Genomic DNA, 71,370 nt, shown 5'->3' on the forward strand with positions numbered 1-71,370 from the left:
ACAGGGGAATCGCCTGCGCCAGCCTCTCCCAGGCAGAGCTAGACGACGGGAGTTGAATTACAGCTGCAGGAGTTTCTCTTGACAGTCTTTTCAAATGGCATTGATAGGGAGTGTCACATCAGGTCTTTATGTGACTACTAAATGTTAAAGGTGTTAGAAAGGTATATTTATCTTTGCATCAGGCAGAGTTGTTTGAACGCGATGAGGGAAGCGTGTTGGCCAGTGCCGGCTCAGCCGCTCTCAGCCACAGGCTCATGCAGCTCACTGGAACACAGCAGAAATGGCATCTGATTGGCCCTGAAGAACCCCTGATTGTATCATTCAAACTGGGCTGGCTTGGCTGGCCGTGATTGACTCCAAGCCTGTATCAGCTGCCTCGTCTGGTCTTCCCAGAAGAGAGAGCACAGTGACAGTGTGAGGCCTCCACATCTCTCACTAACCTACTGGCTCTGACTGTCTCTGTCTGCCTTCCCTTCTGCAAGGGAGGAGTGGGTGTGTGTGGAGGCAGGAAAGGGTCTCAATTCACTGTAGGATAAAACAGACGACAGGGCAACCTTTGTAAAAGAAGCAGCCAGGCTGACTGGTCTGACTGACTCTGGTATGTCTCTAGCCTGACTTTGACTCTTCTCTGACTCTGACTCTGGTCTGATTGGTCTGATTCACAGTTCTCTCAACGTTTTCTCCTTTCCCAATTGGTTATAGTACAATTGCATTTGTCCATTGAAATCCCCTCACACACACACACACACACACACACACACACACACACTCACGCAAACACAAATGTGTGTATGAGCGTGTGTGTGCATGAGTGCATGAGTGTGTGTCTGTGTGCTTGTGTGTGTGTGTGTCATCCCCAGTTCCACTACCCCAGGCTACTTTCCCCATCTTGTGAGTGAGTCTCATCATCGATTCCGTGCTGTCCGGCCGTCTCCCAGGTCTTGGAGCCCTCTTAGTGATTGGCCCAGTGTGGAATCCCTCCATTGTCTCCTCCGAGTGCCTTCTCGGCTCATTTCCCCCTTTGTGCTCACCTATCGTGTGCAGTTGACCAGGGACACATCATCCTAGCCACGTCCCAGACTGGGGGCCATTAAACACCAAGAAAAAGAACACTGGCGATTTTCTAAAAAACAACTCGCTTTTTAGTTGGACAAAAGGTTTGTTTCCTCATAGTTGGACCCATGAGGGTTGTAAAAGGGAGGAGAATGGGGAAGATTAAGGAGACCCAAATTGGGGGTGGGTGGGGGGGGTAAGAGGATTCTGGATGGGGCTGGGTTCACAGACACTGCAGGTCATTGGACAACTGGGGCTACAATTTAAAGGAAATAAGACACTGTCTTCCAGGAAGTTGATGTTGACGAGCAAGTATAACTATATCAAACCTTCAGTTATAGTTGCTGTTTCAATACTTATTTTAATACTTGTGTGTTTGTTGTACTTGTACTTTTTTTCATGCGGTCTGTATAAATGATACTGTGCTAGGAAAGTGCTTCATGCTGTCCATCAAATATTTATGTTGTCAAATATTTATTCGGTTCTATTCACAACCCGCTGTGGAAGACCTGAATGAGGCTTGGCAAGTAGGGAACTGTGTTGAACAGCATATTGTTTTGACAGGGAAGGCTTGTTTGTAGGGATACCAAATGGAACACACAGCACCCTGTAACATCCATCTGCCTGGGTGATCTCTCACCAGACCACACACCACCACCAACTCTGCTGTGTGTGTGTGTGTTTGAGAGAGAGAGAGAGAGAGATAGAGAAAGAGAGAGAGAGAGAGAGAGAGAGAGAGAGAGAGAGAGAGAGAGGGGGAGGAAGAAAATTAAAGAAAGAGAGAACATTAATCCTTCTCAGCAAGCCATTAAAACAATCTACCTCCACAGAGACTATGAGTGCCAGTTAGACGCTGAGTGTGAGTCTAAGATTGAGACCTCTTGGGAGTAAGAAAACTTTCCTCACGTGTTAAGAATCCCCAGCAGTGACTGGACCACTGAAAGCTATTCTGGACTCCACCCATGTCTGATTGCAAACAAATGTGTGGAGGTTAGGAAGGTGGTTTACGCTGCCACGCGGTCGCTCCTGTCCCTTCTGTCCCCTCCCCACATCTGGAGTCACTGTTTCTCCACTTCAAGGTTAGCAGTGTTAGTTTGCGTAACTGTCCTTTGAGGTTTTTTGCATAAGCTGTAGGTCTAACTGTCTCTCAGTCCTTCCCCTACCTCAATCTCTTAAAAAATGAAATGTTGGATTTGCTGAAAATCGTTTTTTTTGTGTCAAGCGGTCCCACGCAGCTGTGTTAAGTAATTGAAAAGCCACTTGGTTAAGTCCTTGGTTCTGCTTTCTGTCCCTCTCTCTCTCCCCCTCCTCTCTCTCTCTTTGCTTTTTGTCCTCTCTCTCCCCCTTCCCGCTCTCTCTCCCTCCTCTCATTTCCTTTCTTTCCTTGTTCTCCCTCCCTGTCTCTCTCTCTCCCTCCCTTTCTTTCCCTCCACCATCTCCCTTCCTCCCTCTCTCCCCCTCCTCTCTTTCTACAAGAGCCTTCTGCGGTGACTCCTCACGTCCACTTCCTGAGGAAGTCTTTGATAGACGGTAGTAGTAGATCTGTTCTCTGATCCTTCCATCCCCCTTTCCTCATCCTCTCTCTCTCCATTTTCTTCTCTTCCCCCCTCTTTTCCCCTTCACCTCCCCTTCACCAACCATCTGTCTGTCTGTCTGTCTGTCTGTCTGTCTGTCTGTCTGTCTGTCTGTCTGTCTGTCTGTCTGTCTCTCTCTCTCTCTCTCTCTCTCTCTCTCTCTCTCTCTCTCTCTCTCTCTCTCTCTCTCTCTCTCTCTCTCTCTCTCTCTCCTCCTCTCCCCCTTTGCCTAGGGCTTTGGCTCTCACACATAGCTGTGAGCCCCTGGTTGATCCACAGGGGAGAGGACCCCCCCCCAACCGCCCCCCCCCCCCACACACACACACACACACCACCCCAGGCCAGGGTGCCAAGTTTGTCCTAATGAGTGTCATAAACCAGACAGGCTGTTTCACTTCAGGCTGGGCTGGAAAACTACAGGCAACACTGAGAATGTTCAAGTCCTGTCCTGTACAACATAATCTGTAATCAGTGTTCTAAACAATCCAACCCTATCAAACCAACGAATTAACATCCTGTGCTAAAGGTACATCCTCTCTCTCTCTCTCTCTCTCTCTCTCTCTCTCTCTCTCTCTCTCTCTCTCTCTCTCTCTCTCTCTCTCTCTCTCTCTCTCTCTCTCTCTCACTCACTCACTCTCGCTTTCTCTCTCTTTTTTTCTTTCGCTCTCTCTGGGAGGGCTTTGTGCTACAGCACAATTCCAGCACAGGATATAAAAACAACTGCGCTGGCGCTCTAGGAACCAAACCTATTCCAAGAATGGAGTCAATTGCTCTGTACTTAGAGATGATGGACGTTTAATCTTTAGTGAATCTACTTGTTCTGAGAGGGAGGGGGACGACGACAAGGCTGTCGATTCATTTGGCAGGTCACGGGTCACTGAAGAGAGCTTTGATGGAGAAGGTTGGGGAGGGAGGGGGGCGATGGGGGCCGGGCGGAGGAGGAGGAGGAAGGGGGGGGGGGCAGATGGAACATCTCTCGCAGACCATTGATCCGTTTTTATTAATGGAAAGACGGAGCCACCGCAGCGATTCCCCACAATCTGGCGAGGACAGCGAGTGTGTCATCCAGACCAAGCGCCAACGTTAACATTCCTGTCTCCCCTGAGGAGTGCTCTCGTGTTGCCGCACAGATCACTGCGTCTTTCCCTTCATCAGCGGGCAGCAGCTAATCATTTCTGGCCTCGCTCTCATGGACGCTGGCCTGATGAGCCCCAGGCTTCAATAGAGAAAGAGTTGCCAAGTACAGTTAATATCCAATTAACCTGATCGCTGAACCTGAAGCATCTCTCCTAAAAACTGGATCTAGATAATGTGCCCACTTACATAGCACATTAAAAGCCCTGGCGTGGCTGTATTGTGATGAACGGCGGGTAGCTGCTCGTTAGTATTAGCGAAGGAGCTTCTCGTTTTCCCATTCAAGATGGCGGCCAGGGAGCGACTGGCTGGAGCTATGGCGGAGAAAAGCAACTCTTTGATCTCTCTTAATGAGGTAGTGTAGGGATTTCCTCGCTCTAGTGAAGATTCTCTGCAATCCACGATCAATGTGACACTGTACTTTCAACCGAGCCCACGACTAGCTAGTCTTCTCTTGTTCTGTTGGTATTTAGGTGAAAACAAACGCTGAGGGAACGCCGTGTCTCTACTGTCACGCCTGGGTTAACATTCTCAGGGGGGGTGGGAGGGTGCGCTGTCAGCAGGGGGTGCTGCAGCACCCTCAGCACCCCTAGTTCATGCTGTCAGGGGGTGCTGCAGCACCCTCAGCACCCCTAGTTCATGCTGTCAGCAGGGGGTGCTGCAGCACCCTCAGCACCCCTAGTTTGTGCGGCCATGGTGTAGATACCATTAACCCTCCCTCTATATCTACCAGCCGGAGATGTACATCTAAGGACTTCCTCTCTGATAAGCTATCATAGCTTACTGAAGAAGAGAGAGCGGGTGGGAGTTTTTGTGAATGTCATCAAACAAGCAGACAAGCTGAATGTTCGTCAGAAGGTAATCAGGGGTAGCTAATCCCTAGCTGTGGAAGCTCCTGCAGTACATGCGTTTCTCCATCTGCCTAGGAAACAGGATTAGCTAATGACTTTGAGCTGAGTGTGGTGTGAGGTGGGGGGGGGGGTGTGTGAAAACTCACTTTCAAGGAAAATGTGATCCTCCAATGCTGATAACACTGGTTGTTCTGCACATTCTAGACATCCCCTGCCCCAGCCACAGGCTCTGCCTCTGTCCCAGCCCCAGCCCCAACCCTAGCATCAGCCCCAACCCCAACCCCAGCCCCAACCCCAGCATCAGCCCCAACCCCAACCCCAGCCCCAACCCCTGCATCAGCCCCAGCCCCAACCCCAGCATCAGCCACAGTCCCAGCCCCAAAGCTGAGCCCCACCTCTCCTTTGGCCTCAGTTCATCTCAGATGAAACCCGCTGTTGTTTTAACACATTCTATTGACTGACTCTGAATTCATGAGGAGTTTCTACAACATCGCAAAGGTTAGCTCACACAACCGAACCAGAAGTTCTGGTTCTTTTTTTTTTACAGAATACATTTCCTTTGTGATGTTATTTTTGAACTTGGTACACGGAACATAAGACGCAAAAGAAATCCTTGGTCAAATAAACACTGACGATTCTATTTGGACACATTTTCCAGTGACAGAAGGATATGTGTTTGTGTTGTGTATGCTGAATTCCTGCATGTGGTTTGAAGGGGATTCATGTCTGTGTGTTTAAGCACACACACAAACACACGTACACACACACACACACACACACAGATGTTAGGCTGCGCTTGTTAGTTATTCTGCAGTTCAACCTTCAGCTGTGTTCTTGTGTTTTTAGATTGCACAGAACTTTATGCCTTTGTGGGTGTTCAACTTGTGTCAGGGACCTCGGGGAGGGGGTCCCTAAGGTAAATGGTAGAGAGGATGGTAGGTTACACTACTAGCACGGGACCCCCCAATGTAAAAAATGTTCCCTCCCATAAGGAGTCCCATTGCTTTTACAGGAGAACATGAGATGTATTTTGACATGTACATTCGCTCTTGAGAGAATTCAAGAATGGTGTTAATGTCTGCCTCTTGTGTGTTACGTGATTAAACCTTTCCACAATAAAACAAAACACTTAAGTGTAACAGCTGTAATAGGTTTGCCGCTGATGGAGAGAACTGGGGGGGGGGACAGGAACGCAGGCACGTAGACAGACAGCTAAAGGAACGGCCTTTCCTGGCCTTTCCTGACTTCCTGTCGGTACAAGGACGTCACACTCCTCCTACTGTTGTTGCCAAGGTCATCCCAAGCGCGGGTCAAAGCAAACCCGATTGGATTCCAGTTTCCCCTTATTCAGTGTCAAACAACGGCTGTGAAGGATGTTGATGCTCCAGAAACAACACGTCCCTGCATGAGACGATGGAAGTGGAGGTTCTCTTTCTCTGCGTCCCTCCTCTCACGCCTGGAAGCGTTCTTGGCATAACAGGGTTCATTTCAACATGGTGTCAGCTGTCCAACAATGTATTATTCCTTACCAGCATGGCATTCTTGAGTGAGGTATGGTTGGACGTGGCATGCTGATTCTTGATGGGTTATAATTTACGTGTTGTAACTATCATTTGTCATCAGTGTTTCTCTGACAGATCTCTACATGTTGGATTGAAAAACTGTTCTCTTTCCCACTGTTGACGTTTCTCACGGTTGTGTTCACAACAAAGTGGTCAAGTAAGAAAAGGGATAGTGGAACTAAGATTTCAATTAGTTCTAGGTAAACACAAATTTATCTTCTTTTTCCCCTTCCTACCCACCCGTCTATCATCCTACCACGGTTGGCACAAGAGGTTGTGTGGTGAAGTCTGCCCTCTGCTGGTAATAGAGAGGACAGCTAAATGAACTTGACCAATTCAAATACGGTATGCTGTATTTTAACATTATAAAAGGATAAATGAGAATGCAAATGAAATCGAACAGGACAATAGTTAAACTCATTAAAGTTAAACATATCTTTATTTTCAGTTCCACAAATTGCAAAATAATGAACCATGAGGAAACATTTTAAGATAATAAATTAGTATAAAATGTCAAACAGAACAATACAGCAACCTTAAAAATGACTCCAGTTCCATCTAGAACACTCTAGTGTAATCTAGTGGAAAGCAGAGGTGAGGAGGAGGGAGAGAGGTTGAGGGGTGTGGAAGCTAGTAGGAGGGGCTGGGTGGAGGAAGATGAGTGGGTGAGGGAGGATGAAGGTGAGGAAAGAGAATAGTGGCCGGATGAAAAGAAAGGCGAGTGAGGGGAACATGTTGTTGTTGTTGTAAATGTAACAGAGGAGGATGGTCACCCTGTAGATTCTCCATGGGGATGTTTGGAATTCTGTTTCGGTCACCCTGTCACTCGAACACACAGCCGTAGCAGGATGGATTGGCACAGATTTCGCAAGGATCAGGGGGTGTGATGAGCAATGCTGGAGACACACACACAAACACACCCAGCATTGTTAGCTTCCAGTGTCCCTCTGACATTAAACATGCTGAATGTCAAACTCCAGGCAAATATTGACAAGGGGAGGATGTCCTGAAGCCTTACAAGGTTTACACACAATTCAAAACGAGGTTTACACAACATTAAGGATTATGCACAGCGATAGAGTCCTACACAAGCCCTCTTTGTTTCATTCATTTTATTGCCTAAACCCTATTTACTCTGCTCTCAATGGTCTCCTGCCTGACATAACTCTTCAGAGCAGTACACACACACCCACACACCCACACCCAGTAGCAAGGCATGTCTGGGATGTGTCCAGACCGCAGAGCAACAGCAGCCACACGTTAGCCTATAAGTTACTGCATAAACACTTGGCCAACCTCCACTCCAAAATGCTGTATGCGACCTACGAGACTGTTGTGAAGGGGCAGCATCTGCCACACGTCCCCTACCCTCCAGCCCTGCCTCTGCTGCTCTGCCTTTCAGACCCTGAAGCCTGCAGGTGTGAGAGGGGCGGGGGATTAGCCTGGAGGTGGGGATGTGGGCTCACAGCCCAGCAACATGCTGTTCCATCTGAGACCAGTCACAAACCAGTCACAAGCTCTCAAGTCACAAGCAGTCTGGCTCTGACATACTGCAACACCGCTTGGCTGGAGGGGGTTTGGAGAGGCACTGCAGCTGATCCAGATTAATCGCTCCCCTTGACAACGTGTATAGAGTACAGAACATGTTCCGGCCAATGGGCTTTGCTATCTTGAAGGTGGATATTAGAAGGCGAAATGATCAGTTCACGTATTCTTCTTTCGCGAAACGTTTCTCGTTTGTGGAAAACGGTTTGAAAGAATGACCCCGTCGCGCAAGGTGCAACCAGCGTTTTGGGAGGAGTTGCGATCTCTGGGCTCTGACTCACCTAGCCGGTAGAAGGTCATGGCTGCTCCTCGGCCATGGCACACTGGCAGGAAGGCCTGAGGCAGGGCAGGGTCGGCACAGAGGGACGAGGCGCTGGTCTCGGCCAGGCGAGGGTTCAGGAAGGAGTCTGCATCCATCAGCTCCTTCAGCACCTTCACTGCCTCAAGAGGGTAGCTTCTGTCTCCATCCTGCATACGCACACACACACACGCACACACACACACACGCACACACGCACACACCACACACACACACACACACACACACACACACACACACCACACACACACACGTACAGAGTTTGTTTTAGTCTCACAATGTACCTGACAGAATAAACTATGAAATAACGTTTTGAAATGGTTCATTACTCTGAAAATGAGTTTTCTTCCACTCACCCTGACCTCCACACCCAGACTGCCCCACAGGACACAAGACGTCAACAGCAGAAAACCCCTTAATGACCTCATTCTCAGGCCGGTTGCAAAGTCTCTGAGTCTCAGGTCTGTGCTAGTGGAAGCACAAGTCGCTGCAGTGATGCAGTTCTGTTGCAGCAGTAGTACAGCTCTTCTGTAGTGGTGGTACTGCTCTGTAGCAGAACAGGTTTGTAGTAGTTAAAGTACAAGTCGTAGATTTTCAGCTCTTCAGTAACAGTGGAACTGCTCTGTAGTAGTGGTAGAAGTGCACCTCAGGAAACAGATCAGACTCTCTGATGTGTATCTATCACACACCAAGCCCTTATAAAGCAACGCCGCGACGAGTCAGTAACTCATTAACACCAAAAGTCTATAGGGGCTTGGCTGGACCCTTGGTACCAATGTCTCCATAAGATAACAAATGGCCAAAGGGTAGCTCATTAATGGATCCTCTTTTTTTTGTAATTTGCGTGGTACTTCTGTTGACACAGTCTGACGTCCCTACTGCCTCACCCACATCCTGTAAATCTAAGGCCGTCTCTATCCCACACTTGTCTGTCTCCGCTGATAAGAAAGTGGAAGGAGCCGTTCTCCAGGGTTAGGGTTCAGAGGATGATGACGTGTTTCCCTGTTTCCATATAACATCGGCCTGATGGATTGCTCCCTGTCGAAACAGCTGTGATATTTGCTAAAGCTGACATTATCCGGGTGTTAAAGTCACCTGTGAGTTCTACTGACGGTCACATTCAGTCGCCCATCATCTAGGTGCGGTCACAGAAATTGTCGGTGATTGGTGCTTGCATCAAAAATCGGAGACGTCAGCAGATTTGCACACTGCCACGTCAACATTTTAATTCTCACACTGTAAATGTGACTTCTCTGGTGACGCGACGGGTGTCACTGTGTCACATGGCGGTGTTGTTTCTTTCCTCACATGCCACCTTCAGGGTTTGATTCCTCAGATACCTACCGTTCACAAAAGCCACTTTAGCCGCATGCCGCGAGTAGACGCTACTTGTACTTGCCGGGCTGCTAAGAACACAAAATAACTTTCTCTAACCAGACAGCACCCCCGACGTTGTTAGGCCAGGACACCCCCCCCCACCCACTTAAGGCAAGGGTTCTGCTCATTGGATGATTCAAGCTGACGTTTCCATACCATTGTGACCCCCCAGGAGAGGAAGTGGAAAATGTATAATATGTGGATAAATGATTAAGGGAACTGCTCCACTGAGGGGAATATACGCCACGCACACTGGGCCATGGAGAGTCCACATTAACGCCAAGGCCACCCTTTCCAGGTCCACCACAAGCAAAAAGAGGAAGGGGAAGTGGTATGCTGCTGCCACTGGCAAGGACAGGAGCAGACTACAGCGGATCATCCACGCTGCCAACAAGCTGATGGGCTGAAATCTGCCTTCCTTCCAGGACCTGCACACCTCATGGACCCTGAGGCGAGCGACGATGATTGTGTTTGACTCCTCCCACCCTGGACACTCTCTGTTCCAGCCCCTCCCCTCTGGCAGGAGGCTACGGTCCATCAGGACCAGAACCTCTTGCCACTAGAACAGTTTCTCTCCATCCGCAACTGGTTTCATCAACAAGGCAATTCATCTCGATTCTGATTCTGAAGAGCCGTACTATACTGTTTCGGGCAATGGATGTGGAAGAAAGCTTCTTGGCTCATAATAGCCTATATACTCAAGTTAATGGATAAAACAATGCACATTTTGGATTCATAATTTAAGAAGAAGAAGTAAATCAAATCAAATCAAATGTATCTGTATAGCCCTTTTTACAAGCAATGTCACAGAGTGCTTCACATACACCCATAGAACTGACCCTCAACCAACCTAAACCCTCAAGGAAGACAAGGAAATACTCCCAGAAAAACTCACTGGAGAAATATAATTGAAGAAACCATTAAGAGGCCGTGAAGAATGTTGAGGATTGTTATTACGTAAAAAACCTTTCCTGAACCCAGCACAACAGTGTGCAACTCTGATGATTAACTACCGACCCATTAACCCTCCTCTTGTCTTGAGAAATAATAACACATCACCTTCAGGCCACTGTGACCTTGCGTAGAATTGACATATCTCGACTCAACATCAGATTTTTTCTTAACTCTAGCTTCCCCAAAGTACAGCTAGAAATACAGAACACATAAGAATACAGGCGTAGGTGGTTTGAACTAAGTCAAGGAAGTTGTGGTTCTGCAATGTTACCATGAACACTTCCCAATGAAAACGTGTAAATTGTCCATTTCAAGACGGATGACCAAATCTATAAGCTACTGGTCTTTTTAGAACATCCATGTCCGAATATACACTCATTGAAATGAATAATAGACTATAAAAGCTGGCCTTAGTCTAATTGCTCAGTTTTGTTCTTCCTGATATGACTTCAACAACATATCCACTTAGTGGAAAAAGGTGGGCTAACAATAAGGCTACTGTTAGATCCTGTTGTAGGCTACCAATGGAAAGAGAGTGCACCCGCAAAAATGTTGATGACACTTAGGATATCACATTGATTTTGCTGCACTCTACTATGCACTATTGTAGTTGATATGTTAATGCTTCTCATTGTGGATCTTCTGTAGCCTAACTTCTGTTTGTATGCCTCTTTGGGTAATACTGTCTGCTAATTCAATGAAATGTGAAATGTAATGTAAAGACATTCATAGTCGCACACAATGTTTTAATCAAGAGGTTTTTATTAAACATAAGTCATTCATTAACAAAAGTAGAAAATTCCTGCTTTCAAATAATGAAAAAAGAGCATTTCTGTATTAAATAAGTACATAAAGCAAAGTCTGTAACAAGTAGGAAAAGTCAAGAAAGTGTGAGTGCTATACTTTCCAAAGTAACAGTTGTCTACAAAACTGAGTGTACCCCAAATGTATTTGTTTTCCTGCACTTTTAGCTGGTCTTTCAGTTTCAAGAAACACAAATGACAAAGGATAGGAATATTCAAGAAACAAGGAATTCCATTATGTTGCATTCAACCAACCGAAACAACCAGAGAAAACAACGAAGCAACAAAACCTGGAGCGACCTTGGAGGTAAAACAGAAACCCAAAAAGAAACAGTCACGCAGTCATCTGCTAGCGGGGTCCCGGGAGGTTCCCACGACGACAGCCATCTCCATCAGCACCCTGTGCAGGCAGCAAAAGCACAGATCTCGCACACATCCATGGGCATGAAGGCTGGAGATGAGACAAGAAACCAAGGAGACGTTAGAAAGGTTACCACGGTGACCAATTTGTGGTCGGCAATGCCATTGTTTAAAGCAGCCATTTGCCATGAAACTCAATTAACCTCATTCTAATCAGTAAGCGGGCATCCGAGATCAGTGAGCATTTGATGATTGCTTTGTCTTGTTAGTGTCTGAGCAGGTGTTGCGCCTGATTGTGGCTGGCAGTGTGCCCTGGCTAACCTAGTCTGAAGAGAGAATCAGACGCTCCTCGTTGCATACACAGAGGCAGGAATTCCTTTGGCAGGTCTGGGTTGGTACAGACAGCTGCCAGGCTGGTGCTCAACAGGCGAGGGTTCTCTTTGTCGGACAGCTTGCTGCTCTCAGCCAGATCCTGAAGCTTCTTCACCGACTCCAGAGAGAACTCAAAATCTCCTTCCTGCAGAGGAGATAAGGAGGAAGAGAGGGGGAGAGAGACAAGACACATCATGAAAACCTGAAAGCCTACATTAACAGTCATTCCTTTTTAACTAATGAGAGCTGAGATAGCTGTCATTTTGTGGACAATACGCTACCACGACGGATATGTGCCTCCGTATGTGAGGTAATAAGAATGTAACGTGGTTGACACAAGATGCAAATTTCTGTTTGCTTCTTTTCAGAAACACAAAGCTACTGTACAGTTGTACATTAGCTTCACCCAGCATCTTCCCTGACGTCCATTCCAAGTCCCTACAAGACTTTTTATGTCACACCTCCATGGAAAGGCAGCAAGCCAAACCCAGATGAGCGAGGTTTTACCAACCCTAACCACAACAGAAGTTTTACTAATGCTGGCCACAACAGCTGAGAGAGGTGTTACTTACTTTAACCACAACAGCCTCAGAGAGGGAGGTCAGGCACAGCGCCAGGAGCAGGAGAGCTGCCTTCATCTTGTTGAGTTTTGGGAGGGATTGTCTTCCTGTTGGTTCTGTAGCTGGAGCTGCGTTGGGCAGGTGCTCGAGTCGTGTCTGCTCTCCGTCCGGCTCCCTCTGACTTTTTGAACTGTTCGCCCCACAACCCGCTGCCCTGTGATTGGCTACGAGGCCACCAAGAGTTTTTTTCTCACGGTTAATCAGTAGGGAAGGTGCTGGTTTACGGCGCCATAAAGAGGAATTCATAGCTCCACTCTGACCTCATCTACTGTCTTGTTTTTTTTTTATAGATCCATGAGTGCCCCCCCCTCCTCCTGCTCCAGTGGGCTTACGTTTGGTTAACGTGTAACCGCGGTGCCGTCACACATTTGTGAGCTCTTGCACACAGCCAGACAAGGTGTGCAGGAGACCCGCTTCGTTGCCCAAGAGAATGCCGTATAACTTATCCACGGAAGGGATTGTTAAGTGTAAAACCAAGGTCAGCACTTTTCTAAGTCATGCTCTCTCAAATGAAATCCAAATCGAATCAGATTTGAGTTGTGTCTCCTTTTATACAAGCAATGTCACAGAGGGCTTTACAAAAGCCTACAGATCAGTACAGATAGCAAACTTAAAACCTCAAGGGAAAACTCTCAAAATTCTCAGAGAGAAACCAAATGGAAGAAACATTGGGAGAGTTAGATATGTTGTGAAGGTGCAGACTACAGGCTGGGGACGGTTACCCAACGCTTTTCAGCAAGTATGTCCACAGGGTAAACCCCTTTCCCCAATACTGGAACGTTTTCTGTATATGGAAATGCTAGACTCTTTGAATGCATTCAGTCATGGTATTATTACAAGAAAACCCAATGAGCTCCAATTAGGCTACATCATCCTGTGGAGTCATGTTGGACTTTCACATCCCTTTGTGGACTTACAACAGTATGTCATGACTATTAACACAGGGATTTGCACTAATTGGTGTATGTGTGAGCGTGTGTGTGTGGGGGGGAGCGGGGGAGGGGGTCATGAAGGGAAGGTTGACACAGTGACCTCTATGTAAGGTAATCCTTGATACAGGTAGGTATCAAATATATAAATACATATATTTTAGACTTACTTATTTTAGACTTGATACTTATATATGTATAAAGGTTATCAGTGTGGTTATTAGTCATTAATGTCCTGAATATATCTGCAGTGCACTTTGCTGCCAACAGGGGGCTTAGCAACATGCATGTCTTGTTTCATCACTGCAATATTTTGACATGATCCATCCAAACATACATTTAATTTATACTCTGCGGAAAACAAACAAAGCCCAGCCTCTCCTGTTCACACACCTCTTAAATGGTCATTCCCACTATAAAGCTCCCATAGTTTTTCAATATAAAGAATCAGTTGATAGACTAGTTCTGTAGTGAGCTGGGAGTGGCTCCTTCACTCGCTTTAAATCACTCCTTTGTTTTACTGCTCTCAAAGAGTGTTGTTAAACTGTGTGAACTTTGCATCAGACTGATAGGCCTGTTTCCAGACATTGTTTGAACGTAGGCAACATCCACATACAGCAAACTCTGATGTGCAAGTTCTCAAACAGGATTACATGAAACCACACTTGGTCATGTGGTTGGGGGGGGGGGGGGGGGGGTACCTAACCCCCTTCTCCCCCAAAGCTGTAGGAAAGTGTTTGTGTCTCCATCCAGTCTACATCTCAGTTCAAGTTTTCAGGTTATTTACCATTTGTAGCACGTACAGCTTCCACAGCTTCCGAGTCATACATTTTCAATTCAATTCACTCTATTGATCCCGAAGTGAATTCAAGCATTCGAGTAACACCAGTCATGGTCTGTGACAGGCCTCTGGAGGGTTGTGTATATTGGTTGGCACTCTGTGTGGAAAAGATCCTGTGCTGTGCTGGAGCCTTGGGTCCATTCTGCCTCATTCTCAAGGCCCACAGTTGAAAATGACGAGAGGGATGACGATGAGTGGACTGACACACAAGTCTTGACAGGTGACCTTGCTGCTCAGGAAGCTTTATTGTCTGGAAGTCGAGCCCGCCTTGTCCAGACAAGCAAGACTAATGACATCTATTCAGCCAAGACTCAAGTCAATAATCATTTTAGGAGGAACACACTGGAGCCGGTAGAAACCTTCAGATAGACACTTTCACCGACTCTTTATGGAAGAATATCTTCCATGAAGAGTTGTTCCTGAACAACAATGCCAGTGTGGTTCTGTTGCACTTTGGTCTGAATCAAACATGTGACTAATAACAGATAACTAGACTTGTTTATCCGAGGGGTGGTTGATTCATTAAGTGTGAGGATTCACGGAGCCTTTGAAATGTATCTGAAGACAATTTATTGCGAAGAAAACGTGCTCAGGGATGACAAAAGTGCCAACAACTGATTTACAACCGCTTAGAATTGCGATTAAATGATAATAATAAGTTAGAAGTGCAAGCTCTCTGGCAGTAAAGTTTCCCGAGACACGTTCTGAGTCACGGTGTCACTCACCAGGAAATGACCGAAGACAGACTGGGCCGGTCCACTGTGACTAACCCTACAACCATTGACTAGCCAGACTGAATCTCTTACCAAATCTCTTTACACACCTGGGTGGGTGGAAAGTGGACCCTTACCTGCCAGAATGACTGGAGTGTCTGGAGGTTTGGTGTTGGTAATTAATTAACCTGTATCTGTGTGTTTTATTGAGATTAATGGCTTTTATACAAATCATTTCACACTATCTCCCATTCCCAGTCCAGTCCAGACTAAAATTGTCAGGCCTATTTTCATAAAGGCTGATTTTATTGGGGTTACAGTGTCACTGACTGTGTGTCAAAGAGAGCACATGTTGGCATGAAGGTTAACACTTAATATTGACTAGTTACACTTGTTAATCTTAGAAGACCCTTCTCAATCCTTAAAGGTCTATTCCGCTACTTCAAAGCAACTGTTCAGCTCCGACAGAGGAGCAATAAAGATGGATTGCAAAGTCATCAATCAGGGTGAAAGAGTCAAACACACTGTGGCACCGTGACTATGAATCTGATGAACTCCATGGAACCCACATACGACAGGGAATGCTACATGCATGCACCATGCATGAGTCTATGATTGTGATGACGATAGCGACTGTGATCATAACACGTCTGTGTGTGTGTCTGCGTGAGCTTTTTGTGTTGTGTGCACGCTCATCTGACGTGTGCGTGCATGCACATGTGCATGTTGATAATATGGGAGTGACACACTTTGTTTATGGCCCATATGAGCATAAGGCCATGATGATGTTCAGGGGTGACAAACTCAGACATTTCCAGAAAAGTTTGATATCTCTCCTTGTGTTGAATTTGTCAGGTTCCAGCTGACACGATGGAATGACAGGATACCTTTTGGAGCCATCCTTCTGTCAGAAAAGGCATTTCCTCTTTGAAACAGTCCTCATCGTCAGTGCAGGGGCTGTGACGCACACACATACACGGCTCCCTCCGCATCAACGGATGCTGTACATCAACTCATCCAAATGTCACATCTTTTACGCAGACAACGTCTCCTTATCTAGCTCAATGGTCCTGCTGTCCTCACCATATATTCTCATGCTGAGGCTGTAAAGACAGCAAATCATCTATGTCAAATAGGCTTATGCCACAGGACTGCCAATAAAGGGAACTTGGTCAAGCCTCTCTCTTTCTCTTTCTCTCTCTGTCACACTTCCTTGTCTCTTTCTCCTTGTCTCTTTCCAATTTTCTCCCAGAAATGGAATCTCTTTAATGTTGATGAGTAGTAAAGCATTGTTATATGTGTAGGTGACATGTGAGTGGCTTCCTCCACTGGTATTCATGGTCACATCGTTATGGGAAAGGTTGAATGGTTAGACCCAAATACTACTGTGTCCAGAAAGATGTCCGTTTATGATGGACTTGTTGTTCTTTAGAAGTGCTAGTTGTCTCACAGAATGAAATAATGGCTATTGACACTAATGAAGATAGAGAGATGATGACACAGCTAATTAAAATAAGGACAATTATGTTATTGTGAGAGCAAATATGATATTTCAAGTGAGTAATAAAAAAATCCCCATAATATTGTTTTAAACAGGTTTTAAAAATGGATTAAAAAAAATAAAATGATAAACATGTATACGGCAGGAGTGAATACAAGGCATGCATAAAATGAAGGGCTTCTCATGTGATCATGTGTCTTGGTGTAGAAGCTTGTTACCACACCACAAGCGTGCTACCACATCTTTCTTATGTCTGCCAGGCTACATGCCTGGTAGACATGAGAAAGGATAACAAGCCCTTATTTCTGCAGTAGCAGCCATTGTTTCAAGCCAAGAAATGAGGGGCGAAGCTTGGATGAAATACTGTCAACCCTGTCGTCTGCAGTAGGATTTACCCATGTTAGCATGCCACTATTGGTGTCAGTCTGACCCATCCGGCGGTGTTTCCCAAAGTTCCATTTAGGAAATCTGCTGAGTAGGAATACTAATCTGTAGGCACTATCTGGCACAAAGCACTTGTCACATGGGTCTTCTCTGGAATTAATTTGTTGTAAACAAAAACAAAACCTGAAGCAGATTACCTGCAAATACTGAATATCATAGGGAAATTGGTCATTTAGCGAGAGACTGTGGGGAAGAAGTGGATCAGAAAGCTGACATAAACGCAATTTGTTCTATATGCTGTGTTAACAGAGAAAGTTCTCAACGCATAGACAGTTTGTATAGTTTGAAGTCAAACCACCCACCATGAGTGGTTATTAAGACGTGTCAGGATTGCTCCAACAGAATGCCTGGATAGATAACTGCAAGAGTCCGTTGTGGTCCTATCAAACTTGATAGGAATACTAAATATTGGAAAACAGAAGGATGATGTGTACCATGTCCTAACCCCCACTTCCCCAGATTAGCCCAGGGTCATGCACAGTTATCAAATGTAATCCTTTTTCTTGGTGTCTCTTAGCAACCATGATTGCAAAATGTGCTAGCCAGCCAGTGTTGGTCTGGAAATAGCCGGGGAGAAACTCACTTTCATTTCATACTGTGACACACAAAATGAATCTGTCACACCACTTTGGTGTATATCGTTAAGACAAATGAGGCCCCTTGAGCTTTATCACTCCACTGTAAAGATAAATCTTTTATGAGCAAAATAGCCATAAGTCAGTTATTCAAAAACTGATTTCTAAAATGCCCAAAGCTTTAAGTAGACGACAGACTCAGAAGAGTGCAATACAATGTCTTTCTGCGGCCTGGCATAGATCAGTCTGGTCCTTTTCACAAAAAAATTAAAAGGTTCAATGCGGAACTTAACAATGTGTATAATAGGAGAACTCTTGAAAGAACTGTTCCAGATGGAAGTACTTTTAGCTCTTCAGGAAGCTCTTTGAGAACCTTTGCTTTGAAAAGGTTATTTTAGGGAATCTTTTGCATTGGGCTTGAACAAGAGCACAAAGAATAAAAAATATTTTATCTACAAGGGAACCCCTGTTCTCCATCTTTGACTATTCATATCTACACAGTCCAGCTAGAATTTTCTTCCACAGTGTAGTGTGGTATCGTAGTAGGCTAGTGTAGGCTACTTTCATCACTGGTGCATATTTTGTAGTTGGAAGAATGGTTAAGAAAGACACAAGGCGTTATTTAAACGATCACATCTTGGCAATTGTAAAATCTGTATTTTCCCGCATTCAACGAGAACACAAAGGGAGAACCGTTGCTGAACTACACCAGTTCTGTTCACATTTTCCACGTTCCAACTAAAAACATTAATTGCCATCACTTGCTCTCTCCATCTCTTTATCTAATTTATTGCAGTGAGTATTAATAGGGAGCCAGCTAAATGGTGACTTAAGAGCAATAAAGGTGACACTCCTCTTTAAGGCGTGGAGGAGATCTACAATCTCACAATTAATCACTCAAACTGAAAGCTGAATGGAAACCTGGCAGAAAATGATTCTTTGCGAATGATCACTCAGGGACTGTAAATGTCCCATTTTATTCTCTCACAATTATGTCCACCAAGTGGAACTATACAAGTGTACTGTAAATGCACTGTATAGCTATGTATACAGTGTATGTGTACAATTTATCACCAAAGTGATACTTTATATTAACAGTGTAACTTCAGCTGTACAGGATATGTTGACATAGAACATGGCAGAATGAAATAGTTAGAATGACTATAATGTCCTGTACTTCTTTACCCGGACAATCTTCTGCAGGCAACACTCATTTTTGCCAAGGTCAAAAATGTTTGGAGAGCTTGAGGTTGAAACAAAATGTTTGTGTTTTTACTCTACGTGCCTCTTTTTTATGTTATCACAGGGGTGGCTGTGGCAACAGTGATAATCCTTGATCATTTGATTAGATAGGTAGAAGAGGTTATAAAAAGTGTGTTCTGGGTGTACTGTAGTATTGTAAAAGGTTGATACTACATTTTAGCTACAGATGGCTGCGGCTACATGGATAATCATCATGATTAGCAGTGCCGGTTTCTTCCTACAGGCGACATAGGCAGCCCCCTCGTGCGGCATGAAGAGGGGGGCGGCAATTTCCGAAAAGAGCTTGCGGGGTTCGGGCGCCCCGGTTGGTGCCCCGGGGGGGGGGGGGGGGTAAGGTCACCTGTTCATCTTGCCCCGCTGGCAGGTTTTGTTGTTCCTATTGTCCTAGTAACATATGTAACATGTAACATATGTTATCCTGTAAACAATCCAGCCTGGATTGAAAGGTAATTTAAGGGTGTTGCCCTCAACACCAAATGACAGTAAAACATATTTTAGCCTTGAAAATGAGGGGAGGATTGTAGGTCACACTTTCTCCTACTCTCACATGATGTTTCAAAAGGTCATGTGTGTTTAGTATAGTACCATTACTATAGCTGAATATGTAGATATAGTTACATAATACGGTATCAGTGTATAAGCAGTCTACAATGTATACAAATACGAGAGTTTGTGATCTTACATTCAATGTAGTATATATTGTTTGGACATGTTACAAATTGTTGCAAATGTTGCAAGTTGTTAACATTTTCTCACATCCAACCTTTCATCACAAGACACAGTAATAACCGTTAGTATTTTTTTTTTGATCTCTTCAAGAATTTTTGAGACGATCAGCAAGCTCAGCATGCCAAATGAGAAGTCAGCTATGTCCTCAGTTGTAAAGATAACAGGACGTTGATGTATCTTAGAGATCTGGAAGTAGGACATTATGCAAGATCAATTACTCCACTGAATGTCTTGAGTTGAACGCATCCTCGGATTGTACACGTGGGGGCAGTGTACATGCTGAACTGACAGACTCTCCCACTGTTACAGATGTCTGCCTCAGATTCTGAGTGGAATCACTCTAGCATTATCTAGTCAGATCTACAACAATTAGGTTTAACAGATGTACAGTTCTTTACCTCCACCTGAAATATGCTTTGGCCTCACAAAATTCTATAAAAAGTAATAAAGTCAAACAACATGGAGCAGTCTGTTACAGATGAATACACTGCGTTTCAGAGCCCAAAGGAAGAAGTAGAAAAACAACTGTTACAGGACGACAACCATGACGACCTGCACGTCAAACATCCAAAAACACTGTGTCTTTGCATCGATAGAGTAAGGAATGTGGTGGTGATCTAAACTTCCTTTCTTTTGAGGCTTTCGCAAACCCTAACTGGCCACATTGAGACACAAGATAGAATCATGCAAGATTTTGCAATCCGACGTTCACAGACACCAACATTCATGGTGGATTTCCACGCCTGCAGGGCTGCGGGGCACGAGCAGGCCTGCAAACATCTACAAGGATCATTCTCCCTCCACCTCTGCTCCAAATGTACCTTCCCCACAGTGGAGAGGGTGCCGCTGCTAGTCCAGTTCACTCAAACAGCCTAACGTGCTGAGGGTGAAAATGATCTGAGAGGATTGGGTCATGGCAACTGAAAATGTGGTTATGCTTGAGAGTAGAAATGCTGCTGATACAGCATCTGTGGTCGACGGAAATAGCAAGTATTCCGATAAAGCGCTGTGTGTTCATTAGAAAAGGGGTTCATGTTAGCCATGACTCTGTTTACCCATGATGACACTGCTATGGGTTGGACACCACACTGAACAGTGGACACGGATCACATGCGTCGCCATGTCTTGCAGCTCTGTCACACAGCTTCTCTCCCCGGTGGGGACATCGAGTTGGAACTGACTTTAACTGGATACACTCTGCCCTCTGTTGGTCAAGCCCTTCAGTACATGAAGTTGAAAGACCAAGTTGAAAGACCAACAACTGAATACTGTACATTTAGGTGTTTTACTAAAAGGAACAACATAAGTGACTGACAAACTGAAATGGAATGAATGGAGTAAGCTTCCAGGCATGTGACTGTGGCAGCTCTTTAAGCCTTTTTTACATCGCTCCCTTCCTCCCCCCCATCACTATCACTCCTTCACTGCTGGGAAATAATAGTAAATATCTGATGGGTGACAAGGAGTGAAGGAAACCAGGGAGTCAGGGGCGGATCTAGAGATTTTCATTCGGGGTGGCAATGGGGTGGCAGAAGGAAGTTGTTGTGTGGCCTCCTGGAGGCAAATCAAAATCCAAAGTAGGGTGGCAGAGTACTCCATATGGTAAATGATTAGGCTGTAACATTGTAGTTTAAATTAAACAGTAACAATATTATTTATTGAAATGTTCTGTCATTTAAATAATATTTTTCCATGGGAATATTGGGGAGGCAGTATTTTTTATTGGGGTGGCAGCTACCACCCCTTGCCACCCCTTAGAATTGCCACAGCAGGGAGTGTGGAAATGTGGACTATTAATAGTGACCCTTCATCAGTGTGGCTGATTATCAGGATTGCAGAAACAGGAGTTGGAGCACAGAGGAGGAGATGGGGATGGTGTGGAATGCAAGAGGAGAAACACACCACCCCAATGGGGAAACTATGGTCACCTTAACTGGTCTCAATTACATGTTGTGACTGGCAGATTGGAATCAGGTGTGTGATACCACGACTAAATTGGACCATTGGGAAATGTGTGCGAGGCTAAGACACTGTCAGCACTGTCAAAGTGTCCCATGGTGCGGACCATGGAAAACTGTAAGAATTTAGATTTCCGAGTCATGACCTACAGCATATTCACATTCAAGTGCATGTGAATGTACACATCGCTTTGGATCAATGCGTCGGCTGAGTGAATATCAAATGTAAACTATTTGATGTGAGTTGTGTTTTTTTCAATAACAATGAATTTCCATTACATGCAGTCACATAGCAACTGATGAGTCCAGTAGAAGGTATTAATGGTTATTGTAAGATCTTATGCTATCTGCTAGGGAACAATGAATATTAGAAAGTACTACACATTTATGTAAAGAGAAAAGGAAAATTATGAAACACAAACCATGTATATATATTTTGACTGAGTAATATGTGCATTTCACAGCAAAATAATTACCCAAGTCCAGATGGAATTCACATACTCCTTAGAATGGATAGCACCGGTTCATTTCATGTCTCAGACAAGTCTGGTCTTGTCTGTTGGGGAATTGAGTAATTCAGAAAAGAATAACTCAAAATAAAATCAGCTTGTTGGTTTCACACTCACAATGAAGCTGTTACAATGATCTTAAAAACTCTTAAGGACTGTGTGTACAAAACTCTTAAGGACTGTGTGTACAAGACTCTTAAGGACTGTGTGTACAATACTCTTAAAGACTGTGTGTACAATACTCTTCAGAATCAGAAAGGGGTTTTAATCGCCATGAAAGTTTGCACAGACATGGAATTTACTTTGGTATGACAAGGAATTTACTGGCAATTTACAGGACTTCATACTACCATACTTGAAACTGAGAATCCTGAGAAACTGAGAAAGCATTGTGTACAGGGACCTCTTCTGTTGGCCGAATAATTAGTTTGTTATAAAATAATGTTCTCTGCAGCAACTGAATAAATGTAATGCATAAAGGCATTCAAAATATGATCAAAGCGAGAATGAATGAAAAGACTCCCAAATGAAGAGTTGATTTGCACCTGTGGCTTTCATTGGAAGTTAACGCTGAGTCTCGAATGTGGGCTATTGTAAACATACTAAATAAAAGTAATCTGCAAGGTTACATTTTTCCTTCCCGTATTCCACTTCTCTTTTTGTGTTTTTATTATTATTGTGTTTTATCGATTCTTTCAGCATGCAGCAACAGGTGAATACTAAATGAATATGCTTCACACGTCACACAACATCCGGCATTGGACTTGTGTACACATTTTTTTCAAAATCTTTAGGTATACCTAATTTCACCTAACCATCTTCAAAACAAACAATTCAAATTCACAAAAGTTGCTTTTCGGTTGCCTCGAGCACTGTGACATGTTTCTTACTGGAAATTGGAAATTCAAATGTCCATTTGATGTAGCCTACTATTTAAAAAAAAGGAAACACTTTGATTGAAAACATCCATAAAAAAAATAATTGGCTTAATGATGTATAGCAAACATCGCTCTCTCTCTCTCTCTCTCTCTCTCTCTCTCTCTCTCTCTCTCTCTCTCTCTCTCTCTCTCTCTCTCTCTCTCTCGCTTTCTCTCGGTCTCTCTCGCTCTCTCTCTCTCTCTCTCTCTCATTCTCTCTCGCTCTCTCTCTCTCTCGCGCGTTCTCTCTCACTTTCTGTTTTCTCTCTCTGTCCCCGAGTCACAAGTGCGCTCAGCTGCAGGTAAACGGGGAGGCAGACCGCGTAAGTGTATCAACACAACTGACGCCTTTGTGCCTCCAGGTGTGGTTTTGTGTCCGACGTTCATCGCCTTTGGCAAGACGCTTGTTTTGCCATTTAGACAGGATTATTATGTATCTCTTCTCAAGATTTCCAGGGTGATACCCAGAGCTGTCTGCTCTGAACTTGTATTACTGTAACAAGGTGAGTAGGCTTTTCTTGCCAATTAATTATCTAATCCAACCAACCACACCTTGTCTTAGTAAGATAGGATTTCTTAAATAAATAGCATCAGATGTTTCTCTATATTTTCTCTATGGTAATATTTATTACAGCTTTTAACAACAAACTATTTCCATCAGAAAACAGAGTTAAGAGCATTTTATTTGATAAACTGTTCCTAAAGAAGAAAGATTTAGATGGCTTTGTCATCTTTTTGGTACATTTTAATTTAATCAAGTCCCAACTGCAGTGAGAAGCATTAAAAATAGCAGATATTAGGTTTGATATTATGTCTGATTATATGCACCCTCCTTGCACAAAAATAAAGATAAATGCACATTGGCTGTCATCACACATTGCTTAATGGTATTGGGCTTGGAAATTGGGCTTTCTCAAATAACATTGCTCAGTTTTTACGGTTACAGACCTGGCGCAGTGATGTGACAGTACCTACAGAAGCGTGACATATCCACAGTCCATAATAGAGTGGCTGTGCCTTATAGGCTGATCCAGAGCTCATTATACAGTGGTTATGCCTTAAAGAGTCAGATCAGTGAGACGTCATATAGCACTATATTGCACTGTTTTATAGAATAACATTACCCTTTCAGACACAATGATTTATTATTTGGTGTGTTTCCTTGAATTTTTCAAAGGGTTCATGACTTACACAACACACACAATCCCCCCTCCCCAACCACACACACACATACACATCTCCTTCTGAAGTTACAGTATAGGTATTTGCTGCAGGTGCTGTTAATGCTCAAAACACTAGTGTTCCTGTAAACGGATAAAAATGTATAGCAGAATACATCTTCATGGGTTAAGGAGGGCTGAAATGGATTCCATATATTTTCTGTGCCTGGAAAACATCCGACACTGAAATCAACATGTGTTGATTGTCTAAAGTCAGGAAAGTCAAACGATTTTACTCACAGTCGATTTACAATCACAATTCATCAGGATGATTTGGAAATGACTGCATTTTAACCTCTGACTCCAAATACAAATCTCTCTTACTCCCCAAACTCTCCCGGGAACATGCCCAGACTCCTCGATGATTGTTGAGTTGAGAACAATGACTGTCATAACAAACTTGTGTTTTCTTCCTCATTCCCCTCAGAATGGTAGAACACTTATTAGCCTCTCCACTCCTCTTCTCCTCCTCTCACTGACCAGCTTCCCTTTCCGAGATGGATGGGTGCTGTCTGGAAGACGAGTTCTCAAACCTCTCAGAAGCTAAAAGCCAATCCCTCAACCTCACAACGTTCCTCAACCTCACAAGCAACAGTACGGGGGTCCAGTCCATCGAAGACCTCCTACTGGACATCCTGGGGCCCAAACGCTCCCCTTTCGTCCTCGCCATCACGCTGGTCTACCTCCTCATCTTCCTCATCGGCTTGTCAGGCAACCTGCTCACCTGCACGGTGATAGTCAAACATAAGAAGATGCGCAGCACCACTAACCTGTATCTGTTCAGCCTGGCAGTGTCCGACCTCATGGTGCTCCTATTCGGGATGCCCCTGGAGATCTACGACTTGTGGCAGAACTACCCCTTCCCCTTCGGCGAGGGTGGCTGTTACTTCAAGACCTTCCTGTTTGAGACGGTGTGCTTCGCCTCCATCCTCAACGTGACGGCCCTGAGCGTGGAGCGCTACATGGCAGTGATTCACCCGCTGAAGACGCGCTACCTCTCCACCAACACGCACGCCAGGCGCGTCATCACCGCCGTGTGGGCGGTGTCTCTCTCCTGCGCCGTTCCCAACACTCTCCTCCATGGCATCTACTACCTGGACCTGCCCGAGAAGGTGGACGAGTCGGCCATCTGCACCGTGCTCAAGCCCCTCTGGATGTACAACGTGGTCGTCCAGGTGACCATGGTGTGTTTCTATTTCCTGCCCATGACGCTGATCAGCGTGCTGTACCTGATCATGGGCTTCAGGCTGGGCAGGGAGGACAGCCACTCCCGGGGGACGGGAAACTCCCAGACCAAGTGGAAGATCCACGAGGACAGCGGACGGAGGAGGCAAGTCACCAAGATGCTGTGTGAGTCCAGTTTGTCCTCAGCTACGGACGTGTTTCACAGAAGCCGTGTTTTGTCGTTAGCATCTCCTTTTCTGTATGGACATGAGTTTCTGCATGGACATGAGTTTCTGCATGGACATGAGTTTCTGCATGGACATGAGTTTTGGTTTTTTTTCTACTCCGTTTATAGTGTTGGCTGTTATCACACATATTAAATTTGAGGCTGAGAAGTTTGATGTGATATCACCAGTTTGAAAGCCCAACAGGAAAATGGCTTGGCATATGTGCTTTTAAACTGGGTCACATGTACGCTGACAAATTCATCGAATATATTCCTTGAGCACATGCTTTTATACAAAGCAGGTTCAAATCCAAAACAGGGAGGGGGGATTGATCCTGCAACATGTTGACCCATAGTCAAATGCTTATCACTAAGCTACATCCAGACACATAAATGCTCAGACATGCCCGGGGACGTGATGAATGGAGGATATGTCATTATGTGCCGACATCTCCCAGCCCCTTAGACAACAAAATTGGTATTCAGAGATGTGCCTCTTACGGATGTTACATCCTCTTGGCTTTCGGACTCAAGGATCTTCTTAATCTCTTGAACACTGTCCAGGTCTGCTTGGTCAGTGAACACAATTGTTATATCACCAGCAATTACAGATAATTGAATTGTGTTTATGGTCGAGTTTTTAAAAATAATTTGTTAGTTTTACCCCCCACTCCACCCCTTCTTTTTTGCAAATAGTATGCCAAGAGGCACTACACCACTTTTCAATGTTCTTACTGTGAAATTAACTGGAGATTAATGGACACAACATGCCCAGCACTTAAATGACGAAGATTTATCCCTCTCCAGGTTGAATAATTTTTCTTATTATACCCTCTATGACCCCCACCCCCCATCATTCCCTCTTTCCCTGAATCCTCCTCTCCCTCCTTACCTCATCCTTCCCCCTCCTCCTTTCCTCTCCCTCCCTCTGCAGCGGTGGTCGTGATCGTGTTCGGCCTCTGCTGGGCTCCCTTCCACATCGAGCGCCTCCTCTGGAGTTCCATCAGCAGGTGGACCGACTTCCTGCACGGCGTCTACGAGTGCGTCCACATCCTGTCCGGCATTATGTTCTACCTCAGCTCGGCCGTCAACCCCGTCATCTACAACCTGCTCTCCACGCGCTTCCGCGAGTGTTTCCGTGAACTCGTCTGCACCCAGGTGGAGGAGGGCACCCCGGGGGGGGAGACCCCGCCCTTTGCCAAGATCCAAAATCCCCCTGGCGTGGTCCCCAGACGCCGGGACAAGACTCAAGACTCATCCTCTTTCATCCCTCTGCTTTCTCCAACTGTGGCTGTGTGCGTAGACACCACAGCGGCCCTGTTCAAGGAGCAGGACTGCACTGCTGTCTAAAGTTGGCCCCGATGGCCGTCGTCGGTATGTATGAGTGTGAGTATGAATTGGTGAAAGGGAGGCAAAAATGTAAAACGCTTTGAGTGCCGCTAAGGTAGAAAACGTGCTGTGTAAATGCAGTCGATTTACTGCTTTCTAAAACAAATCGTACATGGGGTATGTTGTGGACATGAACATACCGTCTGTACATGTGGTGAACATGGCCGGGGAGGGAAGTGGTTTGGTGGCTGGGGGTAACACTCGAGGGTTGAGCCACGCTGGAGGAGAACTTTGGAGGCACGCTGGCGTCATGCGCTCCAGTAAAGCAGAAGGTTGGATTTTTAGGTAGCTTGGCCTGCTGGGCTTTCTTTGTTGCTAGATTAGCACCGCATGTGGCTGGTGCACAGAGTGAGCACTTCACCTTATGATTGGAGGACGATCTAGTGATTGCTGACCATTTCCTGTGTGCTTTATGCCCTGTGCCTTAAAGGGTCCCCAAACTTTGCTCTCAGAGTTTTTACTACTAAACAATTTAATGTATATGTTCCATTTGAATGATGAGCCAAAACACAAACAGATTTGTGGATTTCCTTTTCTGAAATACCATGCTTGGACAAAATCGCAGGTAAAAAAGATGTAGGAGAGTTTGGTTAATGATTATATGATCTTTATTTTAAAATGTTTGTTTTATGTGACTGTATTTGGAAAATCATGTTAAAATTACAGACTGAATGTATAATTCACAATTATCTGGAATATCTGCCTATTTCTCTCAAGCTTTCTCTGTTAGAATTACTCAAATGGCTTTGGTATATTTAGTAATTTTCAAGGACCACCATGATTGTGATTGTGCAGTGCCAGAAAACAGAACAACATAATATTCATGCTGAATGCACATTGTTCTTGCTGTTTTCATTGTAATCATGCATGCATTTAATGTGACCATACATTGACGACTTAACTTAACTTGTGCTCATTCCTAACTTGACTCTTTTCCATGGAGTGCTTCATGTTTACCTCTTCAATCCAGCTTACAGCTGTCACAGACACAAATGTACGTAGATGGGATTTAGATGAGTCAACATGAAAACAAGATAAAGCTGGTAGCGTCTGTCAACTGTTGATAATCAAGAACACTCTGAATACTAAACAAATGAGATTTCCCGCTCCTGTTCCAAAACCAGGAAAATCAAACCCAATGAGGTTGTTTTGCGGGATATGCAAAGAGGAAAATCCCAAATCATCTTTCGAATGCGTCCCTCTGCACCACTGGATGTCTGTCAGGTAGTGAAGTGAACATGTCTTTCAACTTAAACAACCACTACATATTTACTCTTCATATCAAGGCCAGTGACGATAGTTGAAACAGGAGCCAGTTTATGAGATTACAGAGGGATGATTAATCCTGGAACTATATATCTTAATGCCCCTGATCCCTGCTTTTGAGTGCAGATTTGGACAAATGTTGAATTATTCGTTTTTTTTTTACCTTTCTCACATACATTACAGGGTTAAAGTTGCAGCTTTTGCTGCCAGGGTGCATTATTATGGTATGTCGCTATTTACAAACAAGTGTGTTTGGCGTGAACACATTTAATGTGCTTTATGTATGCCAATGTCCAAAATGTAAATGAATGCAACCAATAGATTTGTTGATGTTCACACTGTAGCAAACCAGGGGAAACCGACCAGCCAATCCGGCACAGAGGGCGGGTCCATAAACTTAGATTAGGGGAGGTGATAGAAGGAGTCTATCTGCCTGTTGAAGTACTGCAGCCACTTGGCAGATGGTACTGGGCACACCTGCAGCCCATCAGGGGAGGGCATGAAGGCAGCCAATCCGAGGCTGCATGGTGGAAAAAGAGGGAGGAACAAAGGACCAGAGAGACAACCCTGGAGGAGCGTTGTTCAGCAAAGAGACTGGCTGGAAAAAGACTGACCTCTCGTTTTGCTTTTAACCTCCACAGGACCACACCCCATGAAGGCCAACAGACCCCAGATGGCAAGAATCCTGATTTAAAGTTGGTCCCACTACCTTTACCCTGATATCCGTTATTAAAGGACAATTTATGTTCATGCCAAATGTCTCTAAGTCCTTATTTATTGTGAATCGGGCCTTCAAGTCCCCTGGGTTGCTACAACACATTATTTCCAATGGTAAATATGAAACTTATGTGAAGATAAGTCAGCAAAAATAAATATAAATGCAAACGCTTAGGATCATGTTAGTTACATTAATGAGACTTGAGGAATAGGATTGATGAACACAGAACAGATTGCCATAGTTGTATACTCTTAAATTTGGAAGTAAAACATATGCTGCAAACAAATGCAGAACGCAGTCAAAACATTGTGAAGGTCAGGCCAGAGACTGTATCAAAAGAGTCAACATATATGGTGATATTGATATGGGCTGTCAACAAGAGTTCATCCAAATGAATAAACAAGTTATCCTCTTCATCCTGAATCCACCACAGATCTGTGCACAGCCAATCAGCATCTGACAAGCTCAATGCATGTTTTTACAGTTACTACTCCAGTACTTCAACAGGCCCAGATAACAAGCATGTATCCAGCAAACCCAATCAGCTCCATTCAGTTCGAGAAGGTTGGTCTCCGAGCTATCCTGACAACGTTGTACGTGTTCAGGCCTGGCGCGTCAAAGCCGGGGGAGAGACCCCGTTTATCGAACACGTAGAAGTTAAAGAGCTGTCCATCCTGGGCCTCGAGAGACACAGCGGCGGTGCTGACCCGTAGCACGCAGGGATACTCCTTCTCAAACACCACCCTGAACACCCTCTCCACCAGGTAGTTGAGCTTTATGGTCCGGTACCTCTCCGGGATCAGGTCCTCAATCTGGGGTCCAAACTGCTGCATGATCAGAACCCCGTCTGCCCCGGCTTTGATCTCGTAAAAGGTGATGTTGCCGTAGGTGAAGAAGCCGACGTAAGGGTCCGAGCTTGGGGGAGGGGTGATGATCTTCTTGGACTCGCGGAAGGCCCTCTCCATGGCTGGGATGATGTGGCTGTAGGCCTTGGACACAACGTCCTGGTTCTGGGGCCTGGAACCAGCCATCAGGACCACCAGGCCCAGCTTGAGACGGGGAACTAGGGAGAAGGTGGCGGAGTAGCCGTCCAGGTCTCCGTCCTTGCGCACAACCTCGTAACCCAGCTGCTCGTTCACCTCCCAGGGCGTGCCGGTGCGGTTGGCAAAGTAGTCCTTGTCGCAGCGGAACAGCGGCGTCAGCATGATCTTCAGGGTGTCGGGCTCCAGCAGCTTGCGATGGTAGGCCCCCAGCAGCATCATGGCCAGCTTCGCCAGGTCCGCCGCTGTGGAGAACATCTGCCCTGATGGACGGTACCAGCCCAAGTCGTAGAGAGGGGCCGGAAGGCCGCTGGAGTACACCCCCACGGCCATCTGGCTCTGGATGCCGGGGGTGATGTCGAAGCCTGTGTCCTCCATGCCCAGCCTGTCCAGGATGTTGTCTGTGATCCAACGCTGGTAGTCCAGGCCCACCACCTTCTCAGCCAAGACATGAGCCAGCAGCGAGAAGGCCAGGTTGCTGTAGTGGCACCTGGTGGATGGAGGAAGGCATCAACTGACGCTGATTAAATTAAGTAGCCTATTAACGTATTTGCATTCAAAAGAGGGTATATGGAAATGTGCCAATAATGCATAATATACATTCAAATATTCCTTTAAAGAATTGACTGAGTTCATCATTTTGGAATTGCTTCTCCAGATGCTCCCAAAGCACGTTTTGCCCAATGGAGATTGCTTCATCTATGAAGGATTGATGATGCACAAATGAAATACTTAAAATAACCATGGTTTGCTTACTTGCATAATATAAATGCTAATGTGGGAAGCTATCAGACAAATGATGATAGAATGTAGAGAATGAGGAGGCTCACTTGGTTCCAGGGTCTGCCACCAGGACATCATCGTGAAGGAGGTTAACAGCAGCCTGGGTCTTCCCCTTCCACAGCAAGTTTGTGGCTCTCAGTCGTCTGGGCAAACCTGAAGTTTCAACACAATAAGGGAACACCAGTTGGCATTTGTCTATTCCAGCTTTGGACTGCAAATAAAACTGCTTTATTTATTGCAAAGAACGGCTACATGGCTGGTTGCAGAGGTTTTTTTTCCATATCAAGTTATTTCATTAGTATTCAGGGCGGGATGAAACCAGATGTTGGATTTAAACAGTTCTACAAATGTTGCCCCTATTGGAAAATCATTGGGAACGAAGATTATTTTTTTGCAAGAATTGCCAACATCTGTTTGTTATCAGAGCTCAAAATCATCCGCAGTACACACCACGTGAAAATACATAAGACACTCTCATTCCGTCAATTATCCCTTAGCACATTCTCCAACAGCTGCTTTCTCTGGTTTGATCACCTTATTTCTATTTAAATTGTGATCTTACCCAAGAATAGCTATGACTCATTGTTCCTGTTACTGTAATCCTGACTCATTTCTGGAGCTATTTCCGAAGGTGAGCATATTTATGGGGTGACAATCTGCACTGTTTCTCTGGAGATCACACCTCAGATCACAGGCTGTCTAGCTGAGGAGAGATCTTACTGGAGGACCCATCTGTGTTTACTCTTGGGTGTTTGAAGTGAAACCCTGTGACGCACGTGAATGCCTTTTTTGCAGCAATTGGTTTTTCCACTGGACTAAACCACCTAAACTCTCTCCCTGGACAGTTAACTCCCTGTAAGTTTTTTTCTCTAACCCTAGTTGTTGCTAACACAACTGAACACATGAACCAGCTGATTATAAGAATCAGGGTTGCTAGATTTGTGTGGATGCGAAAACCCAAAGGAAGGTAACTCTCCAGGAATAGAGTTGGAGACCACTGCTTTAGATATATTGTTTGTTTAAGCAATTAGCAGTTAGCTCCACAGTATGTTGGTATATGGTACTGTGGGCCTGGCTGATACCACTACCTACAGTAAATTCATGTGGATGTCTAGCAATACATGAAATAACTACTAGTTACCTCAACATAGAGGCAATTTCTGGAGCTTGAAAAAGAGTGCATCCTGGGCTGGAACCTAGTGTTTCTTTTTAATTAATATGTATTTATTCAGCAGACCCTTTGATCCTTAGTGCATTATTAGGTTAAGTGTAGCACACAGACTTCATGTGTACAGTACTACAGTAGTTCGTGGCAAGATCTGCCTATGTGTCTGGAATGTCAAATCAAATCTCTGATAGATCACATAATTAGTCTTTCTTTCTTTCATTCGTTCTTGCTTGCCTGTTGCTGTGAGGCTAAATGTGGAGGATCATCTGTGTGTCTGACCTGAGAGCTGGCTGGCCATCCTGCGGAGGGTGACGGACGAGGAGCGTATCTGGACCTCCCCGCTGTCTAGGAAGATCAAGCCGTCCGTCACGTACTTGAGCTCCGAGTCTCGTGTCCTTCCCAGGGGGTTCTTGATGGTGAAGTTATTCACGTACTTCTCCAGGGGGTCGTCCAGGGAGCCCACCTTGCCGTCCTCCCAAAGCCGGTACAGCATCAGTGTGGGGAAGATCTTCGACAGGCTGGCAATCCTGGAGGGCACGACCAACACATCCACATGTTTGTTTGTGAAACCGAGTGCTATGTAGAGCTGTATGCAGACATGGAAGAACCCTTTGCAAACAGTTTGTACATTCCATAGATGCAAAAGTGAAGTGAGGTGGAGGTGTTTGTGTGTGGGGGGTTGAATCTCTTGATTTGCAGTCAAATGTTATCCCCCTATACATCCTCCTTTTCAGAAAGGAAAAGGTTGTATTTGGAATCCAAATAAAAGGAAGAACTCATCAGGTTCTTTATAGTGGAGGAGGAGGTTGTGTCTGAAACTTCTCTCCCCAGTCCTCTTCCATACTTTATCCCTCTCAAGTCATGGTCATCTCTTTTCAAAAGGAAACATGGACCCCAGATAGTGGAGGACTGGGGTGTTATGAAGATTCACACACCTGAAAAAATCTCATTCAAGTTTTTGTTTGCTATTGTAAGAGGGCTTAACAATGATTTAATGGATATATTTTGCATGTTTAATGATCGCAGAATCAAATTAGCGAAGAGCCCAAATCTTTAGAGTATTCATCAGGCTTCAAAAATCATGCCTAATCTTAATGTACAAGGATTTTGATTACAGTACTTGATTTATATCCTCAACGCAAAGTCACATATTGCAGGGTGTTGCAGAAACTTTCTTGGATATTTTTTTTAAAACATTCATTCGTATTCTGTTAATCCCCACTTTCACACAATTGATCCTTAAGTGCCAGGTGCATGGCCATGAGTGAGGCTCTGAGTGAGGCTCTGAGTGAGGCTCTGAGTGAGGCTCTGAGTGAGGCTCTGAGTGAGGCTCTGAGTGAGGCTCTGAGTGATGCCTGAGTGAGGCTCTGAGTGAGGCTCTGAGTGAGGCTCTGAGTGAGGCTCTGAGTGAGGCTCTGAGTGAGGCTCTGACTGAGGCCTGAGTGAGGCTCTGAGTGAGGCCTGAGTGAGGCTCTGAGTGAGGCTCTGAGTGAGGCTCTGAGTGAGGCTCTGAGTGAGGCTCTGAGTGAGGCTCTGAGTGAGGCTCTGAGTGAGGCTCTGAGTGAGGCTCTGAGTGAGGCTCTGAGTGAGGCTCTGAGTGAGGCTCTGAGTGAGGCTCTGAGTGATGCTCTGAGTGACGCTCTGAGTGAGGCTCTGAATGAGGCTCCGACTGGGGTACAGGACAGAAGCAGTAGGACTCAAGAGGACGGTTGGTTGAAGTGTCATGTTCTCACTTATTTCAAGTGCAGAGAAGCATCTGCAATTAAAGGCACATTCACAAGCGCTGAATATATCCACTGAGCCATAACTGAGCCAGCTTGATCGACGCAAGAGCAAACCTCCTTTATACAAAAATATAAACTCTTTGATTGCTGCTTGTGAAATTAGTAGGGCAGAAAGAAGTGGCCACTGTTCTGCTTCTTTCATAACGTTTCTGCAAATAGTCCAGCCCAAACATGGGGGAACTGCTTGACATGAAGAGGCCAACGCCTCACCAATGAAACACTTCAGAATTTCTCCAATGCATTTAAGAAAGGCATCATAGATTCCAGAATATACCCAAGGTTGACCTTTTCATCCTCCAACATAGATTTCCCAGGCTTTGACGCAAACACTTTTGTGGACTATTATCGTACACATTTTGCATTCGGTGTGGACAATTCTAGACCTGACCTTTACTTTCCCAAACTACTACCGGTACAGCTATCGCAGCTTTCATTATCTCCACCATGTTTACCTTCTGCACAAACTTCGACCACCTCCTCCACCTTCCCCAACACCCCCTCCACCTCCACCTCCCCCAACACCCCCTCCACCTCCACCTCCCCCAACACCCCCTCCACCTCCACCTCCCCCAAAACCCTGCTGCAACCCACCTGTAGATGGTGTACTCGTTGGGTGGTGCCGACAATGGGTCGCTGTTGTTTTTCTTGCCAAAGTTCCCCGTCCAGAGGACGGTGTCGTTGAAGATGACGATGGCCGACAGGGAGGGCATGCTCACAGGGTTCAGGGTCTGGCGCAGTAGGGTGTCCACCTGGAGGAGTCATGACATTAATGACCATGTGACAATCTACATGCGCCATGACAACAAGAGCGTTTACTCGGCATCAGTGATACAATGTTTTCATCTTAAATGTCATCCTAAATGAGAGAACATCCACCCTTTTTGTATGTTTTTGGGAAACTTTATATCACCAACAAAGGAGCACACAGACAAAAGGGTGCAAGAAGACTTTGGGATCCGAATGGAAATGTTTGTGAAGGATGTCTTGTTCGATTTTTTATGTATTTAACATTTGTTTGTAATAAGGTTGACTGGCTGAAGGTATGTCATTACTGCCCAGCAACAGTCTCAGAAAAGAGGAAAAAAAAACATCTAACTGCATTCAGTACATGACACGTGAAATCTAAGGATTTATTTACATCAGGAAGTGACTTCAAGGCCTTTAATTAACCGCTAGATTTTTTAACAGGAAGGTAGATCACCACGGACAATGTATATTGTGTGGCAGACCATGAAAATTGCAATGCTGTCAGATAAATCACAGACTCACAATTGATAGATGCCCCCGGGGTTCTCCATCATGACATGTTCTCATTTTCAAGTTATTGTCTAACAGAGGTACCTACTGCATGTAAAGTAGACCGAATCACAGGCTTTGAGGAGAGGACACACTTCCTTCATCAAGCCTGCTTTTCACATGTATGACTGTAAATCCCCCACTGGGATCCCTCACTGAGATCGCTGCAGTACAGAGTAGAGCATAATCCCCCCAGCTCTCTCCTGTTCTTAGTGGACATGCAAGGCTTTCCTGCAGATCGCTAACAGCTTTTACCCCGACAGCAGGGGTATCATAAGGAACCTTAAGACGTCTTGTTTTAGATGTGTGTGTATAGTTTGTGTGTATGTGTGTATGTGTGTTACCTTACCTGTATTGATGTGGACTATTGTCTTTTTTTTACATGTTTGAATGCCGATTGTACATTACATTTACATTTAGTCATTTAGCAGACGCTCTTATCCAGAGCAACTCACAGTAAGTACAGGGACACTCCCCCCGAGGCAAGTAGGGCGAAGTGCCTTGCCACAACATGACACAACGTCATTTGGCACAGCCGGGAATCGAACCAGCGACCTTCTGATTACTAGCCCGAGTCCCTAACCGCTCAGCCACCTGACTACATAAGTAATTGTGTGTGTGTGTGTGTGTGTGTGTGTGTTTGTATATGCACTTGTGTTTGTGCAGATGTGTCTGTCTGTGTGTGTGTGTGTGTGGAAGGGGGAGGTCGTCTCTCCTCCTACCTTCTCCAGGGCTTCCTTCAGGCTGGGGATAGGATGTTCAAGAGGGAGGGCCTGGGGAAAGCGTGGACACATCCTCTCTGCCTTAGAGTTCCCACCCATCCCTTCATCTGAGAACAGCAGGGAGGGAAAAGAGAGCGGTGGAAAGGGAGGATAGAGAGAGAAACAGAAACATGAAAGAGAGAGAAAAATGGAAAGAAAGAGAGCAAAGGAGAGAGAAAAAGAGAGGGAAAATGGGGCAATAAGAGAGAGGGAGAGAGAGCAGGTGGAAGGAAGCACAACATCAAATATGGTTATTGAAATTCCCACTTGAATCACATCAAGTGCAATTTCAACAAAGCATGAGTGGTGTGACAAGGAGACTGTCTTTCTCGGGACAATCTTCTTTTGTCTTTCATGGAGGCAGTACTGCCTGGATGATTGTTGTCGCACAGCTGATGGATGAATTTGGATTCAAATGAATATGAACACACATTTGAATGAGGGTGGAAATAATACAGCACACTGGGGACCCTTGTAGCCATAAAGTCTCGATCTATACTGCAAATCTGAGTAATTTCCCTGACTGTAAAATGCATTTTGGCACACCACGTGAAGAAGTATGGATTGTACTGTTGGTAGAATTCAGAGGATTCCTAAAACAGGGCTTAACTAACAAGGGCTTAACTAACAAGTCATAACTTGTTAGTTATGACATAACTAACAAGTTAGTTAGTTAGTTAGTTATGACATAACTAACAAGTGTGCATAGCTTATATGTTGCACATACATAGCCCTCAGATTTTCAAGAATAACCAATCACAAAGCAGACAACTGAAGTAGGAGACCAGTTATGCCAGCTATCCCAAAGGTCCTGCAAATACGGCTTTACACCTTTACATCCACTGTGCAGTCTTATGATCACCAGGCTGACTGACTGTCTTTAGAATTCTAATCCATTTCCCACCTTCAAAAATAATTGGATTTCACAAAGGCACCCGTGACAACTGCCGACAAAGCACTTGTCTGACCTCTTTTGGCTCAGAAGAGAGAAAAAAGATTTAGCTACAAAGAGAGCTCTACTCTCTTTATTATTGTGAAGCAGTTACAATAGGCATGGTACTGTACACCACTATCCACACTTACAAATGAACACTATTACCTCAAAGTCAAAGTTTGTAATCCTGGCAATCACGATTACCTGATGTACCCTCATAACCACAACATGAAATGACATTCCCATTGAACGTTAATTGTTTTTGGTCTGTCTCACATCCTTCTCTTTGGCCCAAATGAGCCAAATGACATTCCTGTTGATTTCCAGCTTGAAGAGAGGAAGGTTAGGTGTTACCTGTCGGCAGCTTTGGCAGCTGGTACTGCCAGAGGAAACACCCCGTCATGACGAGGGAGAGGAGCAGGAAGAACACCATGCCCAGCTGGGTCCACTTCACCTGCATCCTCCTCGGCTTGGTCTGCCCCTCTACAGTCACGGCAGCAGCAGCGGCAGGGGCAGGCTGGACCACACACACAAAGACACACACACACAAAGACACACACACACATCCACACGCGTGACCGTACACCCACCCAACCACACCACACACACACACACACACACTTCCAGAGTTAGGGATGTGCCAAAGAGTCCAAAAGGATCACATCACTGTTCTGTCGAGAAAGAACCGTGCATGCCCTAATACAGTACATCCATCAGGGAGCCCGCAGCTATCTCACCAGCTATGTCGGTATACAGTAGGCCTACTGGTACAAACATGACAGGAATTGTTCCCTGTATATGTCTGGTCTTGCATGTCCTACAGTACAGTACTCACCATCTGGCTGCTTTACACGCTGGGGTGGGGGGGGGGTGTGGGGGGGGGAAGAGTCAGCAATCCCCTTCTGTCACCAAATCATTCTCTGAACCCTCCACTCAGCCTCTCGCCCAGGAGACTCCTAAATGCCAGTCCTGTGGAGGGTGACGGTCACCCATGATGGGCTGACAGATCTGAGGTGTGGTTCCAACATGGTGAAGCCAGCTTCCTATCTCCTTGCTGGCCGTGCCATAATCCTGAACATCAGAACTCCTCTCTGACAATTCAATTTCCTCTCGGGCAAACCACGGGCCTCTGACATCATAATCCCTAGATTTACTCCACTAAAACCCATCTGAGCGGGAGGGGGGTATTCTTAATCTGTAATCCCCCCGAGAATCAATTCACTTCAGCCCCTTGTTCCCTCTGCTGGAACACGGCTAGCCACCAAGTTTGGCGTGCTTGGCACTCACCCGCTCCTCTCTAAGGACACTGGGGGAAAGAAGACACGAGTTGACACGGAGATCCACATGAGTAATGACCATGTTCAAATGGAGTTAGAACGCTCCAGTGGGTCTAGGTACACTCACCGAGTCTCGTCTCTCTTTCCTATAGAGTCACTTGTCAAGCAAAAATGATTGTAAAAACGACAACCCTAAATCTGTGGAGTTGTGTTGTTTAGTGTAGTATCAGCCCCCAGTACACTGTAAATCCTATGCTGTGTCTGGACCTGGCGGTGAAGTCTGGGAGACAGTGGACCAAAGGGTGTGGAGTCTGAGTTAGAACAGTAGATTGGATCCCAGGATTACAGACACAGAGAGAGAGGGAGAGAGACGGAGAGAGAGACAGAGAAAGATAGAGAGAGGGAGAGAGAGAGAGAGAGAGAGAGAGAGAGAGAGAGAGAGAGAGAGAGAGAGAGAGAGAGAGAGAGAGAGAGAGAGAGAGAGAGAGAAAACAAGAGAGAGAGAAAGAGAGACAGAGAGAGACAAAATGAGATAGAGAGAGAGAGATAAAAACATAGAGGGAGAGAGAATGAGACAGAGAGAGAGAGAAAGAGAGACACAAAAAGAGAGAGAGAGCTTCTTAGACACTGTTATCTCACATGGGACAACAGGTATTAGACCTCTCCTGAGCCAAACCAAGTTTGCCACATTTGCATCAGAGGAGGTGATCAGGCGGACCTGATTAGCAAATAGTTCTAAACAGCTTGAAGTTTTGAAAATAATCCATGTGATCATTTCACTATCCCTGATGATCCCTGAACGGAGATTATATAAAGTTATTGCGTATAAAAAAAACCATGTTAAACTCTGGATAGAGATGCAACCTCATGTTCTTGCCAGAACTAGAGATACACCAAATTAACAAAAGCAGTATTTTTTTTACAAAACCCTTCTTTTAGATTTAAATTCTACTCCAAAGCATAATTGTAATTGCAACAATGTATTTTAATGACCATTCAAAAGATTTCCTCCTTTTTCAACCATGTGTCCAAAAGAATCCCAACATGGATAGTAGTGGTGGACCTGTGCTCCACCCAAGCAGAGCAGATCTGTCCTCTTCCGGTTGTGAGCCTAATGATGCTGCGTTACTGTGGAAATAACTTGCGGCCGTCGCAGGCAAGGCTTGATCCTGCTTGCGTAATCAGCCGAGAGCTCAGGATCAGAGCAGGGGCTCCTGCCTTCCTGCCTTCCCATCTGAGCAGCCTCATATAAGCACCGTGCAGCAGACACACACACACACACACACGTGACCCCTGACTCCCACCAAGTCTGTCTGTGTGTGCGGGGGCAGAGCAGGTGCGTGTGTTAGGTGGCTGCTGCATATGAAGTATGTCTGTGTGTGTATGTCATACGTGTGTGTGTGTGCTTGTGCATGCCTGAACGTGTGTAGTGCCGTCGTGTCTGTGTGTGTGTCGGAATATTTGTGTGTGTGCGTGTGTGTTTTCTTTACCTGCGCCTGAACCCCGTCCATGGAGGTTTCTCTCAGGACCTTGCTGCTTGTCTTCCCCATCGCTGATGGGCCCTGGAGACAGAGAAGGAGCCAGGAGATTCTGTTAGCTGTTAGCTTTCTGCCTCTACCCCTCATGTTGGAGATCACAGACATTACCTTGGTAGACACATTTGAACTTTAGATTTGCGTATATATATATTTATATATGTCACACAGGAGTCACACAGGAGCTTAGTACACAAAAACAGCACAGCTATCGTACCTGTGAGATGCTGTTGCTACATATCGGTATATCTTACATTTACATGACCAGACTGTCACATTGAAACATGTATCTTGTATGAATAAATTCAGAATTGCGTACAAAGACAATACACAAAGTGATATAAAAATGATATTTATGTTTTCCAACACGATATGCTCAAATAAACGCTTAAATGCGAGCAAAGAATACTTCATCGTAATAAGCAATCAGAAGAACAAGTGTCCCGAAGGGTTAATTCATTAACCAAGTTTTAAATGTCCTAATAGGCACTGGTCATTGTAATTGCAGATTAAGTTCATCAGTACATTCCAGTTGACTAAAGCCCAATGGCTCATCGGTGAAAAGTCAGTGTGGGGTGCAGACACAGCTGAACACATCTACAGGATCATTCTGCAGTATGCAGGGAACTTGGAAGACATCCTTCAAGGACTAAAATTACAGACAAAAAAAAATCAAGGAATCTAAAACATTTCTTCAACTGAGTAGAACATCAATTCAGCCAAACAAGTTACAGCTGGGACCTTGTTCGTCAGAATCTAAGACTAAATTATTATGTCTTTTGGTTTTATTAATTCTGCTTGTGGTGAAGCTGCTCATGGTGGCAACTCTTAGGAAAAGTACTGAACATGCACACAACCCAGAACAGACTGTGAAAATGGCATCCAAGCAGGTGCAATCCATGTGAACAATCAATGGTCATCGTGACCGATTGTCAGAACATACAACATCTGGCATCAAATGTACTGGCTAACATAAGTCAACAAATAACAAAAGGTTGCCATGACAGACATATGTTGCGTCTGCCAACGCTGGATCTAGTCGCCAAGTGGATATCGGTTTCCCTGATGGCCAGTTCCCGGTCCCTTTCCTCATCTCCCTGCCTGTGATGCTGCGCTGATCACAGTCCCCAGCCCTGTGGCTACCTCTGCTTAAACTGACATTTACCAACTCTGACCCAAGTTGAACCAGGGGCGTCATTAGACCCTTTTTACTGGGGCATGTGCCCCAGTATAAATTTGCTGTGCTGCAGTAAAATCTAAAGTTTGAGGTTTAACAAATTACTTTATTAGGCTACTCAGTGCATTCATTTAGATTGATAATCCCAGAAAAAATAAATGCAGTATCCCAATCAACTTGTAAATCAAAGCAGTTTAACCGAAAACATGAACCGATGCCCGCAGAATTCCATGTCAGTGCGTTCTTTTGAGCTTGCCAAATAGCCACTGCAGCACGCACACAGAAGTCCAGGTGTCAGACTGTCAGAATAGAGATAGGCTAAGAAAACATTACAAAATTAAAGAAAGTTTCTGAATGAAAGGCCTACCAATCATCTTATTTTGACTAAAACATAAAAACAATTTGACATGAAGCTCATGTATTGCATTAACTATTGACGTCCCTGCCAAAGCTGATATCAAACTTGCGTCCCTAAACTGTTGTATAGTGGGTTATGCAAAGAAGTTTCTATAGCTTAATAGTGCTTAATGCGCATCAAGCTTGAAAGAAAAAAAAGGGGATGTGAACAGGGGCCTATGCCCTAGTAGAGTTTTCTGTCTAACAACGCCCCTGAGTTGAACACTGGAATGTGGTGTTTCAAAACCCATTGACACTTCCCTGCTGTATGATTATGTTCAGCCTGTGTTCTGCACCTCTCTTTCACCAACCGTCTCTGTAGGAGGGGATCCTCCCAAGGTTTCTTTCATTTTTTTTTCTGGGAGTTTTCCCTTGAGGGTTTAGGTTGGTTCAGGGGCAGTGCTATGGGCCTATGCTAAGCCCTCTGTGACTTTGCTTGTAAAAAGGGCTATACAAATACATTTTGATTTTGATTTAATCTGTTGGGTAGTCATTGTGTGGAATGGGATGGTCAGTGTTGCAACAGTGTGCACGCTTCTTTAGACTCAAACTACTAAACAATGTATTTGTTTTTATTTAGCAGACTCTTGATTTATTTGGCAGACACTCACGATTTATAAATGAAGTAAGACGCGCTCATGAAAAGCTCCATCATCTCCAGCTGTCCAGCTGGGAGAATTGGATTGATGATTAAGTGTTAACGAACATTTAACATCTCTCTCCTGTGAGGATCAGATGAAGAACACCCAAACCAACACTCCAACAGGCAGGTGTTTGTATAAGTCTCGCTGTGTCATTCCTCAGTACTCTCACTCTTTTAAGTCCTTCGCAAAGATGGATTCCGCGTGTTCTGACTGACAAACATACATGCCCACCAAGAACGAGCAATTACTTCAGCAAGCTGGAGACTAAGTTCTGTTGTGACTTGTGTGGCTGAGGTTTTAAATCACTGCATCTTGCTCCCTGTCTTGCTTTCTCTCTCTCTCTCTCTCTCTCTCTCTCTCTCTCTCTCTCTCTCTGCTTCTCTTTTACTCTCACTTGCTTTTTCTCCAGGTTATTCACACACAGCAGGGGAGATTATAAAACATAATGCACTAATAAAGGGAGCCTTTGGTGTATATTACAGTTATAAAGGTGTGCTTGTGTGTGTGTGTGTGTGTGTGTGTGTGTGTGTGTGTGTGTGAGAGAGAGAGAGAGAGAGAGAGAGAGAGAGAGAGAGAGAGAGAGAGAGAGAGAGAGAAAGAGAGACAGAGAGAGAGAAAGAGAGAGAGAGAGAGAGAGAGAGAGAGAGAGAGAGAGAGTGAGAGAGAGAGAAAGAGAGAGAGAGAGAGAGAGAGAGAGAGAGAATGCATAAGGCTATGTATACTGTACATTCTATGTATCAATTGATTTAAAAAAAATACATAATATGTTACTTGACATTGTTATACTGTAAATGTTTGTTTATAATTGATGATGATTTTTCTGATGTGTGTTAATAATGTGTGTTGCATGTCCCTTTATTGTGGACTCCGTTGGACTCAGCATATTTCATTAAATTGAAAGAGAGAGATGGGGGGGAGAAAGTCTGTAGAAAATAGCCTGCCCATTTCCTGAAGCCTCCCTTCCTCTCTCTCTGCCCTCTCTCTCTCTCTCTCTCTCTCTCTCTCTCTCCCTCCCCCTCTCTATTTCACCATCTCTACAGGACAGTCCCTCTCTCTCCCTCTCTCTTCCTTCATGCAGCAGATTAGTCTGCTTTAATGATTTGTCTCAATATTCACAGGAGAAACTAATGGCTCATGAAGTACTGGAGCATGAATTGGAAAGTGGCAATGCTCAACACTTCCATATGCTACAGGGTGATCAAGTAATTAATCAAGTATTAACCTTAATATCATCATAATATTTTTAGAGCGGTTATGAGATTCTAATGAAATGATAATGCCAGACTTAAACCTAAAGTCTGCTGAGGTGTGCATTGTTTGCAGTTCTCACTGCACATTTATCTTGTTTGCTGTTCTTACTGCACATTTATCTTTCCTCTGGCCAACGTCTGGTGAAAACACAGCACCAATTACAGTGTGGACATTGTAGAGCACTCAGAAATTTTCAAAGGTGCTCTTATCCTTCAGATAAGTATATTCCATCTCTCACAGAGAGCTATGGTTGGTCACAACACATTTTCTTGAAACACATTAGTTGCATAATCAGAATCAGAATCAGAAGGGATTTTATTCGCCACGAATGTTTGCATCAACAAGGAATTTACTTTGGCAGGAAGGTGCATACATTTAACATATAGGAATCTTGAAACTTAAATATGTGGTCTAACTATACAAAAGGAGCAAAGTCTAGCTAATACTAAGGGGATTTAGAATTTAAAAAATATATATAAGTAGCCATAATTACAATCTAACCTAAAAATACAGATAGTGCAGAGAGAAGGATACAGGAATAATGTTTATGCAATCATAACACAGACAGTGTGACTCACAGCAGCCATATTCTGTATTTACTGATGTCATCCAACATCCATAGCAGCCCTTTCTTAGGAAATATAGAAAGTCTCTTTGTAAACTAGAATTGACACAAAGTCAATGGAAAATGTAATTCTATCTCTATCTTATTCTCATTAAGAATCAATCTTTTCATGCCAGGTCCACCTGCCAATGTACTGTTCATCATAGTATCTTCATAACCATCCACCCATTGGAGAACCGGTGAGCTCACAAGAAGAGGATAAAGGAACTGAAAAGGAACCCCTGCACAGTTGAAAATAACAGATGCACACCCACCATCTCACCATAATTGCACCTTTCTTCTTAAAGAGATGAGGCATTAGAGCATGTGCAGAACCAGGTGAGGTCAGGTCACCAAGGACCAACAAGAAGTCTTCTAACAGGCCTGTTTACTTACTGTAAACGTCCTTCATTCCCACTCCATTCATTCTAACCTGACTTTGTCAATAACAATATTAACGTATACTGCTGCAGAGTATCGAAAGGCTGATATATACATCTACAACTCTTATGAACCACCCTTCAATGAATGTTTTATCTATCTAACTGTTTCCCCTCCAAAATGTGTTTTTGTCGCACTGTTTCCTTCCTGTCAGGTCAAAAGTTTGAGCAAAGTACCATCTGACAGTACACTAAGCGAACCGTCAGTTGGACTTATTCATAATTATTATAAGTACCAGTCAAACTTTTGACTGGTACTGTATGATTAATATTATAATTAGTATCCTAACTTACTATAATTACTAATTATAAGTGCAACGAAAATATAGTTTTACTTATTGTAATTAATATCACACAACCCAACTTATATACAGTACCAGTAACAAATAATTGTTCAGGATGCCATGAGATACAATGAGAGGATATCCAGTGAAAAGCCAAGAAAAATACCTGATTTATCAATGTAAACATTGCCATATGACATTATAACACAATTACATAAGCAACACTACCTTATTTTCAGATCAGAAGTCCGAACATCTGAGAGTAAGATTTTGGATGAGTGTTCAAAGAAGATATTCATACAGGAATCAACTAAAGAAAAAAAACTTACCACAAGTTTGAAATCTATATTGGTTTCACGTTCTCCTGGATGGAACTGAGTATTCCTCTCCCTCTGCTGCTCTGTGGAATGATTCCATTTACTGCAGAATGCTGCCAGATGTGTATATCATGGGCACGGTTAAATCCTGCTTGGATCCAAACCAGGATTCAGGATTATCTGTAACAACCATCAGCAACATCTGCCGTGCCACAGAAATGGGTGCTCCTGCATTTAGAAAGTGTGTGTGTGTGCGTGTGTGTGATGACATGTGAGTAAGCATGTGTGTATGTGTGAGAGAAGGCGTTTGAATCTGTGTGTGTGACAATTCAGTATTCCTGTGTGTGTGTGACAATTCAGTATTCCTGTGTGTATGGGACATGCAGTCTGTTATGCTCAACACAGTGGCATGTTGGTGCTTATCGATCACAGATAAGTTACACTGCCTGACCCAGGAATCCATGCTGTACAATGTAAACTAATGTCAATCAGCTCATGTGTGATTCAGCGCTGATGTGAATCAATACACATGTGAATTGACTCCTTTGTGATTTAGTCACTACAGTATGTGATTCTGCTCCAATGGGATTCAGCTCCTACAGTATGTGATTCAGCTCCTATTGTAGTCAGTTCCTACAGTATGTGAATTAGCTCCTACAGTAAGTGAATTAGCTCCTATAGTATGTGATTTGGCTCCATGGGATTCACCTCCTACAATATGTGAATCAGCTCCATGTGATATGGCTCAGACTGTGTCTGCCTGTATGCAAGCTAAAACTCTACTGTATTTTAGTTAGAATGCTGTAGTACTGCTGACATTTCACATTGAACAATCATATCAGCTAAATACGTTATTTGAAATACATTTAAATGAACATAATTTATTCAAGAATTGTGTAGTACCGGTATCATTCAGAACTACATTTCACATTCAAACTTGTTATAAGCTACTTTGACTGAATTTATTTGTGGCCCTGAGAGTTCACGACTGTTCCGGTACCTCGTAGGTCTTAACCCTAAATAATTCTCAGAAATATTCTGCAAAAGTCACCACTAGATCACAACAAACTGGTCAAGACTACAGTCATAAGATAGAGAGCCAAAACACTGTGGTTTAGTTTAACATTCTGCTCATATGCATTGCCTGACCCAGTTCTCTCTGCTGTTAAGACTTCCTGCTGGATAAGAAAACATATCAACGTGTTTGTGGGTCAGATGTGTATGAATCAGCTGTGCAGGAGTCACATAAGCAGATAACAGATGAAGACTGACGTGTTCAAAGAGGCTGGGAGCTGGACCAGAGATCATCAGCACAACCTGTAAGTACACAACTACACATCTCTGAGATATCCTCTTTACACACTTACATCTGATGAACCAGCCCACTCCTCCGCCTCTTTTTTTCTCTCTATTTCTCTCTCTATTCTCTGTCTCTGTCTCTGTCTCTGTCTCTGTCTCTGTCTCTGTCTCTGTCTCTGTCTCTGTCTCTGTCTCTCTCTCTCTCTCTCTCTCTCTCTCTCTCTCTCTCTCTCTCTCTCTCTCTCTCTCTCTCTCTCTCTCTCTCTCTCTCTCTCTCTCTCTCTCTCCCAATCACAGTCTAAATCCCCATTCCGTTTGCTGTACTCTACTTGTATCTCTCTCCCCCTCTTTTTCTCCTCCTACCTCCCTCTTCCATCTTCTCTCGTTCTCTCTTCCTTCCTCCTCCCTCTCTCAGTCCCTCTCTCAGTCCCTCTCTCCTCTCTCCCTCCTCCCTCTCTCGCTCCTTAAGTCTTTATCCCTCATGGTGGAGTTACCAGAGTGATCACATACAGCCCATGCAGCCTCCACAGCACATGTGGCTTGATGCAGGTTTGTAATAAAATGAGCTTGTCTGATGAAAACTAATCCAAAGCTGCAGAGCACAGACACACAGGCAGATATACAGGCAGGCAGACAGGCAGATAGGCAGACACACAGGCATACAAACACACAGGCAGACAGACACACAGATAGACAGACAGACAGACACACAGGCAGACAGACAGACAGACAGACAGACAGACAGACAGAGAGACAGACACACAGGCAGATAGGCAGACAGACAGACAGGCAGATAGGCAGATAGGCAGACAGACAGACAGACAGACAGACAGACAGACAGACAGACACACACACACACACACACACACACACACACACACACACACACAGACAGACAGACACACAGGCAGATAGGCAGACAGGCAGACACACCGGACGACAGCCCCCACTGAGCACTTTGATCACAGATCCCTGGTTCTAGAACATTCACTGTGTGTAATTGTTGTGGGAGGAGATTGGTGTGACACAGATATGGCATTATCCCTCAGTAATGCTTGGATTGATCACATCTGAGAATTCACAGCGACACGCCTGTTGGTTAATGTTTCTATTGAGAACAATACACTGCATGCTTACAGTAATGTGTCCATTTTGTATATCACCCTGTCATTACCCAACGACAGGAATACACATGTTGATGAAGGAACAGTGATGGTTATTACAGTAAAGTGTCATGGAAAACAGATGATTACTTTAATTCCTGGTTGTGGTGTTCTGAAGTAGCTGCACAGACACCTTCCCCCCATGATTTAAAAAAAATAATTTACACAGTTTCTAAAAGAAGAGATCATTTGGACAGGCTAATATCAAGCTTTAGCCAATTTACCTGTACTGCGTATACAAAAGGAAATCTTAAGGATCAGTCAGATTACAAAGCTGTTGATTTTTGTTTGGATATGCCCAATGATAGTACCACAATGTGTTTTCAAGTACAATCCCAAATCAACCAGTTCAGTGTCAAACATTCTTACAGTAACAGTATGCCAACATAACCATGGTGCAGTAACAGCTGTCAAAGAAAAATCCTTGTTGGTGCACTGGTGAAGTCATAAAAATGCACTTGAGTTCAAGGCCTTTCAAAATCCTTAAATTGTACTGTGCAATATGTAGTTTGGGGATATGAATACACATTGTATTATAGAAATTGAAGCAAAGATAATCTGAGTTTCATTGACACACGGATGTTTCTGGACATGTCTTTGATTTGTATAAAGGGTCGCCATCTCTTTTCATCCACCTGTTCAATCTAATTATTTTGTCTTAATGTAATGGTATATTTAATATAATCCCATCATCCCCATCTCTCCCCTAAGCCTTTTTTTTTTACAGAAAAATAAACAATCCAGGACAAGTGAAAACAGTTTCATTGTTTTCCATCAGTGAAAGCTTGCTGCGGCCAGTAGTCCTTCACCTCTGAATGAGGAAATGATATTCTGATGGACAGCTGAGGTGGGATGGGTTTCACTGAAATTAATATTGCACTAAAGCAATCCAGCTCTGGCAAGATACAAGCTGCCTACTATTCAATTCAACATGTCCATCTGTGATTTATGACCTTTGTAATAAAATACATGATTGATATTTAGATTTTTAATGGTAATAGATGATGAAAATGTTTTTTGCTCCATTACACATTATAGCACAGTACTGAGTAACAGTTTACTTGAATATGGTCATCATAAGTATTCATGTTGATAAGGATAAGGATTTACTAAGGCAATATTTACGTAAATGATAAAGTTATAGTAGCTACTGCACCATGTAACTACACGACAACTTAAAACTTTGCAGGTACAAAAGAATGAATGTGTAATGAAATAGCGGGTAACACTTTAGAATAATGGTCCGTTGTTAACGAGTAGTTATTCAGGAAGTGATAGGTAGTACTACATTAACACCAAATGTAATACCATTAATGAATGAATGAATGAATGAATTAATAGTATTACATTATTATTGATGATTATTGCCAGCACAATAATACAGTATGATCAAATATTGGGGGGGACGTGTTATAACGTTCATATTCATAAACTAGTTTCCACAAAGAACCCATTTGAGGCACAAGCTTCTGAAGTTATGACCATGTTCAGTGTAAAAAAAAAAACAATAGTTCACTTTTTAGACAAGTTACTTTTGTGATTAATTATTAATTGGTTATTCTTTCTTAATTGGTCATAGTTCACAAGTAGTTCTCAAAGAGGATATATTTATTTAGTAATAACCAAATACCTACCAAGGAACTACCTTTGTAGTAAATTAGCTATTACTTACTGCTTAGTTAATCTTGGTTCCATATTAATTCATAGTATTACATTTAGTGTTAATGTAGAACTACCTATTACTTCCTGCATAACTACTTGTTAACAACGGACCATTATTCTAAAGTGTTACCAAATAGTGTGTTATTGGTAAAGTGTAAGAAGGAACAGTATAGTCAGATGGCATGTAAGGGGTAAAGAGATGTTTTAAACGGGCAGTGGACAGTTCTGCTACCAAAACAAGTTAAATGTTTACATCTACCAACCCTTGGAAAGCCCAAACTCCCCATACCGTAGTTTCAATCATGGAATAGCTACTAAATCACAATGCAAATGTAATTACACAAATTATTTTCTGAGTATATATAGTGAATATACATAGTAATATACTATATATCCACAATGTTTTTACTGTTGGTTGTTTATTTATTACTACTAAAAGCGAGTTGCACGAGCTCAGGTCAATAAATAAGGCATTAAATAGGAAACAGAAGTTTAAAACAAGATTTTGAGTTGAAAATACCTATCACAATATTGGGTGATAATCGTCTATGTATTATTCATTTGTTATAACCAAATTCAGCAATAATGGGGCAGGCACCACAAGGGGTGCAACATGTAAAGGAAGTCACAAACAGTGAATGGGTGGTTCATGCTGCCCCCAGTTGGATGACATATGTACTACATTTTTAGAATCTGTAAAATTACACTGTTCAAAAGATCACTTGAAAAAAAAGTTGGCAAAAGCAAAAGTTTCTTCAGGTTTCTTTCTTTTCTTTCTGTTACATTTTTTTCAACTGTCATCTTACACGTAGCCACGCAGACTCAAACATCTTACTGTTCCTAGCACTGAGTAAGGTAGATGAAACTATATTTGTACAGCACTCACAAAGCACTTTGTGCACCAATTATGGCCAAGGTCCATAAACAAACGTGCAAATAAAAGTCAAATAAAGTACGTTGAAGTGTATCGAAGAAGAGAATTGAAAGAAGCCACCAATACGACTGATTTCCTCAAAGTTGTGTCAACTGCTGCTCTGAATCCATTGTTTCAGTCACATACACTCATCATCCACACTCCAGGTCAATCTACCAGACGTCCACCAGGTGGCGACAGTGCTCCATGCTACGTTACTGTCACCAAGTGCAGGCCATCAGCATGCTGAAAACCCACCAACATGCACGCGGTGCCCAAGCAGACATGATGAACACTCGTGAGAAGTCCATGACCCAGAATCACAAAACCCCAGGGAGAGATCACGTGACCATCCTCTGGCTCTCAGTAATGAGTGGAGGAGGAAATCAAGAGAGAATCCACTCGCCAAGTAGCAGAGCTTGCCATCCCCCAAAGAAAAAAGAAACCGACAACGATATTAACCAGAGTGGCATGCCGTGAGGTGCCCTGTGTCTGTGCGGAACACAGGCGTATGCACACAGCAGACTGCTCGGGTGTGTTTGCCTCGCGGGTCATCCTCCTCACACGGCCTCATGTTGCACACCAGGGCTTCTCCGTGCTGCCATCGGCTCCCACCATCGTAAACCCCACAGGATGTTCCATCCCAGAAAAGGAATCGCCATCGAGAGTTCTCCTGGGGGGGCTGTGCCAGCGTCGCTTCTACAAAGTCTCGTTCAGGTACCTTCTACCGAGGGCAGTGGGCCAACTGTTAGAGGCTTTATGCCGCGTGGCAGAATCTTAACCAGCCAGCCCAATCACAAAGACAAGCTGGTGCCAGGATGCTCGCGTGGTCGTGAGTGTGGACGGAACATCCAGTCCCCCCTGAGCTCCAGGCTGACCTCGGTTTTGGTCACCCAGCTGGAAGGTACAGGGTTGGGGTTGGAGACTGAGAATTTGCCCCTGTGATAGTCTGCCTGGTGCCTGGGATTGCCACTGACTTCTAAGCTGCAGGCAGACTGAGGTTTGTGTCTATATTAGTCAGGAAGGGGGAATCAAAATGGCCGTCGTGCTTGAGGAGGGCATCGTGTGTCATTAGGGAAACAAAATCACATCGCTGTTCCCTCTCTGAAAAGTTTGCACCATAAAAAACTCCTTTACAGAATTTGGATCTCTGTGGGTGATGGATGGCAGCGCAACATCCTCTTGATTCTTCCCAGTCAAGCGTTTGAAACAATACAATTATCCAAATGTGGCACTTTTAACTTTCTGCTGCTTTGTAAGCATGCTTGCTGAACACTGCAAAACACACACACGCCATGCAGATACTGTATTAACTTCATATCACTGCTGGGTTAGATAGTATTCCAGTGTTGCTGTTGTTTTAATGAGGTCTCATCCACTAATGTGGGCTGATGATTGTGTCAAAGACACCGCTGGGTCATTGTTGTGGCTCTATTGCTGCCTGTAGGCCATTCTCACACGCACACACACACACATAGACACATGCACACACATGCACACACACAAAATACATATATGTACCCACGCGTGTAGACTGTTAATGTACACACACACACACACACAGAGACACACACGCTCACCCGTTCCTTCACAAACACGCACACAGAGGCACGCATACACACACAAACATACCCTCAAGGTACAATTGCACACACAATCCTCACCCCGAACGACCCTGCCCCCCATCCCTCTGTCTCTCTCTGCCTCCTCACGCTACACCTCCACCCCCCCCCTCCCCCCCTCTCCCAAGCATGTTGTTGTGTTCTGGCAGCATTTGTCGCCTGCCGTGTTCAATGTATGCCCACAGACTCTGGGATAATGAGGCAGAGCCAAAAGGCCCGGGCTCTGTCCCCCGTATGTCTGCAGCAAACAGACAGGCCAGGCTCTTTGTTCCCCCGGCGACCACGGTGCCGATCGCCTGACGCCTCCTTTCTTCGGCTCCTGCTGACCTTTGACCCAGTTCCCCTGAGCGTGCGGAGAGGGCATCTGGACGTGGCGTAGCCTATAGCTGCTGACACACACTCGCCCCTATGTAGGTCACAGAACGGCCCGCCGCGGCTCGCACGATGCACACGACTTGGTTGCTGGATTGTGAGGTTGACGGGTGCCATTAAACCTTTGTGGGACGCACGCACACACAAAGACACATGCGGACACACACATGCACACACGCATATACATAAACATAATTGCACACATGCAGACACACACATGTACACAAAACATACACAGACACATACACCAATACATGTACACACACATACTGTACATGCACACACACAAAGACACACACACACACACACACACGTGGGAGGAGAAATTGCATGTGCTGCCAGAGTTCCTTCATGCTTCATTCAGGCTTGTTGATCCGTTTATGTGTTTTGTACATGAGGGTTTCAAGTTCTCCTTCCACGTTCAGCGTGAAATCTAAGATTCCTGGCCACACTTTCGAAGGAGTTCTGGTTGTCACAAAGCTGAAAAAGTTAAGTTTATGTAGTTTGTTTAGATTTCTTTGGTTTGTGGGAGGATGATTATTTAGAAGGAACTGAAAGTGGTTTTGGCCAGTACAACAACTTGCAAAATGTAAAAATGTGTTAATCAGTGGTTACAGATACTCTCCCTGCTTGTTGGGATTATGTGGTCAAAGCGTGTTTCTGTAAATTCAACTTTCATCAAAGCAAAGTAAAACCTTCACAATACTCAGGTGTGTAACAACCAAATGGGGGGACCAATGAGTCAAATTTACGGATGCAAAAACAGCAGATATGTCCTGTCCTCACACAAACCTATTCACACAGGACACCTACGAAAAATATCGCACAGTCCAGCAACCAGAAAACGGTGCAGTGAGAATGTTGTGTCAGCGTGTGAGTGCTTCGGAAAGCCCCCGGAGGCCCCGGGGACAGGATGGGGAACTGTGACGAACGGTGTGTTGTTTCCAGCTCCTCTCCACGTCACCCGTCCACAGCCCGGCGGTGTTTGTGTCCATTTTTTATCACGCTGCTCTATCGCTCTGGTGGCGGATCCATCGACCAGCCTCGCAGGCCTGGGCGATGGCATGACCTGGCTAATTGCTGGGCGCGCATCAGAGCAGGCGCTGGCTCTATGGTCGGGTAGGTTGACGTGGATTTAGCAGGCAGTCGGTGCCTGGAGGTGATGGGAGAGTTCAGGAGGCCAAACTCTCTGTGGCCCCAGTCTCACACCCTTTATCCAGTCTTCTGATCAGGGTCAGGAGCAGAGCCCTGCGGCCCAAACAAACCCCACCCTCCCTCTTTGCCCTGATACACACACACCACTCTTACACACACGCACACACACACATACACACACCACCCTCGTTGACACACAACCCCCCACCCGCACACACACACACACACCATCCACACCCACAGAACCCGCCGACACAAACACCATCCGCCACACACACCACCATCCCACATTCCAAGACACACACACACATGAACACCACCCTGCCAGACGCACACATGCATCACCACCCTCCCACCCACACACACACACACCCACACACACTACCCACTCAGACATCACCACCCTCCCACCCACACACACACACACCCACACACACTACCCACTCAGACATCACCACTCTCTTACACACGCACACACACACACCCACACACACTACCCACTCAGACATCACCACCCTCTTACACACGCACACACACACCCACACACACTACCCACTCAGACATCACCACCCTCTTACACACGCACAAACATCCCCCTCCCAGACACACACACACATCACAACCTCCCCCAACATACACACCCATACACACAACACCAACCTTGCCCTAACACACAAACAAAGACACACACACCCCACATTAACATCAGCACCCTCCACTCTCCCTTCTTGATGCCCTATCCCTCAGACCACACACCGCTCTGATTGGTGCAGAGCATTCTATGTAAAAGCCCCATTAATAGACATTTAAACTCCCACATTAAAGAAGTAACAACGTAATGCTTCGGCAATGTTAATCCCTGCATTAGACATGCATCAACTACAATGATTTGTTGATGAGGAAAAACAGAGTCCATTTTGTGGGAAACAGCTTTGAAAACAGAGTCAAGAAAGATTAGGGATGCTGCTACTTCTGTTAGAGAATAGTTTTAAGTCATTGAATTCAAATTCCTTGAATTTCTTTTGTCAGGATTTTTTTCTTATGCAAATGTGACCTTGACTTCATACTGGTGTGCTTTCTCATCTCACTGCATGGAAAGGTTTTTGTATAAAATTTATTTTATTTTCTATTGAACTTTCAAACCTCTCTCCTATGAATCAGCTCCTGTAAAAACAATCAAATATGAATTGTTTTGCATTTTATTATTACGTAAATATGATTCCATTGGAATTCACTCTTTATTACTGTAACATAGCTCACATTTAATGTCTCACAGTTATTCAAAGCCAAATTTTTCCAAAATGTAAAAAATGTATTTATTGCATTCTGCACATTTCCGTTTCGCCTACCAAAATTATTTAGAAATCCAAAGAATGTGTCATATATTCCTCCGAATCGACCATATCTAAGTGAAAGGTTCCTCTGGTAGAAATGAAGAGAGAACCTGTAATCCCCCCTCTCTCATCCTCCCTGCTCCCTCTCTCCTCGTCCTCTCTGCTCCCCCTCTCTCCTCGTCCTCCCTGCTCCCCCTCTCCTCGTTCTCCCTGCTCCCCCTTTCCTCGTTCTCTCTGCTCCCCCTCTCTCCTCGTCCTCCCTGCTCCCTCTCTCCTCGTGCTCCCTGCTCCCTCTCTCCTCGTCCTCCCTGCTCCCCCTCTCCTAGTCCTCCCTGCTCCCTCTCTCCTCGTCCTCGCTGCTCCCCCTCTCCTAGTCCTCCCTGCTCCCTCTCCTCGTCCTCTCTGCTCCCCCTCTCCTCGTCCTCCCTGCTCCCTCTCTCCTCGTCCTCCCTGCTCCCCCTCTCTCCTCGTCCTCTCTGCTCCCCCTCTCCTCGTCCTCCCTACTCCCCCTCTCTCCTAGTCCTCCCTGCTCCCTCTCTCCTCGTCCTCCCTGCTCCCTCTCTCCTAGTCCTCCCTGCTCCCTCTCTCCTCGTCCTCCCTGCTCCCTCTCTCCTAGTCCTCCCTGCTCCTTCTCTCCTCGTCCTCCCTGCTCCCTCTCTCCTCGTCCTCCCTGCTCCCTCTCTCCTCGTCCTCCCTGCTCCCTCTCTCCTAGTCCTCCCTGCTCCCTCTCTCCTCGTTCTCCCTGCTCCCTCTCTCCTCGTTCTCCCTGCTCCCTCTCTCCTCGTCCTCCCTGCTCCCTCTCTCCTAGTCCTCCCTGCTCCCTCTCTCCTCGTTCTCCCTGCTCCCTCTCTCCTCGTTCTCCCTGCTCCCTCTCTCCTCGTCCTCCCTGCTCCCTCTCTCCTAGTCCTCCCTGCTCCCTCTCTCCTCGTTCTCCCTGCTCCCTCTCTCCTCGTCCTCCCTGCTCCCTCTCTCCTAGTCCTCCCTGCTCCCTCTCTCCTCGTCCTCCCTGCTCCCTCTCTCCTAGTCCTCCCTGCTCCCTCTCTCCTCGTTCTCCCTGCTCCCTCTGGCTGGCCTTTTGCCCCGTGAAGATGTGTCACATCGTCTGGGGATCTTCCTTCCTTACTCAGTCATCTGCGTCCCCGGGGGCGCTGGGCATGACAGCGCGTTGACAGCCATCGATTTCAATGTCAGCAGCTTTGCAGCCTCGTCCTGGGAGAGAGAGAGACCGAGAGAGAGAGAGAGAGAGAGAGAGAGAGAGAGAGAGAGAGAGAGGGAGAGCGAGAGAGAGGGAGAGTGGTGGGGGAGACAGAGAGAGAGACAGAGAGAGTGTCAGTCCCCTGAGACCTGTTTTAGTGAGAGAACTTTGACCCTGAGAAATCTCCACTTAAGATATGAAGGACTTGTTCTGAAAGGCTGATCCTATGTACTTACCACAACCAAAACACCAGACAACCCCTGCTGAATCTCAGCTAATCAGTGGACGTCTGTGACATCATAGCCTTCCAGCCTTCTGGCCATCAACAAGGCTCCCATGGTGATTGCGCAACTCCATGGTCTCTTAGGACACAGGAAGCAGTGTACAGTAGAAGTGTACGGTACAGGCATTTCTTTGATCCTTTGACTTTCTCAGCATCAACACGTATCCCAGGGATCGTTTATGTTCACGTTTGTGAGCATGTTGACTACAGGCACCGTCAAACCCAACAGTACTTAACTTCTGCTCCCTCCAAAGTGGCACAACTCTATGAGCCCTATCAAAGTTTTATTTCCATTTATGGCGGTGTCATATGTTGTTACGTGCAGCTGAATACCCATTATGTTTGCTCGCAAACTGTTACTGCTCTCACAAAGCATCGGCATGCTCTGCCTGGTGTGCCGTCTCAGGGATTCGCCCTTCAAACATTCATGAGCCTGTGAGTGTTTGTAGACTTCACTTCCGTGTGCAAATCTGCACTACATGTGCGTGTCTGTGCAATGGCATGCACGTGTTTACGTCAATATGTGTTTCAGTGTGTATGTGGGTGAGGATAAATGTAAATGCATATGTTTGTCTTTGTGAATTTGTGGATGCGCGTGTTTGAACAGGTGCATGTGAGCCTGAGTGTATAGTGTGTGTGTGTGTGTGTTTGCCTTCGTGAACGTGTGTGTGGGTGTGCATGTGTGTGCTTTCGCATGAGCCTGTGTGTGAGTGCATGCGTGTTCACATGTGTGTCTGTGCATGTGTGTGTGCCCCCGTGTGTGTAAGTGTGTATGTGTGTGTTTATGAGCTTTAACAGCTGCTGCTCCAGGTTTGAGGACCCTTGACTCTAATCAGCATGGTTGAACTCTCCTCCACTCTCCAGACTAACAGTACCAGAGACCTGCCAGCCAGGGGACCAGGAACAGCAGCCTCTGAAGAGCTCCTATCTCTGGGCCCCGCCAACCACCCTGGCCCTCTAGTGAAGATGCAGGAAGGGAGGAAAAATGATGGCACAAATGTATATAATTACACTTTAGCTAAAGTACATGGACATTTCAAGATACGGAATCTGTATTTACTGCTAGTTTTACTGCAGCATCCCTTTCTCTACGTTAAAATTTCTCTATAGCTTCTGGCAAGTACATACAGTCCTGTAGATAGTCTGGGATCCATCTTCTACATCGTTTCATTAGTAACAAGATGATTTTTAGTGTAATAATGTTCAGGTGAAATTTTGGAGTTCTGTCTGTCATTCATTAGTACAATCCAATTAGAATGATGGCATATTCATGTTCAAACTTGTCAAATAATGAAAAGTGTGATGCCATGGGTGTAAATAAATCATAAATTGTAAATAAATCATAATACTCCCATATAAGGAGTTCCTGGTTCCTGTGACGGGGCTGGGTTGCTTGTGTGAGGCCTGCTCTGAATGGACACGCTGTTTCAGTTCAGGGAGCATCATGGCCAGATTGAGGCTGAGCTCTGAACCAGTGAGAGACAGCGGGGAAGAGAAGAGGCTGATCAGGGAGGTGGTGATGGGGGGTGAAGTCACCATGCCCTCAGCAGGGACCACTCTCTTCCTGCTCACACACACATACACACACAGAGACACACCAAAGATACAAACGCACACACACACAAACTGACACAAACACACGCGCATGCATGCGCACAGCAAAGATGCAAACACACACACACGCACACACAAAACAAACTTACATTGCCCCCCGGATCACTGTCTGTTTCCAGGCCAGTATCCTGAGTGGGTTGCTCACTCATGTTCCAGATATTAAATTACTCATGAAATATTTGCTTGTCCTCCAGGCTCCAGTGCAGCTTGCTCAAAACTCCCCCCACTTAACCCCCAATGCAGCTCAGGGAGCCGGTTGGTGTCACCTCTTCACGCAAGGTCAATTTTTCCAATTTGGAGACGAGGCATTACAGGGCGTTTCACTTCGGATCAGCGTCAGAGGCCTTCCCTTGTCACCTTTCCCTCCGACACAGTTTTACCTCTCTTCCTTAGCAGCCAGCCTTCTGGGGGAGAGACGGGCTGCTTTCCTAAAACAAGACGTCTGAGAGGGCCAACGTTCCATGATTCTGTTAGTGGAGGAAAGGCAGAAGGAGAGGAAGATAAGGAGAGGAGAGAGGGTGATAGACAAAGAAAGAGAGAGAGAGAATGTGTGTGAGAGATAGAAAGCGAGGGACAAAGAGAGAAAAACGAGACAGACAGAATATACGAGAGACACACGAAGCGCGAGAGAGAGTGGGAGAGAGCGAGAGAGAGAGCGAGAGAGTGCGAAAAAAGAAAGGGAAAATAAAAAGCCTTGATCCCTCACGCTGGGGTGAACTTGACTGTACCAGAAAGTTCCATCATGTTCACTGAACCTTGGACACATTTTAAAGGCACAGACTCACAGTTCAGAAGGGCACCAGAAGAGGACACATGCAGGTTGAACTTCCTCCTGGCGCTGTTCAGTGATGCTCTGTCCTTTCCTGCACCGCTCTATTGTTCTGTGATGCACTGCCCTGTCCATTCCTGCACAAGCCTACTGCTCATCTGAGGGCCTTAAACTGCAGAATAGCAAATGCAGCTAAGTTACAACAATTATTTGGATTAGATACTGGCCATTCATTTGATACTACTGTATATCTTGACAAAAGCCATTTTGTTAGTATTTCTGACAGAAATACAGGTTTCTGGTCTACTGGTCAATCCTCCATTTGTCAAACATAGCAATGATTCATCCGTAGTATTTATTTGTCATGACACTGGTTATGTTATGAAGAAGATGTGTTTAGTGACTGTAAGCCACTGCAAAGCAAGACAGGTACACTTAGCTACCTCTGGCTGCATAACCTCTAGACATAACTGTAGCTAAGGGTCAGATGGCTGAGTGGTTAGCGAGTCGGGCTATTAATCAGAAAGTTGCCGGTTTGATTCTTGGCTGTGCAAAATGACGTTGTGTCCTTGGGCAAGGCATTCCACCCTACATGCCTCGGGGAGAATGTCCCTGTATTTACTGTAAGTCGCTTTGGATAAGAGCATCTGCTAAATGTAAATGTAGCTAATGTTTCACTCTGAGGTAAATACTACACAGAAAGTCCCAGAACTTTTGTGCTTTGTGGATAAGATCATACTACATCTAGCCAGCATATTAGATTTATTGCATTGTGTGTGTAACAGTTGTTTGGTAAACATGACATTGGCAGTGTATTCCCATCCACGTTAGTCACTGATTACAAACAAACTTTCCAAAAGTGAAAGCGCCTGTGGCTCAGTTTGTTAGAGCGTAGCATCTGGAATCTGAAGGACAGTGGATGGAAATACGGATACATGCAGAGATTTAGAATTGGGATTAGTGTTACGGCTTTTATGGTTCTTTTGTCGGCAGTTAAGTTTAACCCTCTAATATGTAAATTAAATAATGTTTTGGGGGGGAATCGGGCATTGTTGCTTGCAGCTATATTTTAAAATTATTACTATTAAAAAAATACAATTTGGAAAACGTCAGACCGCACGGAATAAAGATCTTAGTGTGCTTTCCACAATTAAAGGTCTAAAAGAGATTAGTCTGACTTTTATATGACCTTCTTTTTCAATTAAAATGTAATCCAATTAGTCCATATCTTCAGGAGAGATCTTGATGAAACTGCTTCTCTGATTTACCCGAGGCAGGCTGGGGTGAGGCAGGCTGGGGGAGAAGCAGGCTGGGTATGAAGCAGGATAGGGGTGAGACAGGCTCGGGGTGAGGCAGGATGGGGGTGAGGCATGCTGGGGGTGAGGCAGACTGGGGTTGACGTTTAGTAAGGTCAGTTACATTAGGTGTGAAAGATGTGTCTGTATGAGAGAGTGTGTGTGTGAGTGTTGGTAGGGGTGTAAAAGTGTGCCTTGTCCTCACCCCAATTAAGTACAGAGACTCATTTAAACAGTGAGTGAGGGGGGGGGGGGATATGAAACTTAACATGTGAGAATGACACTCTGCTCCTCCTCCGTTATAAAAACCTTGGCCTGCTTCCGAGTTATTTATTTATGTCTAAAAAAAGGTTTTAGTAAAAGGCATTTCATTCTTTCATCTTCCTTTTCAACAACTTACCACTTTTTTTCTAAAAACCCCTCTCCTCCGTGGTCTTCGCGCTGTCTAGGCGTTTTAGTTCTGTTCTGCTCCTCTTCTCCGCCAGATCTCAGAGTAAGGTGAGAACCCAGTCACCCATACTTATTATCATCTCAGTCATGAAATCTCCAACCACGGGGCGGCCGTGGAAGGAAGAGAGACCAGGGATTGGAGGCCCCTTTTATTCCATCTGACCGAAGCTGCCCTGACAGAGTGCCACTTTGTGTAGACCCAACACCAGACAAATATCAGGGAAATATATATTTTATTGCGCGGGAAAGGAAAAAATATGTTTTTTTTTGCATGAACAGAACGTATTAGATGCTGAGCATTGTCCATCTACAAGAATTATATAAGTTTTCAGTGATAAAAAATAAAACAGCAATTCTCCTCCACTGTCTGATCTTTGTTTCCGGGAAATCCAATTCATCTTGTTTTGTCTATATGGTTATATCCGGATTAGATGCAACTTTATCTGAGGCGCCTCCCAGCCCACCATAGGTATACATGGGCTGGACGAGTGTGTGGGGGAAGGGTGTGTGTGTGTGTGTGGGGGGGGGGGTGTATGTTGCATGCGTGCAAACATGTGTTTGTGTCTGTGGACTTGACCCGTGGCTGAAGCAGATTAATGCTTCTCTCTGTCGCAAAGTACTTCAGGCACAGCTCAGATTTAAGAACTTAGGTGATGTGGAGCATGAATCTGACTCGATCTATAAGGCGATTTAACAACTCTGTGAACCTTGGAGGGTGAAAGAGCTCGTACAGAGTCCTATGTTTCCATGTGCGTATATCTGGAATCTGCAGGCTTCGCATAAATTCCAGGCCCCTGGAAGGTCGTCTATCTGTGCTTTTTCCCTGTTCCATAAACATAACATATAAATCATTCAAATCATCCATGTTTTTTGGCCGCTTTCCTGACTGGACGTTTGGAGTGGAGTGCTCGTCCTCTGTCTTTAACAAAGGGCTCTAGAAACCAGAATAATATAACTTTTTGGGTTGATGTTGAATTGTATGATAAGCCACAAAAAAATAAAATAATTAAAACCATGCTGTGGAGCTATGGAAAAAAGCCACAGGGTTTTTTGTACATTAATTGCATATGTACTGTTATGTATTTTATACAGGTGCAGACCCCATCTTAAATATAAGTATAGATTTATTTACTGATTGATAATACATTTTGTTACAAACATAAAATGCTTGGTCCTACTTGCCCTTTATCAACACCCAAAGGCTGTGACAAAAGCTTATGACACAATGTGCGTGCTTGCTGAAGCACTTGAGCCTGTGTTGTGGGCTCTGTGGAGCAAGGGAGGGGGGGTGAAGTGGAGGATTAGACCTAAACATCAATATACATTTGCTGACAATAGCCTACATTTAATGCTTGATCACTCCGTCTATTGGTAAATACGCTAGCTATCATAGACTTGGGCTGGAAAAAACAGCCTTACAGTTTAATTTATGACCCGTAAGTCCAGCCAGATTAGTCCTGATTGGATCGTTGGTGCCATATGTGACCTACAATCTGTGCTCCGCTTGTATTGGCAGGAAGAAGGAGGGTCAGCCTTCTCCCTGGGCAAAGGTTTCCATGGGAACGACCTCTGGATCCCGCGGCCGGCGTTTTCGAAGCCTTCACTCATCTTGAGGAAGCATTACCCAGGATTCCTTAATGTCAGGCCTCTATCCTTCTGCTCTAGTTCACCTCTCCTCTCCAATGATCCTACTCCCTCTGTTTCCCAACACCAAGTATACACACGCACGCACACAATACACGCACACCACCTACACACGCAACACACAAGCACGAATACGTAGCAGACACAGGCACACAAACAAGAGTGCATTCATACACGCACACACTCGTACACACACGCTCACCGCTGGTATTGTTGCCGCTCAGCTGTCCCGCTGAGCCATTCTTGTTTTCTGTGCACGATGCGTCCAGTATCTGCTGTGATAATGCAATTAATCGTCCGACTTTATACACCCCCTCCCCTTCCCTTCCCGCCCCAACCCACCCAGCCTCTCCAGTCACGCTCTGCACCAGCATGCACACTCAAACAAATGGCTGCTGTCATGTTTCGTCAATCTGGGTTCACTGAGGTGGGGGTCCTTCCATGCCTGTCTGTCTTGTGAGCGAGATGGAAAACCAACCGAGCTGTCACAGTTTTATCCGTGAATTATTCGTTTTTTTTCCATCTGAGGTTTTAGCTTTTTGTTTGATATAAACGTGGGTGTGTTTGTTTTCCATCTGTGCCGTTGTGTGCGTGTCAGCTGACCTATGTCCTCAGGTATCCCGCATGCAGTGAGGTTTCTCTATCATCGCCTCGCAGGAGCCTTTACCGAGACTGATAATGACAGGATGAGGAGGAGGAGGAGAAGTGGAGGAGGGGGAAGAGAAGTGGAGGAGGGGAGGAGAAGTGGAAGAGGGGGAGGAGATAGAGGAGAGGAAGAGCAGGAGAGGAGAAAGGGGGACAGGTGACAACAAGGAGAAAAGGAGTTTTAACAGAGGAGTCGGAGGTAGAAGAGGTGTAGGAGGAAGGGGAGAGGAGGGGAGGGTGAGGAGAAGGAGGGAATCTTCTCTGCGTACATATCTGGTTGTTACCACTCCATCTGTTGCTTCTGAGATCTAAGACTATGACTGATTGAAAGAAGAAGGTCGAAAGAAGGAAGGGAAAGAGAGGGAGAGAGAGAGACAGAGATGAAAGACTGAGACTGAGAGAGACAAAGTCATTGTTAAGAGTGTCTTGACCACCCTGGTGAAACGGATTTACAGTGAATTGACTAACAAGGAATTCACAATCAAATTCTGCCAAGGCTTTCAGGGCTTGTAATTAAAGCTGGACCATATTACTGGGCTGGAATTAAGGTTCTGGCAGGAGGCTCCGAAACATGGCACTCAACAAAAACACCAGTACAACACAAACACATGCAGAAACTGTCTCCTTTCTCCATGTAGTCATTTAGCAAACACTTTTATCCAAGACCTTAAATAATTAGAATATACTAGAGTATGAACAATCACTGGATACATGAATTCAAGTTGAATCGGATCTGCATATCTGACTCAGTTAGTAAGAGTGCCACCTTCTAATCTTCTTCTCCTTCTTAGTTGTAGTAAAGTGGTGTGATCCATGCAGAATCACAAGTGTGAATGTCAAATATGGGTGTCTGGGCTCAGCTTCTACATGACAGCCAGCAGTACTTACTGTAAATCATGTTTTATTCATACAATAAAGATAGGACAAATATATTTTTTTATTATAGTTATCTGCAAAACAAGTGTTCATGTCTAATTATTGAAATCAGTCATGTGGAAATTTGACTCAGGTTATCCTTCTGTTTTATGATATTTTAATGTATTGAGTTCTGAGAGGGATGTTGAAGGGAAGGGTGTTGTCGCCAGACTGTCTGAACAGGCTCTCTGAAAGGAGCCAGCCTTCTGGAGTCTGGGGCTTTGGGAATGCAGAGCCAAAGCAGGTGGTAAAGTCCACCTGAGGCTGAATACCAACATGATACCTCCAGTCCACAAGTACTTTGAAGAGAGCCCTCCCCTTACATACACACTAATTCCCCTGCTCCTTCCTCCCCCTGATGCTGTGCTCTCTTTCCATCTCTCTATGTTTCATTTTCTACTTTCTCCCTCCCTGTCTCTATCTTGTGCTCTTTCTCTCTTTCTATGTCTGTCCTCTCCCTTTCTCTCCCCCTACTTTCCCCCTCTTTTTTCTGATTTCTCCCTTGGTCCACGGATCGCACTTAGAGGCCAGCCAGTGTGTTGGCTGGCTGGCAGAGGGTTAATCCTGGTGCAGAGGTTTCTCTCTAGATTAGAGCGTCCTGTTGGTCGACTCTGTCTGGGGTCAGAGGTCAAACAGCGACCTGGTACAGAGCAGGCCAGTGCACTTTCTCAGTCTCTTTATCTTGCTGCCAGGGTCAGCTGAGAACGACACCTCTGCATAAGCCCTTTAAGGCTAAAGGTGATATTAATTCCGGTCAAGAGAGAGTATTGTGAACCGACTAAAGTTGAAGCTAAGCATTTCTGGAGGTTAACGACACTTATGGGCTGCTTGAGCTTTCATGCCACACACACACAACCCCCCCCCCCCCCACACACACACACACACACACACACTGAATGTTGAGTTGAGTAGATTAAAGTTAAATTGGTCCATAGGACCACAATGTGATCAGAGCAACGATTGATGAGGTACTTATCCCACATGGACTATTGAGTTTAGGAACGTTTTGCTTCAGACCTAAATTAAATGAAAACCAACACAATATAGTTAAAAATTAGACAGAATAGTGTTCACACTAATACATGGAAATTCAAAATTCAAACGCAACACGTACACCTGAATATGAAAGCTCAGACACCATGTTTGTATTACTAAATCCAAGTGGTCTGTATTACAAGCACATTGAACAAAACCATGACTGCTTGTTTTTGAAACTCTAGATGGCACTGTTGATACAGTCTCAGCAATGCCATGTCAAGTGACACAGATGGAGAGAAAATGTTTATTTTGCATATCATAAGTCAAGATAACCAGAATCAAATCTATTTATCAACAGTTATTATGCGCTTTATCTGTTACGGAATATGTCACTGCCACCACTTTTTGCTTTTACTCAAAGATATTTGCTATTACGTTGTAACAGAAAAGTAACATTATCTAACTTCCATGTAACTCCAATCCACACCAAGGCTACAGATTTATAAATCAGGATCATGTTGAAAAATAGTAGACGTGCTGTTAGGTTTCAGAACTTTCCTACCCTAGAGATAAGCAAAGAACCATCAAATTAATCCGGATAGCATTCAGATTAAAAGGCTGACCCTTTTCTGAACTGGCGAGCACAAGACCAATCAAATAATCGAAACATGTTTTAACACACTGAAATGAATGCCTTCCAAAAGAATCAATTGCGCATTCACGGTTCCACATTTAGAAAGTAAAAAAAATATATACAATGAAATAAACAAAGCAAAAGTTTTTGCAAATTTCAGACATACATGGCAATGAGCTTTCAATGTGTTATGCAGGTTTTATGTTTACTTCATCATATAAGTTTCAGTGTAAAAGTGTGGGACAGGTGTGAGGAAAATACCAGTGAAGGTTTCATAGGAGTTCTAGCTCTCAGAGACACAAGAAGAAACCAGACCTACAAACTGGTTTATAGAATCGCTTTACCACTGAAAGCATTGAGTTTCAGACGGAAACGTACATGGGGTGCAATTTCTGCACAGCTAATCATCTTACAGTTTGCCTCAATTTCTGACTCACATGTGCTTGAACATTAAACCACATACAGCACATGCAGACAGTTTGAGCAAAATGTCTTTGAAAGTGTTTGATTTGTAGAAGATATTATTCCCTTTGAGCGTGTGTTTTTGGATCGCAAGTGAGACACCACGGCACGTTCTGGTGGCCCTGAAGACTGCCTTCCTGCTTCTTGTCAGACAGAATGTTTCAACCCTCCTTGTTCGTAACACGTATGGAAAACGACATCATCACCGACCATTCGCGATTCTCCATTACTGACTAAATTCACAGAAGCTTGCCTTCTCTGCGTAGCCACCCATGCTGATCTGGGTTTTTTTCCTGAAATCAACAGAGGCAGACCCCAGTAACAACAAATGGCCAATTGAGTGTAGATGGGTCCTATGCAGCAATTCAAGGGTTCACAGATTAAAATTATTATTTTAAGACATGTATGAAATATTTGATATAGGGAAGTGGTAGAATGGTAATCCCTTCCCTCCCTCCAAAAAGATTGGAGAGTTTGTAAAAAAAAAAATAGGCATCTTTCCTCATGTCTGCCACCTCCTAGTATAAAATCCAAAACTGTAATGGTTTTTTTTACCCATCATGCCTTGGTCTGTATAAAATCTTTAGGATTACACTACCAGCTGCTTGGACAGGAAATCGGTTTTATACTGCTTTAAGGAAATTCCAAAATTCTGTTTGTGGCTTTTGGCTCCGAAGGGAAAATGAATTCAGATGTCACATCCCTGTCAAACGAACAACAGATATGTTACTTAGAAATCTGTACTGTATTTTACTGTGGGAAAAAAGGCACAGTGTGATATTACTGTATGATTTCCAGATATATACCTCTGAAAACACACAGAGATTCATTCTACTGGTTCAGCAAGCTGGGTCATGGCAGCTATGACAGTGCTACTTACTGTGCCAACATGATGTGACAACTTAGACCAGAAGCGGTTGATTCTAAAAACATGAAGTGGTCAATTCTCGTTTTCTTTATACTTTTATTCTTTGAGTGTTATAAACCACCAACCGAGGGTGCACCGTTTACATTATAATCATAGTTTTTATTTTAAATCAAAATGATTGACTATACCACTATCCAAAACCAGACATACACATGTATACCAAATATAAATTCAACAAACCATTACTGCTTTGCGATGACATTTGACAGACCAGTAAAGTATTCTTTAGATCTGACCAAGTGTACACTGCAATTTTAAATCAAGATTAGAAATGTAAAATACTAGAAAATGTAAAATCTTACTATTCAATAATTAGAAATAAAAAGTATATATATATATATATATATATATATATATATATATATATATATATATATATATATGTATATTCTAATTATTAATATATTTATATATATTGATATATTACATATTTATATTTGTTCTACTTTTATATCTACTTCATCATTATCTATTCTGATTCTGAGAGTTAAAATATTAATATAATGAACAATTAAACAATTATATTATACAATTGTAAAGAAAATAAATAATAGAAAATACAAATATACTAATAAAAAAAGAATACAGCAATATGTTTGATTCATTTACCATGAATAATACATACAAGAAATACATAATCATTTTATAATGAATGCACAAATATGACTTACCACCCAGACAGAATGTAGCTACAGTATATGGAGTTATGAGTAAGCTACATGAGATTCTACAGGCTGTGCATAGTGACCCAAGTGAGATAAGTGAGGGTGTGGAGATGTAACTCTATAGCTGGTCTGTAGTTTACCAGCTCTTAAATGTTAACTAGGCATAGTTATACTGTATGAAATAAGACACACAGTATATCACCAGTAAATTCTACAACGTGTTTGTTGGACGATGATATTGTTTTCTTTTACTAAATATATACCAATGAGTGATCAAGTGTGTAAAAAAGGATTTACATCTAATAGGATCCCAAATCAAGGATGAGAGATAAGTAACCGATTGAGATGAATTGTCTCCAACTGAAATACCCTGACCAACATGGCTATATATTCTAACTGTGATGATGAACAGTAATATTATACATTACGTCATCAAGTTGATCAAAATTACACAGCGACAACTATTTCAGTGAGACACCTTTCTCAGACGTCATTGTTACAAGGCAATTCAATTCAGAGCAGTAGGCTAGGCAAAATATTTTTATTGTGCATATCCTACAGAATGAGCTGAAACTGAAACTATTTCATGCATAAAGGTCCGTTATGCACATGGACCAGTTTCACAAAGATGGAATAGCTCAATTAAAATAGTGGGCACATTTTTTTTAAATTATTTGCATGTTTTACGGTAAGCATGGTGTCTTCTTCGTCCGACTGAAACCTCTTATGAAAAGGTAGGCTACATTCTTAGGCTACTACCCACCTAATCCTAAAGAGAGGATTCGGGCATATTACATTTTTCGTAATATTAGGCCTATAGGACACATATTCTTTTTTAATTGAGGGTCACAGAATCTCTGAAGTGGAGGCGGAAGAAATGATGTACCTAAGCATAAAAAGAACGATTTCTTACTATTAGTTGATCCACGCTCCTTCACCTGTTCAGCGGATAACCTCGAATGGGATTGAAACTATAGTTCAGACAATCGGTAAAAAAAAAAATTTTAAAAAAAAGTTAGTTATTTTCCGACAGGGAGGCGAAAGTTGAATCGCCTGTATACTAAAAAACTTGCCCTAAAAAGCTACTCCTAAATTTTGATTATGAGTATAAAACAGGCAGTTAAGAGACTCTTTCTCCCAATGATTGACATGCGGGGACTCTGGAAATTGTTTTTGATGGGTGAGATTAAGTTACGTTTACATTACTGGGCGTATTGAGCACCATGATTAGTTTAAACATATACATTTTATACACGTAAGGTTTCTCTCTTTGCACAGAACATAAATGTTTGCGATTTAGATATAGCTAACCCACACAGGCACCTCTGTTTTGCACGATTCTCCCCCCTGTCTGCTTCTTTTGGTTTCGCCCAAACTTGGTTCAGATTTGAGTTTTCTATGGCATCCACTGCACTCTATTGAAGGTGAAGGTCCGCTCGTCTCCGTCAGCATTTGCTGTCAATGGCTTTCAGGACTTATCTTATTTGAATGTCTGGGATTTTTACACTCTCGTCCAAAGAAACCAATAATGGATATTCTATGGATTTTATGGATAATACCCAGCGTGATAGCAGTAGAGGGTAAGACAATGCCTTATCCCTTGTGAACAATATCTATAAGCGCACGGACGATAACAGCTTATTTTCTGAAGCACGTTGAACGATTTACTCCAATCGGCAATACTAAACAATTCAAACATTTAGTATGAAAGAAAATTGGAAATGGAAATTAAAATGGAAATTGTACTGCGCTTTTGACCGTTGGCATCTGAAGTGGATGTTGCACCAAACATCCCCGTATCCCCACAGGTAGCCTAGGTAGGTCCCTGTAGGCTGCCGCTTCACGTCAATTAGGCTACAGCATCCCAAGCGAATAAACAGCACAGGTTATGCTCTACACCTGTCAAGCTCGTTGATACGTTATAATGCCGCCAATGTGAAAGTATCTTGGTTACAGCCGCCGGAACCGCAGCCCCTCTTTACTCTTTAACGGACAGGCACTTTGTCATGCAGGCAGCATGGCGCTTATTCTTTCAATTGTATAATGAAAGCTGTGTGCCACTGTCACATTAGCTTGGAATAATTTCACAGACAACACGGTATTGCATTTTGTTGCATCGAGCCTCTTGATGGTGAGATGATTCTATGCGCTTCGTCTTCGGAACGCACCGCAAATCACTGGGGCACGGAACGGAAGACTGAAGTGCGAGCGAATTGTGATGAGTTTTCTGCCTGAGCGTGCGGGCTTTTTGTTGTTGTCGTATTAACGTTGGTTCTCAAAACAGGTTCGATAGTAATGAGACCTCAGCGGTTCTAGAGATTTGAACTTCTCACTTTTGTCAAAGTTAATGTTATCTTGTGAATAACCTACGTTTCTTGTCTAAACCGCAATTAATGTGTAATACTCTAGAGACTGATTGCTACAAAAGATGCGGGAGACCTCCACGGCCCAGTCTCTTATTGAGCAGGTTGAATAGAGTCGGCCAATACGCCCTCGACCTTTTACAGATCAAAAACCCACTGTGAATTTAATTTCCCCTATATTAAATTGCACATGAGAAATTGAATATTATATATTTACAACTGCATTTAACAACATTGCCATTCTTAAAATGTATAAGCATTGAGTACATACTGTAGGCAATTACAATAATTAAAATGTAGCCTATACATTTAGAATAGTGAATATGAGTAGCCATGTCTGATGCACAAGCCTGCATGCCTAATTTGCACTGGTTAAAATGGTCGAAGCTTCTGCAGTAGCCTGCAAGCTAATCAAATGTAGTCAATTTAATTGGTCCTAAACTGTTAATAAAGGGTTCTTGAGCATAGGCCTATGTGTCAATTGGTTGGGCCAGTTTCTATAGCACAGTTCTTGACCTTATATGTATTGTATATTTACTTTCTTCGCGATCTTCATTACTTTCATCAAGATACAACCAACCAAATATTCTCCTTATATTATAGTACGCTATAAAAAAAATATGTTGTCGATGATATTGATGAATAATAATGTACATGGATTTGTAATACTATATACAACCAACCGATCAAAGTTTATAACCCATCCTAAATGAATAAAATAAAACAACACAAACCATGCAACTATTACGTTTGGCCATTAAAAAATATACAATGTATCAGATATATTCTAAAGATTTGGTCCCAATGATTTTTGCACCAATTTGTACAATTCACTACACATTATATTACAATATATTATTACATTTTGTATTGTGTACTAACAATTATTCTTATTATTATAATTATCTGAATATTATTATTATTATTATTATCATTATTACTGGATAATTACACCCACATTTTTGGTGCGTCTGTGCTTAATAAAAAATGTAATTAAAGCATGTATTCTATGTACAGGAGTTTTTGGGAATGCAATTTTTTTTCTTTTTGGAGGTAAATCTGCTACGCACTAAGACCAATGAGCAAGTATCTGTTGAAAAAAGGAGACTTACAGCTCCACAATGATCCTGTGCACGGTAGGGAGTGACAGGGTTAACGTAGAAAAGTGGCTGTTTGCCAGAGGTTAGTGATGTTCTTCTCTCAAAACAACTGTTTTTAGGCCCTAAAGAGAGTTAACCATGTAGTATACAATGTAGTGCAAAACAAAAGCAGCCTGATGTCTCTAAAGCAATTGCTTTGAGTGGAATGCTGCTTTTTGCAGTCTCTGGAATGCAAACGTGGCAATATGACGTGACCTCCTTGTGAGACTGCAAAATATATTAAAAGAGCCTTGAAAGACAGGGCTATATTTCACTCTCAGTGACAGACAGGGATTGTGTTTACCGTAGCCATCAATGGAACTGTTTTGTTCCCTTCAGGAGAACTCGTGCTACTTTAGCTCTACGTTGGCTCAGTCTGTAATGATAGAATGCAGAGGACAGGCCTTTTGACTCAGAGGGACATGGTTAGATCTGGTTCAGGACACCTTATAACACTAACCTGGTTCCAAACTCCCTTGTCTACGACATACTGCACTTTCAGACTAATCGTTGTGTGGAACACAATGTGTTTCATCCCATTTTCGACAAACTGTGATCCGTTATCTAATCTATTTCTATTCTGTGACAGACGTATAACCCACCCTTTTGATCTTTATCATATAGATTTGAAAACACATTTCACAGTATTCAATATACAATTGAACATAGTGACGGTTCACCCTCAGCCCAGACACACTCAGAGAACAGAGAAGAGAGCCATCCTCTCCTTCTTGTCACTCCAGCCACCCATCGCCCAATGAAGAAGCAGGAGAGGGCTACGTATGAAAAATCTAGAGTTGAAAAAGAGGTCACTGCCGCCCTAATCCGAAAAACAACACGCAACAGGGAGTAGTGATGCAATGAATAGTGTTGATGGCTACGAGGTCACACAGAAAGAAAATGGCCGCCTTGACGAACGTTGCGCCGTCACAGCTTCGATTGTAGCTCACGGTGCTTGCAGTAATTACATCATTTAAAATTGGTCTCCCTTTCTATGCTTTCTTTCTGTATATATTACCGGCGTTTTTGTGTAAATGTCAGCTTTGACTATGTTTTGTTGCCGGTATGGAAGGCAAAGTGTGTGCCGAACCCAAGACCACACAATCATAATACCGAACCACCTGGGATGCATTAGTGAACTCTTAAGACTCCTTCTCCGAAGCGTTACGTTGGTTCGTTCATTAACGAACAAATCCACGGCTGAGTCGTTGGAGATTGGTGAGGAGAGTACAAACGGGCCCCCTCCCAGTCAATGTGAAAAGTCTCTCAGTGGTAATTAATGAGAGCAGGCAAG

General features: G+C 44.1%; 5 protein-coding genes across 6 annotated transcripts in view; 2 read left to right on the plus strand and 3 right to left on the minus strand.

Moving 5' to 3' along the window:
* Positions 1-6,625: 6,625 nt before the first annotated feature.
* LOC146273067 (guanylin-like) lies at positions 6,626-8,495 on the minus strand. Its single transcript, XM_084705791.1, has 3 exons — positions 8,395-8,495; positions 8,001-8,187; positions 6,626-7,070 (listed from the first exon to the last, which is right to left on the minus strand). Exons 1-3 carry the CDS (start codon positions 8,464-8,466, stop codon positions 6,997-6,999), a joined length of 333 nt encoding a protein of 110 aa, XP_084561917.1. The 5' UTR covers positions 8,467-8,495; the 3' UTR covers positions 6,626-6,996.
* Positions 8,496-11,177: 2,682 nt separating this feature from the next.
* On the minus strand, positions 11,178-12,599 carry LOC146273068 (guanylin-like). The gene is made up of 3 exons (XM_084705705.1): positions 12,477-12,599; positions 11,854-12,049; positions 11,178-11,623 (listed from the first exon to the last, which is right to left on the minus strand). Exons 1-3 carry the CDS (start codon positions 12,540-12,542, stop codon positions 11,565-11,567), a joined length of 321 nt encoding a protein of 106 aa, XP_084561831.1. The 5' UTR covers positions 12,543-12,599; the 3' UTR covers positions 11,178-11,564.
* Positions 12,600-24,620: 12,021 nt separating this feature from the next.
* On the plus strand, positions 24,621-26,863 carry nmur3 (neuromedin U receptor 3). Its single transcript, XM_084705811.1, has 2 exons — positions 24,621-25,473; positions 26,448-26,863. Exons 1-2 carry the CDS (start codon positions 24,621-24,623, stop codon positions 26,861-26,863), a joined length of 1,269 nt encoding a protein of 422 aa, XP_084561937.1.
* Positions 26,864-29,437: 2,574 nt separating this feature from the next.
* On the minus strand, positions 29,438-39,479 carry lactbl1b (lactamase, beta-like 1b). 2 transcript variants are annotated; one of them, XM_084706017.1, is made up of 8 exons: positions 37,007-37,112; positions 36,333-36,337; positions 36,040-36,057; positions 35,680-35,760; positions 34,253-34,410; positions 32,157-32,404; positions 30,757-30,862; positions 29,438-30,416 (listed from the first exon to the last, which is right to left on the minus strand). In XM_084706017.1, exons 1-8 carry the CDS (start codon positions 37,110-37,112, stop codon positions 29,438-29,440), a joined length of 1,701 nt encoding a protein of 566 aa, XP_084562143.1. The 2 variants fall into 2 exon arrangements, with proteins under 2 accessions (XP_084562143.1, XP_084562142.1); XM_084706016.1 differs by lacking the exons at positions 36,040-36,057; positions 36,333-36,337 and adding an exon at positions 39,420-39,479 and having other exon boundaries at positions 35,680-35,786; positions 37,007-37,169.
* A 28,567-nt stretch (positions 39,480-68,046) lies between these two features.
* Positions 68,047-71,370, plus strand: part of ephb2b (eph receptor B2b) — a 119,815-nt gene continuing 116,491 nt past the window's right edge. The window contains exon 1 of the mRNA XM_084706419.1: positions 68,047-68,154. Coding sequence (XP_084562545.1) covers positions 68,103-68,154 — 52 coding nt within the window. The 5' untranslated portion in view covers positions 68,047-68,102. The remainder of the gene's footprint in view (positions 68,155-71,370) is intronic.

Source organism: Hypomesus nipponensis, chromosome 9, assembly GCF_054491055.1.
Source record: "Hypomesus nipponensis isolate SF chromosome 9, ASM5449105v1, whole genome shotgun sequence".
Taxonomy (NCBI): Eukaryota; Metazoa; Chordata; class Actinopteri; order Osmeriformes; family Osmeridae; genus Hypomesus; species Hypomesus nipponensis.

Excerpts from the sequence above, each read along its gene's own strand:
- LOC146273067 (XM_084705791.1), bottom strand. The coding sequence starts at position 8,466 with ATGAGGTCATTAAGGGGTTTTCTGCTGTTGACGTCTTGTGTCCTGTGG. Across the intron at positions 8,188-8,394 it reads GTCTGGGTGTGGAGGTCAGG|GATGGAGACAGAAGCTACCC; the intron begins GTGAGTGGAAGA and ends GTGCGTATGCAG. Across the intron at positions 7,071-8,000 it reads CATGACCTTCTACCGGCTAG|CATTGCTCATCACACCCCCT; the intron begins GTGAGTCAGAGC and ends GTGTGTCTCCAG.
- LOC146273068 (XM_084705705.1), bottom strand. The coding sequence starts at position 12,542 with ATGAAGGCAGCTCTCCTGCTCCTGGCGCTGTGCCTGACCTCCCTCTCT. Across the intron at positions 12,050-12,476 it reads CTGAGGCTGTTGTGGTTAAA|GAAGGAGATTTTGAGTTCTC; the intron begins GTAAGTAACACC and ends TCTCCTCTGCAG. Across the intron at positions 11,624-11,853 it reads TGATTCTCTCTTCAGACTAG|CCTTCATGCCCATGGATGTG; the intron begins GTTAGCCAGGGC and ends TCTCATCTCCAG.
- nmur3 (XM_084705811.1), top strand. The coding sequence starts at position 24,621 with ATGGATGGGTGCTGTCTGGAAGACGAGTTCTCAAACCTCTCAGAAGCT. Across the intron at positions 25,474-26,447 it reads GCAAGTCACCAAGATGCTGT|CGGTGGTCGTGATCGTGTTC; the intron begins GTGAGTCCAGTT and ends CTCCCTCTGCAG.
- lactbl1b (XM_084706016.1), bottom strand. The coding sequence starts at position 39,479 with ATGGGGAAGACAAGCAGCAAGGTCCTGAGAGAAACCTCCATGGACGGG. Across the intron at positions 34,411-35,679 it reads TGAAGGAAGCCCTGGAGAAG|GTGGACACCCTACTGCGCCA; the intron begins GTAGGAGGAGAG and ends TGACTCCTCCAG. Across the intron at positions 30,863-32,156 it reads GATGGCCAGCCAGCTCTCAG|GTTTGCCCAGACGACTGAGA; the intron begins GTCAGACACACA and ends TTGAAACTTCAG.